General features: G+C 41.7%; 1 protein-coding gene across 1 annotated transcript; it reads left to right on the top strand.

Moving 5' to 3' along the window:
• Positions 1-21,134: 21,134 nt before the first annotated feature.
• On the top strand, positions 21,135-54,055 carry GOLGA5 (golgin A5). The gene is made up of 13 exons (XM_030558885.1): positions 21,135-21,406; positions 22,436-23,050; positions 25,469-25,690; positions 26,814-27,033; positions 27,863-27,986; positions 30,723-30,926; positions 33,874-34,044; positions 35,246-35,374; positions 43,569-43,667; positions 48,067-48,292; positions 49,699-49,804; positions 52,181-52,244; positions 53,540-54,055. The coding sequence occupies exons 2-13, from the start codon at positions 22,486-22,488 to the stop codon at positions 53,618-53,620; spliced, it is 2,211 nt and encodes a 736-aa protein (XP_030414745.1). The 5' UTR covers positions 21,135-21,406; positions 22,436-22,485; the 3' UTR covers positions 53,621-54,055.
• Positions 54,056-55,023: the final 968 nt, after the last annotated feature.

Below are 55,023 nucleotides of genomic sequence, written 5' to 3'. Positions count from 1 at the left end.
ACAAAGAAGTTCTTTCCCAAAATATTAGTCACTTCAATTAAATAAGTGTTAAGAAATTAAAACAAAATATACCAGAAAACTTTCAACTTTTACAAAAACATTATATATATATACTGGCAAACATCTTAATGTAGACAACTTCTAGCAGCAAAAATGTGCTTTTGTCAGCATCGCTTATATCAGCTCCCCAAACAAAATAAGTTATGAGAAAAAGCACATTTTTGAAGTATAGCTGTGTACACTAGGCCTTTTGCCAGTATAAAAATGTCATTGAAATTCACATCACCAATTCACATTGTTATACAAGCAAAAATTTCTAATGTAGACCTGGTTTATGTAGATTAGGGATAAGATTCCCTTGCCTTCTCAATTATAATAGCTATTCACTAGGTTTCTTGCCCCAACAGAGTCTAAATTATACAAGACCTGAATTTCTAGTGGAAAAAACACTTTAAAAAGCTCATTCTTTTTTGCATCAAAAAAGCATAAACCATCATAAGCCCATTTTCCCTTTTGAAGTACAGTAGCCTTTAAATTCACCCTTCCCCTTTTCAAGAAGATATATCTTTTTTCAGACTCCATCTGTGATCATTGTAGTACCCATTAACATGAATACAAGAAAACTAATTTTAATTACATAATTCTGCTATGACCCTGGCAGAAATTTGTTAGAAAACTGAGGAATCTGTATGGTTGAACTGTCTCAACCTATCACCTGATCTTGAGTTTAAAAGGTCATGGTTAACCAATGTTGGAGATAATCCTTTTTTGGATGCTGATATCTTTGGCTAGCAGACACATTTCTCCCAAACTTATGGCTAAACTTTTAAAATTGATTGTGTCTCATAGGTCACCCCTCTGATCTGCCAAAGTCCCCAACGCTATTTTCTAACAGAAAAAGTTATTTTGATCTTAATTTACACTACAAGGGTTATGGTTTGTATCTTGACCTATACCCTCTGGCTCTAGTGTCTGTGGAATGCTTGCTTAACCCAATAATTTCAAGTCCAAGAGTCTTTCATGTTGTTTCTCTGTTGTACTTGGGTTACACCAGGTAAGCATGCTGGGATTTAGGTGTGTTTCTTCCAATGGAGCTAACAGCTACATAGTTAAAAACTCGTGTTATGCAATGCTCAGCAATGTGCAAAATACAGAAGACAAGACCTCTGCCCCAGTGAGCTTAGTCTAATCTTTATACACTTAGGTCAGATGCATAATATCACTGATCAAAGTGGTGCAGATTTTTCTTCATTTAATACACTTCTTTCTCTGATGGAGTTAACATTAAGAGGCTTCTTGGGTGGAATGAGTGAGTGTTTGGATACAGAGAGGGTTTCAAGTGTAATGACCCTACCAATGACAGTGAGAAGACAAAGGTGGGAGAAAAATATAAAAGGTCTGAGCAGGCAGGCAAGCTTGAGACATAGGCAGAGCAAGGAGTAAGAAAAAGAGAGCAGAGAAGGGGTCCAGTTGTGCAGAGCTTAAAGGGAAAAACAAGATGTTTGGATCTGATGCAGCAGATGAGAGGAAGCCAAGTGAGAAATATCAGCAGAGTGTAGGAGAAGTAGATCAATCTTAAGAGAAAAGTCTTCATGGGCTAAAGGAGAGTGAGGGGAGAATCAAGAATGCCAGTGAGGAGATGTGTAGTCCAGGCAAGAAGAGACTAAGGCATGGACAGGACTTTGTGGTAAGAATGGAGTGGTAAAGGATAGGTTTTGAAGATGGAAAGATTTGGCTATAGATTTCCTCTTTCCTTCTCCAAAAGTCAGAGTCCAGTTAGGCTCCGAAGGGGTGCAAGCTTGGTAAAAGATGGTGGAATTGTCAATGATGACACTGAGGTGAGAATTTGAGAGGAAAGAGCGTGTGCAGTTTTGCCATGTCTGAACTGGCATTATGATTAGGGTGACCACATGTCCCATTTTGGCCAGAACAGTCCCTTTACGCCTTGTCCCAGCCATCATGACTTTTTGGCAAAACTGGGCATTTGTCCAGTTTGCTCTTGCCAACCAAATGCCCAGTTTTGCCATGAAAGTGGGGTGCGACCCCTATTGGGGTGCAGAGGAATAGGGGGGCAATCAGCAATGCCAGCCCTGCGCAGGAGTGAGGGCTCAGGACAGTGGCTTGAGCTGCCTGGGCCAGTCCCACATAGGCAGGTGGCAGGACATCTGGGACTGGTCCTGGGCGCAGGGGGGGAAAGGGAAGGGCTCTGGTTGGCCCCACATGGGCAGGCAGCGGGGGAATTGGTCCGCCCTGTGTGAGGGGGAGAGAGGCATGTCTTAGGCTGGTCCCATGCAGGCAGGCCACAGGGGAGCTTGGGCCAGCCTTTGCCGGGTGGCCTTGGGTCAGCCCCATGAGGTGTCTCATTTTCCCTTTGGAAAAATATTGTCACCCTAATCGTGATAATCAGGATGAGATACACAAGACAGCATTGGAGACATTAGACTGAAGTTAATAAAGGGAGAGATTTGAGAGTCAAACAACTATTCTAACATAGTTGTATGATCCTATCCATGGGTTAGACAGCAGCAGAAAACAAAGTTTGATGGTTTTGTGCGAGAATAATAAATATTTGAAACCCTTTCCCAGGATGAATGAAAAACTTAAATGTGACTCTTGCTAGAATTGCTCCAAATAGGTTTAGCTATGTTTAGGCAGCAGTGTAATAATTAAGATCTGACAAGGGATAGGGAAGAATGCTAACAATCTAGCATGACCACCACCTCCTAGTGGAAGGGAAGCAATGAAACAGGTGCATCTGTTGGCAGATTGGTGAGAAAAATTCTGTTTTGAGTGGGGGAGGGAGAGAGAGAGAAAAAATGGGGAGAGTGTGTGTGTCAGTGGGGAAGAATATCATACATGTAAAACATTCTGATTGTGCTGTGACAACTCTGGAAAGCAAACACAGCTGTCACCCAGATATCACGTGACAAACTCCTGGTACATTTGGGTGCATTTTCACCAGACCAATGTTGCCAGAGATTATTTGAGAACTGAGAATTACTAATTGGCTAGAAAACTCGGAAACTTCTGACCGAAACAGAACTGAATTACTCACAACATGCATCTGCTCTTAAAAACCAAAAAGCCCTTATCTGCAGCTTTCATATGAGGTTTCAGTAAACACAGGATGGAAAGTCCTACACTGTCATGTGTGGTAAGTTTATATAATTTACCTGAAATTCTCCTTTTCTGAAAATATCATTCCAATGGAATTCTCACTTCTGCATCCCAGCTTTGTAGTGCAAGGTTGGGCTGATGCTTTGGAGACTGATAATGGCATCTTTTGGGGAGAGGTGGCAAACTAAGTCTTCCACATTTCTGGTGTAGCCTTGAAGATTTTCTAACATACACATAGTTATGGTACCAACTCACTACCCTTACAGCTAAGGACAACTGGATTGGGAACCCATCAATCCTGTTTTTAATCAGCTAGAAGGGCTATCAAACCTGAGTTTAAGTATGCTCTACCTCAGCAACCCTCCTATGGGTTAGGGATTATCTATATGAAGCCTCTCAGTCTGGGGGAGACTGAGATGAGCCACAAATCAAACATAGGCCTTACTGAACCAAATGCTTAGCTTACACCATTAATAGAATGAATTGAAAAAGCAGCATATGAAGTTAGTGAGTTTGCCAATCTGTAAGAAAATTTTCTAGAGACTGTACCTTTTAAACCCTACAGGGCTTTCTATAAAAAATACTTCCTGTTTACTTGTTGGGAAAATTGTCACTAAATATTTTCAAACAGGAAAATGGTACAAAATTATGACCATTGAAACTGTGCTGATGTCATTGCTTAAAAAGCATGTTATCTACTAAAATTAGTCTTCTGATTTGATTCAACAACAGGACTCCTGGGACAGTTCAGAGCCCAGACCATAGCAGTTCTACCTAACTTAATCTAGATGAATGTGCCTATTCAGCAATTAATTTTATACTGTTAAAAATGACTATAGGTTGTTTCTGCTGTCATTTGTTATAGGACAAAAAAATTGAAGGTAGCATGAAGGTGATGGACTGCATAAGCCTATTTGCATATATACATAGCAAAAATACCACCACATTGCCTAAACAGGTGGGGTTAAAGAATCTTATCCACCCCAACGCCTCCTTAAAATTGGAAAGATTTCCTTCGTAGCCACCCACAAGCAGTGGGTTTAAGTGAATGGCTACGCCTTTCATCCTGCCCTGAAGTCAACAAACTCCGTCTTGGCAGGATCACAGTGTTGTTAAGTTGGGTTCTTTGGCTAAATTATTGCCTAAAACCAGTCCTGCAGAAATATTCACATTGTATTAGTCTGTCCTGACTTTTTTTGAGAGCCCTTCGGAGTTCTCATCCCTTTGTTAGGGGCCTGCAACAACTTGTGTTTAACAAAATAAAAAGAGGAAATGAAACTCTGAAAGCAAAGTCAGATGCAATGTGAGAAGGGTAGAAAAATCACATGGTTAATATGGTGAGTCTGACCTTATAAAATCAGCAAGACAAGATTTTGGCAGATGGGTCAAAGTGGCAGAAATGCAAAACTGCTTGTCTTGTGAATCCATGCAGAGGTCAGACAGGATGATCCTGGTCCCCTTGGACATCCAGCACCTTTGAAAAGACTTCAGATCTAGTTCTGGTTACATTTTTACAGAAAAAATATCCAGAGAATGGATGATCTTAGTTACTCAAAGAAAAAGAAACAAAGTCCATTTTTTCTACATAAAAATAAGGGGACTTCACTGATGTTCCCATAGTTCTGAAGGAAATAATGACAGAGCTAAAGTCAGACACAGGGAGATCAGCTCAAGCTAAACAAGCTTGGGGAGCTAAAGGAGTTCATGCTTCATTCCCTTTCTCAGATTGTGTCAGTTTCAGGGTAACTGCACCTATGACACCCTCCAAAGTGTGTTCAAGGAACGCTGTCTCAAGCATCTAGCTATCACCTGTCATTGGGATGGGACCCATGACCTACCCCCCCAACCAGGAGGTTAGACTTCCAGCCTCCTTGCCTTCACTCTGATTCTCCCCAAGCAGCTTTGGTAAACATCCAACCCCTGCTCTTTGTCTTCTCTCCAAAGACAGTGACTGATTTACCAGGAACCAAACAGCCCTTTCAAAGCAGAGTACATTTATTTAAAGACAAAATCATACAGAGAAAACATACAGCAACAGGATCTAATTGCTTTACCAGTAAGCCCCGCCCCCCCAATAGTCTTATGGAGACTCTGGCAGGTTCCATTCTTTCCCGTCCTTCAGGAGGATGCAGTTTCCTCTTGGAGAAAAGGTCAGGTCTGTCCATTAAATCAAAAAGACGACCTCCCCCCCGTCAGATTAAACTGTGCCTTTTATACCAAAACACTTGCTTTGTCTTTCAGCCTCCTGAAAACAGGTAAAACCAGTCACTGCCCTTTTTCCCCCATGAGGTCAAACTTCAAGAGGCTAGCTATCTGCATAAATGCAAAATCCCAAACCTGGTTCTCACCCCGCTCTCTGCTCCCCAATAAGCCAGGAACACCCACATACAAAAGTCTGTGGATATTTGATGGGCCCATATTATCTTGCCCTTCTTAATATAATGGACTTCAAAGTTTTCATGCTTTCCAGAGGATAACCATACAATAAATACAATAGTTTCAGGATAACGCTACATTAATCATAGCTGTTACATCTTGCATTGCTAGGGGCAACAAACATAAAGGGAGGGAAGTGCTTGTAGATGAGGAATCTTTGGCCTGAATTTCCAGAGGCAGTATGTGATTGAAAGCCTGTTTTCAATACCCAACTTGAGACATATGAAGGGGATCTGCTTCTCAGAAGGCAAGTGCTCAGCAGTTCTGAAAAGTCAGACTTTTGATGTCTCAGGTTGAGCACTTCAAAATGGAGGAAACTCAAATCACTAGTCATGTCTAAAAATGTCTGTGTAAAAATGTCACCACCTTACTTAGAAGAACTCCTACTGTATTCAGTCACATGTGCTGATTTCAATGACAGAAATACATTCCAAAGGATTCATGTTTAAAGTTCTGATTATGGCCCACCTCTACTAATTAGCTTACTCAAACATCCCTCCATATGCTAGTGGTAGATGGATATATCTAAGGTACTTGTATGGCCCCCCATTACTGTAATATCTGGGTGTCTCACATTCTTTTAATATATTTATCATCGCAAAAACACTGAAAGAAGAATTGCAGCACAAAGAGACAGTGACATGCCCTAGGTCACACAAAAATCCATGTTAGAGAAGGAAATTCAATCTGTATTGCTGAGGTCCCAGGCTAATGCCCTAATCATTAGACAATCTTTATATGAGACAGAAGGTAATGAATGTCCTGCCTCTTTTGGTGTGGTGTCTGCTGTACCATTCAGCATTGTTAAAACAAATACATGTTGTGAAAGCAAACATACAGGGGAAAGTCCCTATGTCATACTCATCCTATAACAAGCTCTGCTGGATTTTCTAGTTCCAAATTCCCCATGAGTACAGAATCTTCTGATACTGAATGCACCTCAGCTCCTGAGTTCTCACACTTAAATTGTATGTAACTATTTAAACAAATATGCTGTTCACTTTAATTACACCTAGGAGAATTCTGCACCACTGGACATGAGCAGAATTTTTGTCCTCTGCAGATTTTTGCTGCCCTGCAGAAAAATGACTGACAGGGAAGCAAAGGAAAGCTACAGGAGTGATCATGTTACCCTCCCCAGCAATAGGTTTCTGGTGCCCAGCTGGAAGAGAGGTAAATCAGTGTGAGGCATGTAGCTACACACCACAGTGAAAAGCAGGCTGTGTCCACATTGCAGTGTGTAGCTATACATACCCTACACACTGTCACAAGAGGTGTGCTATGTATACATAGCCACAGATCACCAAAAGCACTCAGCTTTATTACTAACATCCTGTGAAAAGCTGGGTCAAAAGTCAATTTGTCCTTGTATCAATCCTATGAAAAGCTTTGAAAGAAGTAACCTAGACTCATAGACTCATAGACTCATAGGTCAGAAGGGACCAATCTGATCATCTAGTCTGACCTCCTGCACAAGGCAGGCCACAGAACCCCACCCATCCAATTTTATAACAACTCCTATCCCAGGACCGAGTTATTGAAATCCTCAAAATTGGTTTGAAGACCTCAAGCTGCAGAGAAACCACCAGCAAGCGACCCGTGCCCCACGCTGCAGGGGAAGGCGAAAAACCTCCAGGGCCCCTGCCAATCCGCCCTGGAGGAAAATTCCTTCCCAACCCCAAATATGGCGATCAGCTAAACCCTGAGCATGTGGGCAAGAGTCACCAGCCAGCACCCAAGAAGGAATTCTCTGCAGTAACTCAGTTCCCATTCCATCCAACATCTCCCCGCAGACCACTGAGCAGACCTATCTGGTGGTAATCCAAGATCAATTGCCCAAATTAACGATCCTATCATAACATCCCTTCCATATACTTATCAAGCTTTGTCTTAAAGCCAGGGAAGTCTTTTGCCCCCACTATCTCCCCTGGAAGGCTGTTCCAGAACTTCACTCCCCTAATGGTTAGAAACCTTCATCTAATTTCAAGTCTAAATTTCCTAATATCCAGTTTATACCCATTCGTCCTCGTGCCTACATTAGTACTAAACTTAAATAATTCCTCTCCCTCCCTAACGTTAACCCCCCTGATATATTTATATAGAGCAAGCATATCCCCCCGCAGCCTTCTTTTGGCCAGGCTTAACAAGCCAAGCTCTTTGAGTCTCCTTTCATAAGGCAGTTTTTCCATTCCTCGGATCATCCTTGTAGCCCGTCTCTGAACCTGTTCCAGTTTGAATTCATCCCTCTTGAACATGGGACACCAGAACTGCACACAGTATTCCAAATGGGGTCTCACCAACGCCTTGTATAACGGTACTAACACCTCCTTATCCTTGCAGGAAATACCCCGCCTGATGCATCCCAAAATCGCATTTGCTTTTTTAACAGCCGTATCACATTGGCGACTCATAGTCATCCTGCTATCAACCAGTACCCCAAGGTCCTTCTCCTCCTCCTCCGTCGCTTCCAACTGATGCGCCCCCAACGTATATCTAAAATTCTTATTATTAATTCCTAAATGCATAACCTTGCACTTTTCACTATTGTATTTCATCCTATTTCTATTACTCCAATTTACAAGGTGGTTCAGATCTTCCTGAATAGTATCCCACGCTGTGTGATTGTGACTGTCCATGACAGTTGCATTCCAATGGAACAGTAGTGCTGTCACCCTCTAGAGTGAGATTCATGTGTGCAGAGATAGAACTTTCTTGGTGAATGGTCATAGATTTGGAACTCATTCTTGGAAGATATCCACATAATTACAGACATCAGCATATTCAGAACAGAATGTAAACCCCATTTCTTTGAGCCTGCTTTCCCACTATATCACCATCAACAGAAAGAGAAATTGATTCCTGTTGACAGGAAAAGGGAAAAAAGATATCTTAAATTCATTATTTTGAAAGATGCTGAGGTACAATGGAGATGAGCACTAAAAGTGGTAAAACAAAATTCAAAGTTTGAAAATTGTGATTGAAAAAGGACAGTTTGTGAAAATGTTCATGAATTCATCCTTTTTTTCGACCATCTTTAATGAGCACTCTAAGAATCTAGATAGATGCCATTCGTTTAGTTCCATGCAGTTTTACATTAAGCTGTGTCCTGTAGGTAGATAGCATTATTATCCTTAGAGCATTACTGTGATCAGTCATAAGCTCTTTCCAACAAATGCACCAGAAAGAAACCAAGCATATCCTTGAATGTGGGTGAAATACCCAAATCCTCAGCTATCTTTTCAACCTCTGAGTCTTCTGATGTCTGACAAAATAAATGCACTCTTCATTTTGAGATTTTTTGCCTTTTTTAACCACATCATCAGTTTTTATCCCCTAACTTCTCTCTATCAGCATTTAGAATGGCAGGCACTGTTACCAGTTTGTGTGACTACTACACCATACTGTAATTCTCTAACAGAGAAGGAGAGAAAATGGAAAGAGGAAATAAGCACTGAAGATACTGCAGGAAAAGTTGTGTCATCTGTTACATGAAGGAGAAGAATGAATTAGGAATGATGATGGGAAAGGAGTGATGATGTAACAATAGCAACACAAGGTTATACTTTTAACTATATTGTTGATTTCCACTAGGTTACAATTAAATAAAGTACATAGGAGACATTACACAACTGTTTCATTGCTTTAAACTGTAGGAGGTGTGGCTTTGGAAGAGTCTTGTGACACAGATGTTTTCCACCCTGGCTAGTCAGTGTCTTATATATTTTTAAAGCTCTACATTTTGCACCTGGCAATCTGAGAGATTGCCACTCTATCCACAGCCACATTTCAGCTAACAATCCCTATATTTAATAATCTCAGGGCTGGAGGAAGGATAGTCTCAGGGTCAGAATCACTGCTGCTGTCATAACATTTTTCCCAGATCTGGACCTTAGCGTCCAAAATATGGGTGTTAGCATGAAAACCTCCAAGCTTAGTTACCAGCTTGCACCTGGTAAAGCTGCCACCAGCCAGGAATCTATACAGTGCCTGGCGCACTGTGGTCTCCCCAAAACCTTCCCTGGGGGACCTCTAGACTCAGATTCCTTGAGTCTCACAACAAAGGGGAATAAACCATTTCCCTTCCCCCCTCCGGGTGTTCCCTCCCTGGGTTCCTGGAGAGATATACAGAAGCAAGCTCCGTGAATCTAAACAAAGGGACTCCACCCTCCCTGTTTCCAGTCCTGGAAACACAAGTACTTCCCCCTTCACCCAGAGGGTATGCAAAGTCAGGTTAGTAAATTTAACACAAAGAGATTTTCCCACCTGACTTCTTCCTCCCACCAATTCCCTGGTGAGCTGCAGACTCAATTCCCTGGAGTCCCCACTAAAGAAAAAACTCCAACAAGTCTTGAAAAGAAGGCTTTATAAAAAAAAGAAAGAAAAGGACATAAAAATGGTCTCTCTGTATTAAGGTGACAAATACAGGGTCAATTGCTTAAAAGAAAAATGAATAAACAGCCTTATTAAAAAAAGAATACAATTCAAAACATTCCAGCAACTACACACATGTAAATACAAAAGAAAACAATATAAACCTTATTGTCTTACTATTTTTGTACTTACAACTTGGAAACAGAAGATTAGAAAGCTGGAGATAGAAAAATCACTCTCAGAGCCGAGAGGGTCAGACACAAGACAAAGAACAAAGAACTTACACCCAAAACTTCCCTCCACCCAGATTTGAAAAAGTCTTGTTTCCTGATTGGTCCTCTGGTCAGGTGTTTCAGGTTACTCCTTTCCAGGTGAAAGAGACATTAAACCTTAGCTATCTGTTTATGACAGCTGCCTTGCACCTTGAGTAGTCCTTTAACTGTAATGTAGCTAAAGTTAAGGTTGCCCGACACTCTCCATGTATTCAGTTGCTTATAACTTCGCCAAGCTTTTAGTTATTTCATTTAAGATTTTCCATGCTAGGTGTCTGCATCAGGTTGAATGTTTTTTTGAAACTTCCAGATAAAATAGTTCAGTCATTTTTGAGAACAAAATAGGGGAAAAACATTTTTTCCCATGTTAAAACAAATTTTTATAACCATTTAATTGGTAACTCTAGTTCCTTTCCGCTTTGGAGCAGTAACTTGAAATTTGGCAGGGTGATTGTCCTAGAGTTAGGACTATGCCTTTTGCCCTCCCTATGAAAAGGCATCCAAATTTGTTCATGCTGCGAGACTCTAAACATTTAGTTTGCACATGCTCAGTAGACTAAGTGTGGCAATTTAATTACCAGAAGATTTCATCTGCCCTGAGCATGCGCCATCACAACACAGATCCTACATGCTGGCTGAACTGAGTATGCACCATCCCTACAGTCTGACTGAACATGTTCCAACCTGGAATTTCAGGGGCTGGGCAGGACTTTCCCTGCAATTGCTCTTCTTTGTGCCTCAATTCTTCATCTGAAATATGGGAATAATACCACCTAGTCTCACAAGGGTGTTGTGAAGATAAGTGTCACTAATGTTTGTGAAACATGCTGAGAAAGTTCATAGAGGAGGTGTGGCAGGCCTGGCACCACAGCACCCCTTTGTGGCAAGGGTAGGATGGGGTGTCAGCACCTCACCACTCTTAAGTTCCTGCACCTGCCTCTCTGTGGGCAACCAGTTGCAGCCTAATGGCCCCCTTCCACACAATCACTCTTGTCTGGCAAGATAGTGCAGCCTAGTGGCCAGGGTCCATACAATCCCCCTCACAAGCAGGGTAGCATGGCCTAGCCGCCAGAGTCCCTAGGATTCCTCACAGTTCAGGGGTGACTTGGTATGGGGACCCAGGCCCACCCTCTCCACCAGGTCCTGACCCAGGGCCCTGGTAGTGGCAAGCTCCCCTTGCCACCTGCTCAGCAGGGATCTGCCCACAACACGCCAAGCACCTATACGGCTCTAGCACCATTTTTCTCTAAAGTTCCCCTGGGTCACTTCCTACCATGAATGCCAGGTTGTCTGCTGCGTGGGGTCCTCCGTCAGGATATCGGGGGCGTCCCAGCTTGGCTGGCCTCCAGATCCGGTGCACCAGTTCTCCCTCCTCAGGAGTTAGCAGTGTGTCTCCTTCTCCTCCTGCAGTCAGCACAGACTGAACAGCTCTTCAGGTTTTTATACCTGTTCTCCAGTTGGCGCATGCCCAGCAGAGCTTCTGGGGCATGGCTTCCTCTGCTAGAAAAGGAGGGTTAACCCCTATGATACCAGTGTGGGGCCACTTTGCCCCATCACAGGAGGTAATGAGGAAATCCCTAAGTTTTTATTCAGTGCAGACTTTGGATGGTGTGTGGGAAATAAGGCCAGGGGCCACATACTGAATGATGAAGATAAAAAGAAATATTGAATAGGCAATCAGTGAGCCCAGTCCATCATGTGCAATGAATGAGGCAGGGATACCATGGAAGAATATGTGATCATGAAATTAAAGACTGTCATAAGGCAGGCACCCAAAAGTGGGGGGAAGGGAGACACGAATTAAGATTGTACAGACAACCTTAGTTCCGGTATTTTCTAAATTTTGAGTGCCAGAATTTGTTACCTTCGTGTTCTCTTAGCACAGTTTTTTGTATGCAATTTGTCATATGCTTATAGAAGTCACATATGTTTTGATACATTGAGCAAGGGAAACTGAAAATTTCTTCTGAGTATTTGCATATCATAACAGATTTTCACAAAACAGGTTCATATTGAAATGCTATCTCCACCATCAAAAAGCTTCTTGTCATGAAAACAGAAACATTGAATTTGTTCAAGATGGAAATCGGTTGTTTCCAAAGAAAAATGTTTTTCACCTGTGAAAACTGACCAATTTTTACAAAAACAAAAATAAAAAAATCAGAACTGAAACCAAAACATTATTTTTTGTGAACCCATGAAAACGTGACTTTTGCTTTGTTAGTAGTGAATCTGTTACACCATTATTGTGATGTGCATTCACTAACTCTGTGACTTATATCCCCTTAGGAAAGGATGCTGTAATATGCAATGTGAATTTGTGCAAGTTCTTGATAGGAATTACTTATGTTCTTAATAAAAGAAGGGAATTAGAAATTCTATATGTAGAGCCAGAGTCTAATCTTTGATGTAAATCCACATCTGAATCTCTCAGATTCTGAGGCAGCAGATAGATACAGAAGTTCAATTAGAGAAAGTGGCAATATATGCCAATTATCAGATTAGAATCTGGACTCTAGTGAGGGAATTGTAGACATCTGTTACAATTTCAATTGTGTTTAATGAAGCCATGATCCCTTTCTGCTATCATTTCATATTCCTCCTATCCAGCCAGAGTGGTGCAGGGGCTGATGCTCTGAAGAAGCTGCTAGGACAGTGCAGAGGAGGAAGATTATAAATGTTTAATTGGAAAAAACACTGCAAAATCTAAAAACAAAACAAAAACAAAAAAACCCCACACTGTGACAGGTCTGGCAATTTCCTGCAAAATCTGGGACAAACCTTACTGAATTAAGTTAAACTTTAGTCAATTAAATTTAAATATTTTAGGAGCTCATTGCATTAAAAATGCTGATGTTTATGTGTCATTATGAGACTGTACAGTAAAAGCTGTTTTATCTGGCACGTCATCAACCAGAAAGCTCTCTAAACCGGCATTTCTGATCTTCATTGAAATTTTGGTTTATAGTCTGGTTGGCGCGGGGCCAGCAGGGGATTGTCGTGCGGGAGGGGGTGTGGCGCCTGGGCTCTGGGACGAAGTTTGGGTGTGAGAGGGGGCTTGAGGCAGCAGGTTGGGGTACAGGAGAGGGTGCAGGGTGCTGGATCCGGGAGGCTCTCAGTTCGAGTGGCTCCCTGCAAGTGGCGACCCGTCCCGGCTGCTCCTGGGTGGGGACACAGCAGTCGGCTCTGCACACTGCCTCCGCCTGCAGGCACCGCCCCCACAGCTCCCACTAGGCGCTGTTCCCAGCCAATGGGAGTTGCGGAGCTAGTGCTTGGGGTGGAGCAGGGGCAGCATGTGGAGCTGCCTGTTGCGCCTCTGCCTAGGAGCAGCTGGGACAGGTTGCCACTTGCAGAGAGCCACCTGAGGAGAGCACCCCCCTATTCTGGCACCCCACATCCCCTCCCGCACCACAACCAACTGCCCCAAGCCTCCTCCCACACCCAAACTCCAGCCCAGAGCCATGCCATCCTGCGCCCCAACCCGCAGCCCCACACCCCCTCCTGCACCCAAACTCACTCCCTCTTAATTTATCAGCATTTTTCACTTACTGGCACCCTCTATTCCCCCAACATGTCGGATAAAACAGCTTTTACTGTATATAACTTGGTGGAGAAATAACAGGTAAATCTTGGGAAGTGTTATGAACTTTAAAGGACTTTTTAAAACTTTGGTTTGAGGTTTTTATCCCCCTGATGCCATGTGCTCTGAGCTGAAGCCTCAGCTGATGGGAAGAGACCACCTTCATGACTCATCGTCACAGGGAGGACAGCAGAATAGCAGTAAGTCTTTAGTCCTCTTGCTGATGTGATGGTTTCTCAAGAAAGACATAAGGCATTTCCAGTTGCAAAATCCAACCACAGCCCATCTGAAATCGCTGAGTCTCCTCTTTCAGGAAGCACGTAACAATTTTTGTAGAAGACCAGCTCTTTGCAATAATTAATGTCCCTCTGCTGGATGGTGATTCATAGTCACAGAGGATCACACTACACCTGCTCAAATATTACAATTTGGATAAGGCCCTTCATTTTCAGTTTTTATTTTATTCCCTGGAATTTATCAGAGTTTATTACCACTGTCATGGTATAATTCCCCACTCTGAACCTTAGCGTCCAAAACATGGGGTACCAGCATGAATTCTTCTAAGCTTAATTACCAGCTTAGAACCTGTAGCGCTGCCACCAACCAGGAATTCCAGTGCCTGGTACACTCTGGTCCCCCTCAAGACCTTGCCCGGGGAACCCCAAGACCCAGACCCTCTGGATCTTACCACAAGGAAAGTACACCCTTTCCCCCACCGTTGCCTCTCCCAGGCTTCCCCTCCCTGGGTTACCCTGGAAGATCACTGTGATTCAAACTCCTTGAATCTTAAACAGAGAGGAAAATTCACCTTCCCCCCCTCCTACTCTCTCCCCCTCCCGGACTCTCCCTGAGAGATACAGTAATCCTAACACAGAGAGAAACTAGCCTCTCTCTCTCCCCCTTCCCTCCTTTCTCCCCACCAATTCCCTGGTGAATCCAGACCCAGTCCCCCGAGGTCTCACCAGAATAAAAAAAACAATCAGGTTCTTAAACAAGAAAAGCTTTTAATTAAAGAAAGAAAAAACAGTAAAAATTATCTTTGTAAATTTAAGATGGAATATGTTACAGGGTCTTTCAGCTATAGACACTGGGAATACCCTCCCAGCCTAAGTATACAAGTACAAATTAAAATCCTTTCAGCAAAATACAAATTTAAACTCCTTCTAGCCAAATACACATTTGAACTCCTCCCAGCCAAATACACATTTGCAAATAAAGAAAAGAACCATAAGCCTAACTCGCTTTATCTACCTAGTACTCACTATTCTGAACATATAAGAGCCTGTATCAGAGGGATTGGAGAGAAACCTGGTTGCACGTCTGATCCCTCTGAGCCCCCAGAGTGCACAACAACCAAAAACTAACAGCGCACGCACAAATTTCCCTCCTTCAAGATTTGAAAGTATCCTGTCCCCTAATTGGTCCTCTGGTCAGGTGACAGCCTGGCTCACTGATCTTGTGAACTCTTTACAGGCAAAAGAGATATGAAGTACTTCTGTTCCATTAACTCTTAACTATCTGTTTATGACAACCACAACAACAAAAACAAGTGAAAATCAGTGCAAAAAACTACTGACTTCTCTGGGTAAATATCAGGGTCTATTTTGGTGGATGGAAAGACAGGGCAGAAAAGTATTCAGTAGATTAGTGCTTTGAATTCTGTTCATCAATGTGGTTTGCTGCAGAACTAAAACAGAACTCAAAACACAATGCCACCATTGAGTTTAAGAAAACAATACATCTCTAATCCCAAAATAAAACTTTTCATTTGAATAAACGGTTTACTATTGTAGACTTAAAACTATTAGCCTATAAATATTTACATTTAATATTTGTGACACACCATTTTCAGCACTAGCTTCAGCACTAGCTTCCTCTTTTTTTCCTGTTTTTGTTTTTTTTTTAAACTTTTGAATACTTCCTTGTGTTCTGAGACATATTATGACACAGACTTTAATTTATCTCCCATTTTAGTGTGTCAAATCTTTAAATTGTTATCTGCTAACAGCTTGAAATGTGTACATAGTGGGTGTGAGATTTATCAGTACATTCTGATGCGCACGCACTTCAGAGCTTCCATGTTTGTCTATTTGTTCATTGTGTGTATCTTCTAGATTAATACATAGCCTTACTTCAACAGGCATCTTTGCATATATACACAGACTAATGTGTTATCATAATACATATATCTCATTCAGTGTACTGTATTTTCCTAATAAAACAAGTTATTTTTATATATTTGAATGGTACAAAAGTAGGGTGAAAATCGGAAAAAAATAATACTTTTTGTAAAACCTGGGAAATTTTCAGTAAAAATCAGTTTAAACTGAAAATGAAGGGGCTTAAATATTGAATACAGATATTACTAGTGAGATATAACTTTTTGCTCTAATCAAAAACTGCTTCTTGGGCCTAGTACAATCACAAAGACAAAACCAGAAATTTGGCAGCTCTGTCCCCTGTCCTGCCTCTAACTTTGTATGAAATGACATGCCCTTTAAAAGTATTATCTTAAAGAATCTCTTGTATTGGTTCATAATATAATACTACAATTTGGTTCCTCAGTAGTCAGATCTTTCCATTCTTTTTATACATCATGAAGAATTTTTCAATCTTTCAGACAGACTGAAAGGTTTGAGCTTCTCCTGCCATCAGAAGACAGAAGTTACATTAAGATGAGGGAGCTTAAACAAAACCATCAACCTACTTAAACAATTTTCATTTTTAAAATACTATTCACTCTCACTTATAAAACCCCATAGACATTTGAAACTGTAATCCATTAATTCATTTACAATCATTTTTCCATCATGCCATGTATGTAGAGGAAAAAGAACTGAAACATTTGAAAAATAACTGTAACTGTGAACAAATTATAAATATCAAGAATGTTTGTCAGATTATGGGTTTGGGAACATTAAGACCTGATCCTAAAAAACTGGATATGTTGCAGAGATGATGCATGGAGGGGGAGTGCCTAGATTTCTCCCTTCTATTTGGCCCTGGTTCCTCCCCACAGGGCTTACTAATCAGTACAGCAGCTCAAGTGACAGGGATAGACCCGGTGGGTGAGGTAATATCTTTTAGTGGACCAACTTCTGTTGGTGATAGAGACAAGCTTACACAGAGCTCTTCTTCAGTTTTAAATAGATATCTTGCAGGGATCTTGCCTTACTTTTTTATATAGGGCACAGCCTAGTGTTGGTCTAATTATATTATTATTGCTACAGGGGATAAAATCAAAGGCTAAGAGGAATATAATGTGGAGCTTCAATATTATGTGCCAAATGGGACTCCACATTAACTACAAACTACTGTGTTCCTCCGTGCTTAAAAAGCCAACAAAATGGTTTTCATCTTTAAATCTTAAAGGATAAAACCTGTTAATTTCCCACTGTTCAATGTGTCATAAACAGATAGCTAAGGGTTAATGTTCTTTTAGTTGTAAAGGGTTAACACAGGGAACCAAACACCTGACCAGAGGACCAATCAAGAAACAAGACTTTTTCATATCTGGGTGGAGGGAAGTTTTGGGTGTGAGTTCTTTGATCTTTGTCTTGGGTCTGTGCCCTCTCGGCTCTGAGAGTGATTTTTCTATCTCCTGGCTTTCTACTCTTCTGTTTCCAAGTTGTAAGTACAAGGATAGTAAGACAATATGTTTATATTGTTTTCTTTTGTATTTACATGTGTGTAGTTGCTGGAATGTGTTAAATTGTATTCTTTTGGAATAAGGCTGTTTATTCACTTTTTTTCTTAAGCAATTGACCCTGTATATTGTCACCTTAATACAGAGATTATTTTTATGTCTTTTTTCTTTTTTTTTTATATAAAGCTTTCTTTTTAAGACCTGTTGGAGTTTTTCTTTAGTGGGGACTCCAGGGAATTGAGTCTGCAGCTCACCAGGGAATTGGTGGGAGGAAGAAGTCGGGGGAAAATCTCTTTGTGTTAGATTTACTAAGCCTGACTTTGCATACCCTCTGGGTGAGGGGGAAGAGTGATTAGATCTCTCGGTACTTGTGTTTCCAAGACTGGAAGCAGGAAATCTCCTAGGGTCGTCCAGGAAGGGGAGCCTGGGAGGAAGTAACAAGGAAACAAGGGGAGGGGGGTTATTTCCCTTTGTTGTAGGACTCAAGGCATCTGAGTCTGGGGGTCCCCCAGGGAAGGTTTTGGGGAGACCACAGTGAGCTAGGCACTGTATAATCCCTAGCTGGTGGCCAGGTCCAAGCTGGTAACTAAGCTTGGAGGTTTTCATGCTAACACCCATATTTTGGACGCTAAGGTCCAGATCTGGGAAGAAATGTTATGACACAATGATCATCCAGTTTGCTCTTTTGTGCTGTTACAATGCACTATGGCCTTCATTGCATACCATAAATAATTATTAACATATATTGCTGGTTGAGATGTGTGTTGATGCTTTCAACAGTGAAAAAGGATCTCCCTTATCTAAAAAAAACCCCATATGCATCAACCAAACTAGTCAGCTGCACGTACTTTAGAACATGTATTGTACAGCTTGTGCAGGTAGCAATGCCTATAGATAAGTGTCAGGGCATCCTTTCCATTATAAGATCCTTGTTGCCCTTGCTTATAATTTTACCAAATTTAAACTGTTTTGTTTTGGAATTTTCCATGACAGGCGTTTGCCTAAGGCTGCTGCTGTTTTTTAGCAAAGTTTCAGCTGTAACAGTGTGTCTGTTTCAGAGAACAAGACTAAGGGAATATGTTTTGCCCATGTTCATTTTTTTCTCTCAACCATTTTGCTAAGATGCTCAGAGCCGGCTTGAAATGTGGAAACAGTGGAATCTGGTGAAAGGCCTTATAATGTTCATTGCAGGTGGTAGGGTTGCCTGGTGTCTGATTTTCGACCGGAATGCCCGGTCGAAAAGGGACTCTGGTGGCTCCTGTTGGCACCGCTGACCAGGTCATTAGAAGTCCAGTTGGCGGTGCAGCAGGGGCCCGGGGCTAAGGCAGGCTCCCTATCTGCCCTGGCTCCGTGCAGCTCCCAGAAATGGCTGTCATGTCCCAGCAGCCCTTAGACACTGGGGGGCGGCCAGGCAGACTCCACATGCTGCCCCGCCCCCACCTCCAGCTCCGCAGCTCCCACTGGCTGGGAACCATGACCAAGTGGATCTGCGGGGGGTGGCACTTGCGGACACGAAGGCAGGGTGCACAGTGCAGAGCCACTTGGCTGCTCACGCACCTAGAGGCTGCAGAGAACTGGTTGCTGCTTCCTCAGAGCCGTAGTAAGTGCTGCCTGGACCTCACACCCTCCCACACCTCAACTCCCTGCCCCAGCCCAGAATCCCCTCCCACACCCCAAGCCCCTCATCCCTGGCCCCATGCCAGAGCCCACACCCCCAGCTGGAGCCCTCTCCCCCTCCCGCACCCCAACACCAACCCCCTTCCCCAGTGTGTGATTGTGTGATTAGAAAGTTAGCAACCCTAGCAGGTGGACTACACAAAAGTACAAGTAATAGATGGCTAAATATGGGGGGAAGTAATTTGTGTCCTTTTCAAAGAAGGGGGCTGGGGAGGAAACATATTTTGGGAACTGCTGCGGTAGCAGAAGAGCACGTACTAACAATGGGAATGAAGGATGGTCCTGTGGTTAGATAGCAACCTAAGATTTAGGAAACACAAATTCAATACTCTGCTCTTCCTGGTGTCCTGTACGACCCTGGGCAAAATACTAAGCCTCTTGGCTCCTGTTCCCCACATGGGCAGAGTTGGAGGGCATTGCCCCCCCAACTGGATATGTTGCAGAGATGATGCATGGAGGGGGATTTCTCCCTCTATTTGGCCCTGGTTTCTCCCCACAGAGGAATATTTGCAGGGGCAAAACGCTGACATGCGACTAGGTCGGATTCTCCATCTGGGCTGTGTAAGGGGAAGGCAGGAGAACACTTCCTGATACTTCACAGCACAGCACAGCCGGGGAAACTGACCTGGACACACAGAGCACCTAGTGTTGCTGCTTCCCCCCAGCTCCCTCGGAATGTTCAAGGGATGAGGGGTGAGCAACAATTCCAGGCGCTCTTTGTGTCCAGGTTAGTTTCCCCACATGGGCTGCCTAAAGGGGGGGCAGAAGAGCAGCTCCTGACCCTCTCCCTCACAGCAGAGCTCTAGCTTGGGCCCATTTCAGTTTTAGCAGCCTATAAAATAAGAGATTTGCCCTAGGAACACAGGCCTAGACTTGGGGCCACGTTCTAAGCACCACTGGTAACATGCAGCAAGTGAACATAAGATCTGAGTTGCTTCCCAAGTGTCTGTGCAGTGTGCAGCATTGACTGTGTCAAGCCCAGGTGAGTGACAGAGTGAACAGGGAAGGTTAAATGTGAGTGGAATGGGCTTAGGCAGATGAGCAAAGGGGACAGGCTTTAGCGATGGATTTGTTCGATGTGTGCATTGCATATTTATGTATCTCTAAAACCTGGGAGACATGCTTCAGTTACATGAAAGAGCTTGGTTCTGTTTACTCAAGAATTTGTTTTTACACTGATGTTGATTTTTAAGTTATTTGCCATGTTTACCAGCTATAAGTTAAAACAAAAAACGAAAGGTGATTAAATAATGAACGTGAACTGTACTTGTGCGTTCAAGTACACTGTAATTTAAGTACCACAACAATTGGTAAATCCAAAAGTTAGACCTATGCCTAGACAGTATTTGGTCCTGCCATGAGGGCAGGGGACTGGACTCCATGACCTCTCGAGGTCCCTTCCAGTCCTAGAGTCTATTACCCTCACACAGAAGTCAAACTACACCTATGGTTCCCCATCTATACAACTGGGGCTACAGGGTCTGCCCTGCCTCTCAGGAGCAGCATGGGGAGAACTAGGTGAAAGATTGGGAAGCGCACAGGTGCTGAGGGGGTGGGACCCCTGGCACTACCCCAGATAAGCTGTTCCCACTGGATGGAGAGGGAGAGGAATGTGAGGTGGGGCGAGCATGAAGCTGCTCCGGGACAGAGCAGGAGCCGAAAGCAGGTTTCGAGCCCCGCCTGGACAGCTGGGGTAGCTCGTTGCTGTGTGAGCTCACAGCGCCCTCTAGCGGCTGCTCGCTGCTCCGCTTCACGCCTCGCGGCTGTGAGGAGGAACAGGAAGGGAGGGGGGCGGAGGAGAGGTTGTCGGCGTTAGACCCGTTGCCCTCAAACGAGAGGGAGGGGCCTGTGAGACAGCGGCGGGCGGGGTCACGTGGAGGGAGATCGGGGACGAGGAGCGGCGAGACGCTGTCGGTGACATAATCTGCAGCACCACTCCAACTCCGCCCCTCGCGCCAGGAACGCTACGGGGCCTCTCTGGCGGGATCTCGTGGCAAGGGGCGTGGCCTTGCTCCCTCCCTGCCCCTCCTGTCCGGGTGGCGGGGGACGTGGCCTCGCTCCGAGCTTCTGGCCCTCAGGGGGTTGGTTCTGAGTGCGCCTGCGCATCCGGCCGCCTGGCCGGTGGTGCGCTGGGTCCCTGCGTCCACCCACCTGGCGGCCACGTCTCCCGGAAGATGGAGCTGAGCTGCCGTGTCCGGCCTGCGGCCTCTATGTAGCGCTGCGGTCTCCGCCGCCGATTTATCCCCGCATCCCACGCCCGGCTGCCGGCCGCGGGTTCCCGTGGAGCAGGGCGGGCGCCGGGACAAGGTGAGGCCGGGGCTGTGCTGGGGCCTAACAGCGCGGGGGGAAGGGCTTGAGGGCGGTGGGGGACGGGAAGGGCTTGGTGGGTGGGGGTTACGGGCGAGTCCTCATTCTGAGCCGGCTGCTCCCTCCCCCCGTATTGTGCTGCCGATGCCTACCCTGGCCCCGGCCCCGTCACTGGTGTCCGCACGGCTGGCGCCTGTGTTTCCTCCAGGGTCGGGGCAGGGCTGTGGGCTCGTATGGGGCACGGTCCCCCCGAGCACAGGCACAGTGCGTCTTCGCTGGCTGCCTAGGGGCGCTCAGGACCAGCCTGGCAAAGGTATATGGGTGCCTAGCCCCCGCTGACGTTCTCACCTTTAAAAGCCTGGCCCTTGCTGCCCATATGGGCCCTTCTCTCCCACATAGTTAAAGGGGTCCACACAGTCCACAAGATTAGGCGTTGCATCTATTTTAAAGCAAACCATTTGTGTTGGGGCCGAAGTTCCTGCAAGTGCCTCTGGGGAGGTCTGTTTGTCAAAGGTCAAATAAACTTTTTTCTACTATACACCTGTGGTTATCTGCATCACTTCCTATTTCCCTATCTATCCCACTTTGTTTTCCTTTAATCTGCTGCAAGCAGACCATCATTTTATAATTATAGGGGTTGCTACAGCGGTTAGCAGGTGTTGATGCCCTGAGTGACTATGCTGGTTTAGTAACTAAAACTCATTCCTCTATAGTAGGCGTAGTCACTTGAATGGACCCTGAAATCTTTTTATTTACTTATTATAATTATTTTTTAAAAATTTATTTTCTCTGGGGTCTGGACCTTAACTATACATTGACTGATAAATTTGGACCCTGACAAAAAATAATTGACTACCTCTACTCTACATTTTCCTGTAAGAACATCTGATTTGGATTCCGTCCAGTAATGTTAATGGGTGAAACAAGGACAATACCATTAACGTAACCATAGTTTACAACAAAGATAAACCAAATGCCTCAGTTCGTCAACATATATTTGATCTGTAACCATTTTGTATCTTTTTGCAGCTCATGCTTTTGGAGTTCAATTCTGTAGATTTTGTCAGTAGACATCCATTATGTCTTGGTTTGCTGATCTTGCCGGAAAAGCAGAGGACCTTCTCAACAGAGTCGATCAAGGAGCTGCATCAGCTTTGAGCAAAAAAGATGGTACAGGGAATGTAATATATGATAATACGGATTTGGAGTCTGCCAGGGAATATCCTGAACTGCACCAGCAAACCGGAGAATTGAAATATCAGACATCATCTAAAGCAAGCTATATCTCCTCAGCAGCTGATAATATTAAACACCAGAAAGCTACAATCCTAGCTGGAACTGCAAATGTTAAAGCAGCATCCAAGATGTCTTTGGAGGCATCTTCTCCAGCAGAAAGTGTTTCCACACCTAGACCTTCTTCCCAGTTTGTGAGAAGGAAAAAGTCTGAACCTGATGATGAGCTTTTGTTTGATTTTCTCAATAGTTCTGAGAAAGGAACTAATGGACGAATGGACCCTAGAAAGGAGAAGAGCAAGACAATTGTTCTTCAGAATCACTCTCGGACTTCAAGCATTAGTTCTGTGTCTACAAGTACACAAAATATAAAGACTACTGAAGACAGTTCCATCAGGAGTCAAAGCCATGGTAGCTAACTAGAACTATAGATGTTTATTGAACATAGGTATATTTAAAACCACGTTACGTGGAGGGAAACAAATTTACTGACAGTAAATGAAATAGATTCTAATATGAGGGAAAGGTGTTCTAAAGTAATAACGTGGTTGAGAGTCAATAACCTCTTTATTCTAACCCCAGCACTTCTATTGATTCACAGGGTGGCCTTGGAATAACCTTACCTATTTCCCTCCATTTCTCCATACGTAAAATGGGTATAATATATGCATTGTCTCATGAGTACTTAGTTGATCTCAGTACAGTTAATTGAATATTTAAAGCACTGTAAGTGCATGTATTAGTATTATTAAATCAAACCTATTCTATTCACTTATTGTATTGAAGTTGGTAAAAAGACTTAGAAACTATAAGGGGTGGGGCTGCTTCTCAAAATTTGGATGTTTATAGTTAAGAGTTCTTAACTCTTTAATGATTAATCACAATTAACTCAAGATGTATTAATTGTAGATTCATGTTACATTATAGGCCAATCATTGGTCTTTTTAGTTAAGTATGTCTCTTAGTGCACCTGACATAAAAGAGAGTCCATAACTTTTGTGGGAGCTAGTTGTAAAATGGAGATAGGCTATTTGTGCATTTTATAATTATTGACAAAAATAAAGGTATTGTCACACAGGGTATGGCTACATTTGGAATTTCAAAGCGCTGCCCCGGCAGCGCTGCGGGAGTGCTACCGCGGCAGCGCTTTGAAATGTGAGTGTAGTCGGAGCGGCAGCGCTGGGAGAGAGCTCTCCCAGCGCTGCATGTAAACCACATCCTTTACGGGTGTAGCATGCAGTGCTGGGAGCCGCGATCCCAGCGCTGCCGCCCTGATTACACTGACGCTTTACAGCGCTGTATCTTGCAGCGCTCGGGCGGTGTTTTTTCACACCCCTGAACGCGAAAGTTGCAGCGCTGTAAAGTGTGAGTGTAGCCATGGCCACAGTGTCTGGTTGTGTGGAGACTATATAAACTAAAAGGAAGGGAATGGCACTGAGAACGTTTTAACTCTAGGGCAGGGGTTTCAAGAAGTTTGAACAAATCTTACTCGGATTTATAGTGCTTTTTTCTTGGTGTGTCAGTATTCAGAATTAATGTCCCACCCCATCTTCCTAGGGCACTGTGTGATGTGGACTGTTGAAGGTGGAGCAGGCTTGTTGGTGGGCACAAGGTGAAGTAAAGAGTATGATGACAGTTTAAAACACTGGATTCACGTAGACATCATTGCTTTGTACTGACTTCAGTCTGTATTCACTGGTTTTCATCTGGTTATCCATGGTGAATACACTGAAACTGAAGTAAAATTAACACCTGTGGAACAAAACTTTCTTTACTCTCCCTGCATATCATACTGTTTCATATTGACACCAATGCAGGGCTTTAAAGATAATGTCCTATAATGTATGCTCATTGGCATCAGGAATGTTATATAAGACTTCAGTAACCCCCTATTAGGAATACAAATCCCGGGTGTGTGTGTTCCGGTGTCTTGGTCAGAGCACTGTCAGCTGTTAGCTTAGACTCGTTCTTTCTATCAGCATCCACTTTATAAAAGAGAATTTCTACTTAGTTCCTATAATTCAGGGAATTCATATGATTTAGGATTTCTAGATGGATGAAAATTACAAGGAACTTTTGAATAGTATTACAAACCTCTTACAGAAGTATGATATGAGGCAAGAATAAAGGAAATATCCCACAGCCTGCTACAGTTCTTCAGATCATTGTAATTTCCGGTGTTGTTATAGTAAACATTTCTTTGAAAAGTGCCTCCCCAAGAAATAGATTAATTAAATACTTTGAGGCCAGGTGGTTAGTAAAGAAGTTGTTGAGGAGATCGGTATAATTGAAGTGACCTTAATAGGCAATCTTATATAAAGTGAATAAACTGCACCCATCTGTGATTGGATTAGATTTTTGAGGCTTGCTGTTGGCAATATAATTCCAAGATGAAAAATTTTACTTTAGAAATATGTACAAGTGTGTGTAGCTTTAGAATGTAAAGTCCTAACAGTGAGCCAGTGTGAACCTGGACATTATATTAAAAAAAAAACAAACACATCACTTGCTGACTGTATCTCTGAAGTTTTCTGCAGCATAGTCATGAAAATGTTAACATTTTCCCACCCGAAATATGATTTTTTGTTATAACCAATTGCTAAACATTATGCCATCTGTGGCTGTTCTCGCTACACTGTACAAATCATCTGCATTATACTATATACTAAAATATGGTACTATACAGGTCTATTTATTGTAAATAGCTATTCAGTGATCCACTTTAATGGTGAAATGTCTGTATTATATATATGGATCATTGTGTGGCTACGCACAGTAAGTAGGCCAACAAACAAATATACTTGATTTAACTCAGATTTCTTTGTACAGAAACTCCTGACGGCTCTGATTCTGGATTGGATACGCAAGTGTGTGTTACAAAAGATTCATCACTAAATACAGCGACTAATCCCAGCCTTTCAGCTAATGATGATTGCAAATCGCATGAACTGTCCAATCTTCGCCTGGAGAATCAATTGCTTCGGAATGAGGTTCAGTCTTTAAATCAAGAAATGGCTTCATTAATTCAGAGATCCAAAGAAACACAGGAAGGTAGTCTAGTTTGGAAGCTTATATTTCAAAATATTAACTGGTTTTGAGAATCTGGTAAAATAGAAACTAGTACTGCCTCTCCATCAGTGACTTGTGTTCAAATTCAAGTACTTCTAGTTAAATCTGTAGATGTGGCTTGTTAAGCATAGTGTTTTCTGACAGTGTAAATGAGTACTAAGCTGAAGAGAATGAAAAGTATCTTTGAGCTATCCACCTTAAGCTCATTAGCTCCTAATGAATTTAAGACAAAGATGTTCTCATATGGTAGGTAACGTGGCCTTCACTGAAACCATCTGGAACAAAAAAAAAATTTACTTGAGATAGTTGGGAGGAGTAATCATTCAACAACAATAATAACAACAAAATAATAAGAGTGGTGATTAAAGGGACACATTAATTAGACCCAATATCTAGATTGTGTAAAAACAAGGTTCAGGAAAGGCCACTGCTTTTAGAAATGTTTACACATTTTTTAATTTTTTTTTTAAGGGAATAACAATCCCCTGCAATATTTGAAACACAAACATTATGGCATGTATTATACAAATGTCTGAGGTCCAGAAGGTGAAACAGTCTCAAGAATAACAAAAAAAAGTCAAATTGACTAGCCTATATGTTCCTTGCCTAAGCTAATTGAAATGCAAAATCTAGTAAAAAGCCAATTAAATTTGTAATATTGTTTAACTAATCAAAGCTGAGATAATACCACAGTTTAGGGAAATCTTTTTTTAAAACAGTACAGCATATGGATTTTAATCTGATAATTTTGAGTAAAGGTTAAAACTAATATGATCGTTGTTTTTTTTGTTTTGTTTTGGTTTTGGTACAAACTCAAAGATATCATCTTAACACAGACTCGTTAACTCTAGTAGTTGTAACTTTTTAAAGTTTTATTTTGTGCTTCCGCAGCTTGAATTAAGAAAATCTGCTTTAGTGTTTGAGTCAGCTCTCACTTTTTTTTTCAGTGTTATATGAACTCAGCTGGTTGCGCTTAATTTCTTCTTGGGTGATTGTGACACAAGTGGCATTCTAACCATGTGGCATCTATTTATTTTTTTTCTTGAGGCAGCAGATTTTATTGTATGTATGCATATATATCCTTTTTTTTTTTTTTTTTTTGCAGAATTAAAGAATGCCAGAGCAAGGGTAGAAAAATGGAATGTTGACCATTCAAAGAGTGACAGGGTGGTTCGCGAACTTCAAGCTCAGGTTGATGATCTTACAGAAGCTGTTTCTGCCAAGGATTCCCAACTGGCCGTGCTGAAAGTGCGGTTGCAAGAAGCTGATCAGCTACTGAGTACTCGGACAGAAGCCCTGGAAGCATTACAGAGTGAAAAATCACGGTACTTAAAAACCCATTGGAAACAATAGTAATAGGTTGGAGAATTCAAGCTATAAAGATTGGTGTTTCCGGTAGTCAAAATAACAGTTGTTATCGCTTTCCTATATATCTAGATTTGAGAATTTTAGTTAGAAAAAATGTAAGTATTATTTAAGACTTGATTCAGATATCCTCATACTTAACATGAATGTGCCATTGACTTCAGTGGGAACAGGTCAGAGTCCTAAATAAGATTAATTGCCACTTGCTTGTGTCAGTGTCTGTCTGTTTGTGACTGAATTGATATAATTGTTCAAATACACTTTATATAAACCATTTGTGTAATTCTAATATTTGAGAGAGAAATTTGAGATCTCACATTGGTAAAGACTATTTGGCCAAAAGGGCAAATAAAATATGTTTGCCTACAAGTGTAAGAACTTTCCTGTTTGTGTCCACATTGGGTGTTCAGTAGTCAGTTGAATACTTGCTCCTTTAGTTCAAAACAAAACAAAACAAACCTAACAGTAAAACTCTTCAAGTTAGAAGTAGAATTTAGACAACAGAGTAGAATTTAGACAACAGAGTATGTGGCGTGCTCTTACTTTTAGAGGAGCTGTAGGTTTTATTCTTACTATTCTACCTGTGTTCTGAACTGTGTTTAAGAAAATATATTTGTAGGATTTTTTTCTGCATTAGAAAAGAAAAACATTGCAAAGTGAAAACCAGGCAAATCATTTAATTATTACTGTCTGACAAAAGATAGTTTGAAAAAATCACCTTTTTGGTTCTACCTTGAAAGCATAGTATATGCACTTACTTTTCAATGACATTCTTTAATATTCTTTTAGAATAATACAAGACCACAGTGAAGGGAGCAGCCTGCAGAATCAAGCCCTTCAAACTGTGCAGGAGAGGCTACATGATGCAGAGTCCGCATTGAAGCGAGAACAAGAAAGTTACAAGCAGATGCAGGTTAGATGTGAAAATGGATGTGGAGTGTCAGATTCTGCTTTTGGGTTTCTGAAATCCTGAGATTCCAAGTGCCCTCAACTCCCATTGACTTTGCCTGGAGTTAAGGGTTCTGAGCACTTGGCAAGATCTGGCCTCTGATGAAGTAGATGTCCATTGTACATTAATTAATTTAGCTTTCTTTAAATTTTATTTTCCAGATTCAGTGATGAAACAGTCCAGAAACTATTGACCACTTTTATTGTAGTTCTGTTTTTACCAGACTTTGTGTTTCAACATAAAACTCCTCTTTAAATAGATTTGCAAACTCATGTTGTTAATAGATTACTGAGCTAGTTTTAATCTTGTTTACTTTCCATAGTTTATACTTTTTGCTTATTACTTAACTGCACTTAATTTGGACAATGGACTCCATTGATCCATTTTTTTTCTGATTCTCCCAAATTAGTATGCTTTTTGAGTGTTCACTGTACAACAAGAAGATGTTAAAACCTGTCGCGGCCAGGAGAGAGGTACCCCAACCTGGCCCAGCTGTGGCTAGGGAAGAGGTGCCCCAGCCCCAGACCTGCCATGGCTGAGGGAGAGGCGCCTAGCCCGCCATAGCCTGGAGCAGCCTGCACCCCAAACCCCTCATCCCCGGCCCCACCCCAGAGTCCACAGCCCCAGCTGGAGCTGCCCCCTCACACCCAACAAACACACACTCCAAATCCCTCGGCCCCACCCCTGTCACATGAATTTTGTTATATGCACCTATGTGGAGGTGATTTATTTCTGAGGACATTCTGTGCCAAAAAATTAAAAATTCTGCACACGATATTTTAAATTTCTTCAAAATTTGGCAAAATTTTTTTTTCAAATGTGGAGGCTCCAGCATGGCATTGGGGAGCACAGGTGCTGACTCCGTGGGTGCTCCAGGGCTGGAGTACCTACGGGGAAAAATTAGTGGATGCTCTGCACTCACAGGCAGCCAAGCTCCCCGCCTCACCTTACCTCCTCCTCTGCTTCCCCCCCCCCCGCCCGAGCACTCCACATCCCTGCTCCTCCACTTACCTCCCAGCAGTTGCCATCGACAAACAGCTGTAGCAAGCTCCAGGAGAGAGGGGGAGGAACGGGAATGTGGTGCACTCACAGGAAGAGGTAGGGCTGGGGTGGGGATTTGGGGAAGGAGTTGAATAGGGGAAGAGAGGAGGTGGAGTTGGGGCAGGGCCGGGGGCAGAGTGGGGATCGAGCACCCACCGGCACCATTAGAAGTCGGTGCCTATGTTGGGGAGCACAAGCCACTGGCTGCACAGAGGTGGGAGATCACTGTGCAGCTCCCCAGGACATGGACTCAGTGATGAGGCAGCACCCAATCCTGACACAGCACAAGGACAGGGCCTGCCCCAGAAACACCCCACGGCCCTGCCTCTCCATTCCAGATGCACCAGGCAGGTGTGGGTAGGCAGGCTCAGCAAGGCAGGATGCAAGTGTGGAGGGGCTTAGTGTGGGGGGATCCAGGTGTGGGTTGAGAGGGTTCTGTGTGGGGGGATCTGGGTGTTGGGGGGATCTGGATGCACAGGGGCGTGTTGGGGGTTTTTTGGGTGCAGTGGTAATGGGACTCTGCAGGGGCATCCAGGTGAAGGTGGTTGGGTCCCAATGGGGGGGAGGGTCTAGGTTTGGCGGGGATAGAACTCAGCAGGGGGTCTTGGTGTGGGGTGCTTATTTGGGGGAGGTCCAGATGCTGGGGGAGTGGGGCTCGGTGGTGGTGGTGGTGGGGGGATCCAGATGCAGCTGTCTGGTGCTTGATGGGGTGGGGATCCATGTGTGGATGATTGTCAGGATGGTCTAGGTACAGGGTGGGTGAGGATCGTCGGGCGGGGGGGGGGCAGGGTTCTGGCTGCCGGGGATGTGAGGCTTGGCAGGAGGGTCTGGGTATGGATGCATGGGGGTTGGGCGGATGCTGGAGTAGCTCCTTGTACCATGATTCTTCCCCCCTCCCGCCGCTCCGCAGCTGAGGAACAATGGGTGCAAGGAAGTGCGGTGGGGAAGGAGGAGAGAGTTTTCAGAGTTTCTTGCAGCCAGGGGAGAAATCTGGGGGTGGGTCTGACACAGCCCTGGATGCTTTACAGGGGAAGAGGAAGTCCATCTTCCCCAGCCCAACCAGGACTAGCAGCTGTGCCCAGTGAAGGGTTGGTGCCATCAGCCAAGTCTTCCCTAGTCCTGCCACCTGCCCCACAGTGATTTACTTCTCTGCCAGCTGTCCTGGGCACCCGAAACATACTGCTGGGGCGGATCTCATGACGCTTGTGGCTTCCCTTTGTTGCCCTGTCAGAAAGTCATTTTTCTGTGGGGAAGCAAAGAAATCTGTGGGGATCATAAATTCCACGCATGCACAGTGGCACCAAAATCCCCCAGGAGTAAAAATTAGAGGGAACATTGGTCTAAACCCGAAGTGGACAGTGTCTTTTCAAGGGGCAGTTTGCTCATTTTGTCAGTCATATGGCTTAAATAATAAGATGAATTTTCTTTACTCAGTAAGGAATATATCTGTTGTTTAATGACTTGGATCTGGCTGCTTTCTAGGATTTAGCACTCCATTAAAGTTAGTGTGAGTTTTGTCTGAATAAAAAGTACTGAAGAAGATTTTAACCTGGAGAGAGTGAATGTCTTGTTTCTTATATAGTTAGCATTGAAACCTCTTTTTTGCTAACTGAAAGTTGGGATTGTGTTAATTGTTTAAACTTTTTTTGCCACTAATAGAATGAGTTTGCTGCTCGCCTTAGTAAAATGGAAGTTGAGCGGCAGAACTTGGCAGAAGCAGTTACTGCAGCAGAACGAAAATATGTGGATGAGAAGAGGAGAGTGGAGGAGCTTCAGCAGCAAGTCAAAGTAACTAAAAACAACTTGGAGTCTGTTAAACAGGAATTGGTGGACTACAAACAAAAAGCTACTCGCATACTCCAGGTAAGCATGCAACTCCCTTCTGAGTATAAATAACTGAGAAGAAATCCAGGTTAATCCAAAAACATTGACACGCTTGATTTTAAAATGAAACGGAGCAATGAATCATTGGAATGGAGCATCATGTTTAATTTTGTTACATTTATGTTTTCTACATCTGATCAGTGATGTATTTGCTTTTGCCTCTCTATATTAAAAGTATGTTATAATGGTGCAATAGATCTTGAAATACAGGATGATAGAATTAGATTTAATAGAATCCCATGCCACTGAAGACTGAGTTAGATAATTGACATGCAAATTAAAATCTTGATCCTGCAATAGAATCATAGAAGATTAGAGTTGGAAGAGATCTCAGGAGGTCATCTAGTCCAACCCACTGCTCAAAGCAGGATCAACTCCAACCAAATCATCCCAGCCAGGGCTTCAACAAGCTGGGCCTTAAAAACCTCTAAGGATGGAGATTCCACCACCTCCTTCAGTAACCCATTCCAGTGCTTCACTACCCTCCTAATGAAATAGTTTTTCCTAATAACCAACCTAGACTTCCCCCACTGCAACTTGAGACCATTGCTCCTTGTTCTGTTGTCTGCCACCACTGAGGACAGCCTAGCTCTGTCCTCTTTGGAACCCCCCTTCAGGTAGTTGAAGGCTGCTATCAAATACCCCCTCACTCTTATCTTCTGCAGACTAAATAAGCCCAGTTGCCTCAGCCTCTCGATAGCTCAGTGGTTTGAGCATTGGCCTGCTAAACCCAAGATTGTGAGTTCAATCCTTGAGGGGGCCATTTAAGGTCTGTAGCAAAAATCTGTCTGGGGATTGGTCCTGCTTTGAGCAGGGGATTCGACTAGATGACCTCCTGAGGTCCCTTCCAACTCTGATATTCTGTTGTATGAAAACATGTGCCCAAGCACCTAATCATTTTCGTTGCCCTTTGCTGGACTCTCTCCAGTTTGTCCACATCCTTTCTGTAGTGGGCGGGGGGGCACAAAACTGCACCCGGAACTCCAGATAAGGCCTCACCAGTGCCAAATAGAGGGGAGTAATCACTTCCCTCGATCAGCTGGCAATGCTCCTACTAATACAGTCCAATATGCCATTAGCATTCTTGGCAATAAGAGCACACTGTTGACTCATATCCAGCTTCTTGTCCACTGTAATCACCAGATCCTTTTCTGTAGAACTGCCACTTAGCCAGTTAGTCTCCATCTTGTAGCAGTGCCTGGGATTCTTCTGTCGTAAGTGCAGGTCTCTGCACTTGTACTTGTTAAGAAATCTGATAAGGTTCTTGGCCCAATCCTCAAATTTGTCTAGGTCACTCTGGACCCTGTCCCTACCCTCCAACATATCTACCTCTCCCCACAGCTTAGTGTCAGCTACGAACTTGCTGAGAGTGCAGTCCATCCGATCATCCAGATCATTAATGAAGATGCTGAACAAAACAGTCCCCAGGACCGACCCATGGGGCACTCCGCTTGATACTGGCTGCCAACTAGACATCGACCTGTTGATTGCTACCCGTTGAGCCTGACAATCTAGCCAGCTTTCTATCCACCTTATAGTCCATTCATCCAATCCATACTTTTTTAGCTTGCTGGCAAGAATTCTGTTGGAGACCGTATCAAAGACTTCACTGAAGTCAAGATATATCACGTCCACTGCTTTCCCCATATCGACAGAGCCAGTTATCTCATCATAGAAGGCAATCAGGTTGGTCAGGCATGACTTGCCCTGGATGAGTCCATGTTGACTGTTCCTGATCACCTTACTCTCCTTCAAGTGCTTCAAAATGGATTCCTTGAGGACCTGCTCCATGATTTTTCTGGGGACTGGGGTGAGGCTGACCGGTTCCAAGTTCCCCGGATTTTCCTTCTTCCCTTTTTTAAAAGATGGGCACTATATTTGTCTTTTTTCAGTCGTCCGAGATCTCCCCCAGTTGCCAGAAGATTTCAATAATGACCAGTGGCTCTGAAATCACATTAGCCAACTCCCTCAGCACCCTCAGATGCATTGCATCTGCCCAATGGACTTGTGCATGTCCAGCTTTCTAAATAGTCGTTACCCTGTTCTTTCATCATTGGGGGCTGCTCACTTCCTCCCCATTCTGTGCTGCCCAGTGCAGTAGTCTAGGAGCTGACCTTGTCTGTAAAGACAGAGGCAAAAAAAGCATTGAGTACTTCAGCTTTTTCCACATTATCTGTCACTAGGTTGCCTCCTCCATTCAGTAAGGATCCCACACTTTCCCTGACCATCTTCTTGTTGCTAACATACCTGTAGAAACCTTTCTTGTTACCCTTCACATCCCTTGCTAGCTGCAACTTCAGTTGTGTTTTGGCCTTCCTGATTGTACTCCTGTATGCTCGACCAATATTTTTATATTCCTTCCTAGTCATCTGTCCAAGTTACCATTTCTTGTAAGCTTTCTTCTTGTGTTTAAGTTCACTGAAGATTTCACTGTTAAACCAAGCTGGTCACCTGCCATATTTACTATTCTTTCTGCACATCAGGATGGTTTTGTTCCTGCGCCCTCAATAAGGCTTCTTTAAAATACAGCCAGCTCTCCTGGACTCCTTGCCCCCTCATATTATAAAGTCTGGGTGGACCACTGCACTGATGCGAAGCAACGCTACAATCTGTGAATTCCATGCAGGTGTAGGGTTCATTCACATGGATCAGATTGCAGGTTCAGTACCTAAGTATGTATATGAGAGAGAGAGAGAGAGAGAGAGAGAGACACACACACTCTCTCTCTCTCTCATATATAGATAATTACAAAAATGTTAGGTGTGGTTTTTAATTTTAGTTTCATGCCTGAAATTTTAGAGCCAAATCTTGCCGAGAGATTCAAGCATGGATCTCATATACTTGGGGGGAGTGGAGCATATGTATTTAAGGGTAGAATTTAGTAGTTAGCATCTTTATTTATACAAAAGCATTTTTAATCTTTCAGTCTAAAGAAAAGTTGATAAACAGCCTAAAAGAAGGCTCTGGCATTGAAGGGCTGGATAGCCTTACTGCAAGCACCATGGAATTAGAAGAATTGAGACATGAGAAAGAAACACAGAAAGAGGAAATACAGAAATTAATGGGGCAGATACAGCAGCTGAGAACAGAGCTACAGGTAGATATCTTTATATACAGTCCTTGTAGTTAAACACGTAAGTATGTGGAATTACAGTGGCCTTCATATTGCTTGTATTAATGGTATTATAATGGTATTCAAGACACCTTGTTACTGTTGGAACAACTATTATGCTGCTTTTAACATTTATTTATTAGTATTAAAAAAATCTCTTGTGGGTGAGACAAATGCTTTGTTATTGATACTCCAGTTTCTCTCCATTCTCCTTGACCACTCCAGTTCCTAGGGTAGAGATAATAAGGTGTCTGAGGGCATGAGGGGACAGAGGACATAAGTATTGCCCCTAATACTGTCTGTCCTCTCCTGCATCCCAGACCCTCATTGAAAGATGGTATTTCTGCCCAAAAAACTGTCCTAGATATTTCTTTGTGGAGTGAAGGGTGTACCTTTTTTGTTGTTCTAAGCTTCCTTAGGATTGTTGATCTGCACAGTAGCTGTAGTCTCTGGGAAGCCACTGTTCCCTTAATTGGTCCCAGAGGCAACACAAGGGGGGCATGCAGGATCACATGCCCCCCCCTGCCGATTACTTGGTCACATGGTACAGCTGGCTGGGCCCCTATCCCTGGGGAGCAGCTGAGCCAGGGGGCTGCGCCCCTCAGGGAGAGGCATAGGCAGGAGTTGAAGACCAGCTGGGAGCTGTTCTGAGTCACCACTGCTTTAACTCTTCCGGGAGAGTCAGAGGAACAGCTGGGAGCTGCATGGAGTGGCTGCTGCTTTCCCAGAGAGCAGGGGGGCTGCTTTCCAGAAGGGGGAGTGCTGCTGGGAAAGGGAGGTTGCGGGACTCGAGTTGTTCTGAAGTTGTGTGTGCGCGCGTGCACACAGAGAGAGAGAGAGAGAGAGCAGGAACGGGTTGTCTGTGATTAGCCCTGCTCCCTGCAGTGATGTACAAATTTAGCTGCTGAGGCTTCAACCTGTAGACAGGATGAGAAAGGAGGTAGTCAGTTGGAGGTATCTACATATTTTTTTTTAAAGGCATCTATTTACATAGTAATAAAAAAAAATTGTAAGTGTGTATTTGGTTGTTTATACTGAGGCTCTTTTTTCTTGAAAGCAATGATGAGCAAAAAAAGTGGGTAAAGCCACTTTAAGTTCCACTCTGCAGGAGTAGTTTTTGCTATTACTACGGGGATAGCTGCGTGGCTTGATGTTACTGGAACAATAACATTTATATTACTTTTAGGATATGGAGGCTCAGCTGGTAAGTGAAGCTGAGTCAGCAAAAGAACAACTTCAAGACCTCCAAGAACAGATAGCAACCCACAAAATGGCCAAACAAGAAGTGGAGGCTGAACTGGAACGGCAAAAGCAGGTAAAGAATTACAGAGAGCTGAGAAATATTATTCTAGGCCCTATACAGCCATGGCTTTAAACAGCATTTTGACTTAGGGTTGCCAGAGTGTATGTGGTTTTTTTTTTGGTTCTCATAGAACTGGAAGGGACCCTGAAAGGTCATTGAGTTCAGCCCCCTGCCTTTACTAGCAGGACCAAGTACTGATTTGCCCCAGATCCCTAAGTGGCCCCCTCAAAGATTGAACTCACAACCCTGGGTTTAGCAGGCCAATGCTCAAACCACTGAGCTATCCCTCCCCCTTACTATGAAGGCTTAAAGGAGAATCTCTTCAAACTTTATAGAAGCAATTTGTCAGTCATTTGTCATGCATCAGCTGTATTTGAAGAAATTGGTTTGTAATTAAACAGCACTGATGATTTGTGTTGTGCCTAGGCCCAATGATTTCAGTGGGTACAGAATTGGGCATTGTGCTTCCTGCAGTCTGATCTGCACAAATATATTCTGCCTTCAGGGAGTTCAGCTCAAGCTAATGGAACCATTGTGATGGGGCCACTCACCTCACGTGAGTGCCTCCTGTCGGCTGTGCATCTGCCTTGCATTCTATCTCATTTACGGCAACCCCTGTTGGGCATTTAACTTTTCAAGCAGGTTTTCTATGACTCAGCTCTCCATCCAAGACACACACAGTCCTTAGGTGTACAACAAAACAAACCCCTTCCACGGTACAAGTCCAACAGGGCCTATCACAGTATCCTCAATTAATATCTTTAGCCCTCTCTCTGGGCTTAGTGCTCAGCTTCTGTCTAGGCTAACTTTCAAATGGTCCTTTTAACAGTCCCTGCTCTGGGATGGAGCAGTGCCCCCAGGTCTCCCTTTCTAGAGGATTTTTTTTGCTACCTGGGAACCCCAACTGACCCCAGCTGTGCAACTCACTCTCTGCTCTGTCCCTTTCTGAAGGTTTATCAAAGTCCACAAATGCTGACCCTCTTCAGAGTCTTCAGGCTGCTCCTTGCACCTGTGTAAACTCCCCTCCTTCAAGGCTTTGGCCACTCTCTGTGGCCAGATTGGGGAGAACCTTGGCCCGCCCACTACTCCATTCCCAACCCAGGAACCCTACAAAAACCATGGAACCCTGCTGTGTCCCTTTTAACTGTGCGGCTACTGTTTCCTAGGCCACTTCCCCACAGCCCTTTGACCTTTACCGTCACCCTTAGTTCAGGGCTGAAGTCTTGCTTGAGTCCCTGCAGTCAGCCAGGAGCAGCTTCCTTGCTCCCCTAGTCCCTGCCAGTAGCTGCTCTGTCCAGCTCTGCAGGTCCTGTAGCCAGGAGCACCATCCTTGCCTCTCTGTCTCCAGCCAGTGGCTGATCTGCTCTGTCCAGCAGTTTAGGGGGAGGGATAGCTCAGTGGTTTGAGCATTTGGCCTGCTAAACCCAGGGTTGTGAGTTCAATCCATGACTGGACCATTTAGGGAACTGGGGAAAAAATCTGTCTGGGACTGTTCTAGCTTTGAGCAGGGGGTTGGACTAGATGAGCTCCTGAGGTCCCTTCCAACCCTGATACTCTGTGATTGTATGACTCTGGTTGCTTCCCCACAGGTACTCTAGGCAGCCTAGAGGACTCACCTTTACTGCTCCTTTTCTGGGGCAGGGTGTGGTAGGCCTGTGAGGCCTCCAGCAGGGATCTCAGGGTCTGGTACACCCCATCACAACTATATGGGGGTCTGATTGGCGTAACTGATTACAGGATTAGGGCCTGTGTGTGTGAGCATGTTGCCCTCTATTGGCTGGCTGCAAATTAGGATATAAAGATATTTCTATAGGTGACTGATCTCAGAGCTCTTTCTTCAGCTCTAGTGATAAGAGATTGGTGGTTTTAGAGCTAGAGAGACAGGACTCAGTTCTAGTTCTGCAAGAACATACTTTATAATGGAAAGGAGGCTGCCTCTTCATAGTTAAGGTTGCAACTACAGTCCCATTACAAGATTGATTTCTATCTCACTTTAACGTTTTCTGAAAAATGGATTAAACTGAGTAAGTTCTCTTGAAAATAAGTCCAGTGTTCCTTTAAAATGTTTACAAAGCATCTAATGTTTCTTTGGGTCCCTCCATATCTCTAATGAAACTACTCTACTCTACATAGCAGACTTGAAATATAGATGGATTTTGACAATGACGTGTGCAAGAGGCAGTTTTTAAGAGCAGGAATAGTAAAATGTGTTTTTGAAAGATCAATACATGATTTTCTTTGAAGCCAGGAACCAAAAAAATTAAATCATGGTGATGACAAATATTTGCATCATCAAACTTTGAACTGATCTGGACCAACGTTCAAAAGTGAAATGAAACTACAGGATCTGATAAAACTATTCCTTTATACCTTATCAAAGGGTATTTTCCCCTTTTTGTTGCAGCCCTCCTCCCCTGGCCTAGAAGGAATTTCAAACGTCTGTTTGCAGCAGGTGTGATAGGAATAGACAGTTTGTGGCTTTCCCAAGTTTACACAGGAAGTTGGAAACCAAATTGGGCTTTATATGCAGTCTTCTCAAATTTCTATATTTAAGGCCAAATGTAAAATGAGGCTAGTAACATTTACCCCTTTTGGAAAGTCCTTTGGGTTCTGCAAATGAGACAGCACAAGCTAAGTGCACAGCATTGTTAGTGACATTTTTCTGATGAGATAACTACAGTGTGGAGAACTTCAATGGGTTGTTAGAGAGGCACTGTGTACATTAGACATTTGGCTGTGAAACAAAGAGACCAGGAGTGTAATCTCTGGTATGACATTACAGTAACTTTTTTTGCCATTGTTCAGAATGATGATACGTTGTGTTGAACATTCATTTTGGCAAATTTAAGTGTAAGCATCAGTGTTTCCCTCTAATTTTTCCCATCCATGTGCAGAATGAATTTTGTTATATGCGTCAATATGGAGGTGATGTGTGACGCATTACCTCCATATTGGTGCTCATAACAAAATTCATGTGGCAGGGTAGGGCCTAGGGGTTTGGAGTGTGGGAGGGGGCTCAAAGCTGGGGCAGAGGGTTGGAGTGTGAGGGCTCTGCCTGGGAGATACAAGCTCTGGGGTAGGGCCAGGGATGAGGGGATTAGGATGTGAGAGGGGGCCTAGGGCTAGGGGAGAAGGTTGGCGTGTGTGGGCTCTGGCTGGGGGTGTGGGCTCTGGGATGGTGATCGGGAAGAGGGGTTTGTGATGCAGGCTGCCCCAGGGCTATGGCAGGGGGAGAGGATTCCCCTCAACTCGCTCTCCCTACAGCAGCATGTGGGCTTGGGGTGCCTTTCCCCTGGCCGCGGCAGGTCTGGTGGGGCTGGGCCAGGGGAAAAGCTGCTCTCCCTAGCCAGAGCAGCTCTGTCAGGGCTGGGCTGGGGGAGGGGCTCATCTTCCCAGCTGGGATGGCCAGGCAGAGGGATCTGCATGGCCCTAAATAGCCCGTTGCATGGCCACGCAGCTTACAGGGAACCTAGGTAAGCATGCATATTGCGTCATTTACAGGTGTCTAATGCAAAGGAAAAGAATTATGAAGAAAATAAATATTGCCCATGTAATTAGACAATACATTATTCTTATAAAATATAAAGCAATATATATTTCATCATCGCACAATAAGCTTAGCCCCAACGAAATATTTTTCATTAGTAAACTCAAAATTGAAATAGAGTACAATCCATTTGTAAAGTAAACAAAACCTGAGCATTTCTGTAATACACACATTCATCAGCCTAAGATGCAAGTCTATATATACATAGTTTTACTAAAAATTAAAGTGTTATAAAATACGTAAATAAATTGATATTTCCCATTTAACAATATTACTTAAAAGTACATGTTTACATATTGGAAGCAAGATAACAAAATAATGTACTTAATTCACATTTAATGCTTTATTTAAGATTGTTACAGTTCTCATAATCTGAGCAGTATAAATTATGATGTCAGCAACTGTTCATTTCCCAGCTTTTAAATGCTTGAATTTTGTAAACGATGTAATAAGGAACAATATAGTTACATAACAGCCTTAATTATTTTTCAATACAAGTATTTTGGTTTTTGTAAGATTTATAAAATATTACATATGTATATGTAGTTTAAATTATATAAAGTTTAAACTTTTAAGATAATTTGGATATACTGGTGGAAGACTGACATCTAGTGGTCTAATGGAAAAATCCATGAACAAATGAACTTTTTTTTCTATTTATTTTTCATACTATTTAAATACTTATATGCAAGTAGGAATGTATGTTCTAAAAGTAGTAAGTCGTCACAGAATGTCAAGGTATATCAAGATGTTGCCCTTTGCAACAGTGAAAGCTTGGGGGCTGTCAGCCCTCTGAGAAGTTAAGATATTCCTGTTGCCTCCCTCTGACTTCACTGGTAGTTTTGCCAGGGTCTTTCCTGGTTAGTACCGTATTGTGTTTTCTTTAAAATGAGTCTGGAGCAACGCCGTTCAGTTTATTCCACTGTCCTGAATACTTGTATTATCTTAAGCCTTCACTGTCTAATCAGCAGGGATCCTATAGAGCCATTTGCTTTGGAAAAACGCAGCATTTGCATTTTTACAGAGAATCTTTAGTTTTTTACATTTTGTGGGGGAAAAAAAACATACAGTAGAACCCCATATATCTAAGTCTCCATTATCCAGCTCTCCATATTAACTGAATCACCAGCAACCTGGGACTGACAGCGATGGGGCTTGGGTGGTCAGCCCCCAGGCAGCTGGTGGTTCAGTTAATATAGAGAGCCAGATAATGAGAATCAGGTAAACAGGGCTCTACTGTATATCAATAAAACATGTTCAACTGATGTCTGTCTGTCACAGAAAATGTGGATTTTTACAGGATTTTTTATCTGAGAATTTTGTGGGATTTTTTGTTCATCGTTGAAAACTAGGATCCCTGCTAATCAGCTACCTCCTTTTTTCCAGATGTTTTTGTAAACATGAACTAAGATTAACTTGTTTAGTACTGTTGAATAAATAATTTTGGTAATAAACTAGCAATGATTCCAGATTATTACTTAAGCATAGTTTCCTGTTCAAGTAGTCCTTTAGACTTATCTTGCTGTCAAGTTGAAGTACATTGATAGGAGATATGATAGAGGCTAGTCTTGACTTCTATTCACATCCTTCTTTTCAGAAGGGGTAAATATTGTGAATGTAGATGGTAAAATTATTAAAATGATAAAATTTTAGTAAAAGTTATGACAGTCTTCCAGTATTTGTATGTTTTGACTTTTTGTTCTGCATGGTCAGAATATGCATTCTGCAACTTTTCTATAAGATGTGCATACTGATGTGTTTTAAACAAGTAACATAGAAATTACAGGACTTGCCTTCAGAAGCTACAACTTATGTGCATTCATTGTATTTCTTGGAATTGTGAAGGAAGATTTATAAAGCAAAAAGCCTGAGAATCCCAGATCCTAGTTTTGGTAAAAGTTTGATTTGCAAACTTATTTTTCTCTAAGATTTTATTTTTCAAAAAAGAATAAAGCAGATGTAGTTAGCAAAAGCATCAAGTATAAGAACATCAAGCACAATTTTGAAGCTGTCTTTTAAATCTCTTATGGTCTGCTTTAGGGAGATCCAACAGATTTGTATGCAGAAATACCCTATATTATCCAGGAGTGCCCCACATATAGCTGTTGTAAATGTATATAACAAAAGTTAAAATAGCTTAAATTTTAGAAAATGGGAATATGGTAGAAGTGACAGCATATTTACTGCATAGGTAAATGGTGTATTCTTTGTAAGAAAATAAATGTAACATCTGTTTGCTCCTTTCATATTTTGTATTTCCAGTGAGATAGTTTAAACATTATTTAAATAAAAAAAAAATTAAAACACTTAAAAATGGGGTATGGCAGAGCTTTTTTGGCCTAATTCATGCAAAGGACTTCAGGAAGTCTTGATTACAATAGCCTGTAGTAGTTTGAAAATGTGCCTACTTATGCAGACTTTTTTGGAATCCATTGTCCAAATATTGTTACTCCCAAACTGCTTAGTGTATGGTACTGATAAATTGCTAATAAAGGGTTCTGAGAGCATTGGCCCATATTATGCCATTAGACAGCTAGCAGAACTCCACAGCGATTTCTGTGGGTGAGGGGGTCTCTGCTTTAAATTATGGCATAATAGGGCATGTTGTTAATGACTAGTACTATTGGGCTCATCATTCAGTTGAACGCAGACCAATGTCTTGTATCTTTATAGAAATTTTTATTGTTGTAAATAAGTTGCCACTGTTAAGAGAGAGAATAATGAGGAAGGCTGGAGAGTGTACCATAGTGATGGGAACAATTTATTTTGTGGGATTATCTGTCCTTTTAGAAGTTACATTTTAATTAGATGCTAGCTTGAACTAATTAAAATTCAAAAGTTCAAGTCTGCTTTAGATGAATGGCTAAATGTGTATTATACTAAAGCAGATGGTAGAGTATATCCTGTTACCTCTGTCCTTACAAGTGTGGGATATATTCTAAGGCAATGCTATATCAAGAAAAACAGAGCTGGAGTGAAAAATATGGTAATTTTCTTTTATATTCATTTAACAAACTGACATTTCCATTTTAGGGACATAATGAGTTATTGTAATACCCAAATTCTAGGTAAATCTGGTACTAAGTCTGATGGGTTCCCCAGTGTACAACTTGGAAGTGGGGTATCTCTGAGCCCTTTGGCTTGCTACTCTGGGCTCCCTCTCACTTTTGATGTTGTGACAAGTTGCAAACCTCTTCAGATACTGCACTTACACAGACATCCACAGGCATGAATTACAACAGAAAGGCTCCAGCCAGTTCTCCCAACTCCCCAACCTAGGACCCCAGGGCTGTATCATCTTGCCCTGGTCAGAAGCCTGACCATTGTAAATTTTTATAACCCAGCACATCCTTCCCTCAATGTGGAGAAGACATGCACCAGCTTTTGTTCCTGAGCAGATTTCCCAAGCACTTCATCCAAAACACACTGTTCTAGGTAAAACATAAGACAGATTCATTAACTAAAGATAGATTTTAAGTGTTTATAAGTAATAAGTGTACAGATCAAAGTTAGTTACCCAAGAAATAAAAGTAAAATTGCAGTCTGAGTTCTATAAACTAGACAGGATATGACCCAACCAGTGTCTCACTCTGATGGTATCATTCCTAAATACACAGGATTCTTTTCTTCCAGTCTGATACCATCTCCCCAGTTCAATCTTCGTTCTCCAGACATGTTTCCAGGTGTTGAGTTCTGGGGGGAGAGAGGCCAACTGATGATGTCACTTCCCCTCCTTTATAGTTTCTTCCAGCTTGTTGGAACATCTATGGTTGTGACATGGGTCAAGCGGTCTCCATAGTTTATATGCTGTCACTGAGAAGTCTCCATTGTATAGGTTCCTGGGACAGTCCTTGTGAGTGTGTATTCCCTTTAATGGGCTATTAGCGCAGCTGGCTCCTCCAGCGTTACACCTGAAAGGCCGGACGTGGGTGTTCCCAACCTCACAACATATTTCTGTAACACGCACGTAGCAAAATTTCATAACTCCACGTACAATAATAGCCCATACAATCCAACAGGATATTAAAGTTCAACAGATCAAGACTTTTAAAATGATACCTCACAAGATGCACTTTATACAAAACATATAATTTATATCACCACGGTAAATATGGGGGTGCCGGGGTACTGCTTTGGAGCACATAGTGTCACACTAAGTTGTAATATCCTACATAACTGTGGCCTTTTATATATGGAGATTGATTATTTCTTTAAAGTATTTGCTGTTTAGGCTTTTGATATTGAAGACTGGTTGAGGATCAGTAAGATAAGGATTTTTTTCTTTTGCTTTGTGTAGTCAGTGATTTGAAGGGAGAGTACAGTTATGTGCTGCTCTAACAATAAATGACTGAAGTAAGACAGATTTTAAAAACATCACAGAAAACATATTAAATTTTTAAATAGGAATTTAAAGGCAGTGTTCACAAATTATGGTACTAACAAGATCTATGGTAATCTTCACCACTCAATGAGTTGCTCTTGGCTGAATCCCTTCCTTGACTATGTTGTCTCTTTAGACGGTAAGTTTTTTTCAGGGCAAAGTACTGCCCTCTGCTTTAGTGTAAAGCCTCAAATAGTGGCTAAAATGTCATCCAAAATGCTTTCCAAAGGCTGTCTACTAATACTTTGTTTTGTAATTGATTGCAATTAATTTTATAGGAACTCCATTACAATGAGGAAGAATTGTATCGGACAAAGAATACTTTGCAAAGCAGAATAAAAGACAGAGAGGAAGAAATTCAAAAACTCAGAAATCAGGTAACTTATTTGCATTTAAGAATATTTAATGCTAAGTCATTAAAAACACTGAACTACCTTCTTTGTTTTAGTTTACACTTCTGGTTGAGTAAAACGCTGTTTTTCAGCTCGTTGTAAAGCTGTTAAAATGAAACTGTTAGATTCCATTTGATAAACTTTGGTGTTTGCGCACATCCTTTTAATAATCATTAATTCAATGATTATTGAGCACAAAATGAGCTCAAACTAGCTATGGGAATAAAGGGAAACAAGAAGACTTTTTATCAATACATTAGAAGCAAGAGGAAGACCCAGGACAGGGTAGGCCCACTGCTCAGTGAAGAGGGAGAAACAGTAACAGGGAACTTGGAAATGGCAGAGATGCTTAATGACTTCTTTGTTTCGGTCTTCACTGAGAAGTCTGAAGGAATGTCTAACATAGTGAATGCTTATGGGAAGGGGGTAGGTTTAGAAGATAAAATAAAAAAAGAGCAAGTTAAGAATCACTTAGAAAAGTTAGATGCCTGCAAGTCACCAGGGCCCGATTAAATGCATCCTAGAATACTCAAGGAGTTAATAGAGGAGGTATCTGAGCCTCTAGCTATTATCTTTGGAAAGTCATGGGAGACGGGAGAGATTCCAGAAGACTGGAAAAGGGCAAGTATAGTGCCCATCTATAAAAAGGGAAATAAAAACAACCCAGGAAACTACAAACCAGTTAGTTTAACTTCTGTGCAAGGGAAGATAATGGAGCAAGTAATTAAAGAAATCATCTGCAAACACTTGGAAGGTGGTAAGGTGATAGGGAATAGCCAGCATGGATTTGTAAAGAACAAATTGTGTCAAACTAATCTGATAGCTTTCTTCGATAGGATAACGAGTCTTGTGGATAAGGGAGAAGTGGTGGATGTGGTATACCTAGACTTTAGTAAGGCATTTGATACGGTCTCGCATGATATCCTTATCGATAAACTAGGCAAATACAATTTAGATGGGGCTACTATAAGGTGGGTGCATAACTGGCTGGATAACCGTACTCAGAGAGTAGTTATTAATGGTTCCCAATCCTGCTGGAAAGGTATTACGAGTGGAGTTCCGCAAGGGTCTGTTTTGGGACTGGCTCTGTTCAATTTCTTCATCAACAACTTAGATGTTGGCATAGAAAGTACACTTATTAAGTTTGCGAACGATACCAAACTGGGAGGGATTGCAACTGCTTTGGAGGACAGGATCAAAATTCAAAATGATCTGGACAAATTGGAGAAATGGTCTGAGGTAAATCGGATGAAGTTCAATAAAGACAAATGCAAAGTGCTCCACTTAGGAAGGAACAATCAGTTTCACACATACAGAATGGGAACAGACTGTCTAGGAGGGAGTATGGCAGAAAGAGATCTAGGGGTCATAGTGGACCACAAGCTAAATATGAGTCAACAGTGTGATACTGTTGCAAAAAAAGCAAACGTGATTCTGGGATGCATTAACAGGTGTGTTGTAAACAAGACACGAGAAGTCATTCTTCTGCTCTACTCTGCGCTGGTTAAGCCTCAACTGGAGTATTGTGTCCAGTTCTGGGCACCGCATTTCAAGAAAGATGTGGAGAAGTTGGAGAAGGTCCAGAGAAGAGCAGCAAGAATGATGAAAGGTCTTGAGAACATGACCTGAGAAGGAAGGCTGAAAGAATTGGGTTTGTTTAGTTTGGAAAAGAGAAGACTGAGAGGGGACATGATAGCAGTTTTTGGGTATCTAAAAGGGTGTCATCAGGAGGAGGGAGAAAACTTGTTCACCTTAGCCTCTAATGATAGAACAAGAGGCAATGGGCTTAAACTGCAGCAAGGGAGATTTAGTTTGGACTTTAGGAAAAAGTTCCTAACTGTCAGGGTGGTTGAACACTGGAATAAATTGCCTAGGGAGGTTGTGGAATCTCCATCTCTGGAGATATTTAAGATTAGATTAGATAAGTGTCTGTCAGGGATGGTCTAGACGGTATTTGGTCCTGCCATGAGGGCAGGGGACTGGACTTGATTTCCTCTCGAGGTCCCTTCCAGTCCTAGAGTCTATGAATCCATATTCCAGTAATGAAACAGAGTATATTAGGTTTTAAGAAAATCTGCTCTACAATTAAAATTAACTTTGGAGTAAATATCAAAAGCAAACACAATTTTAAAACGTCTGTCTTCTAAAACAAAGGGCTGTATTCTCCGATAAGGCCCTATATGTGCACACATTAACTAGAGAACCAGGTGCTGAATCCATACATTCTCTCCTATGTAACAGCAAAGAAAGGTATTGGTGATTGTATGGGTAGCATGAATTTCTGAGTTGGATCCTGTTAATGTAACATTTGTTTCATTTCATGCAAATTATGTATAAGGCTGCAGAATGCAATGTAGACTATTACAGGAAAAAATGACAGTCTAGTGTTAAACACTACTCACTGTACACACTGGATGTCAAAGGACTTGAAAATTGTCTTGATATATTTTTCTTTGAACCCAGTGGGGCTTGCTTTCCTGGTATTACTTCACTATACAAAATTTACTTCAGAATGTACGTATTGTCCATGTGTACCATGCCCTGCCCAGTGTAGCTGATTTGTATTTGCATTGCCTGAATTCCAGTCGTCCATGATCACTCTGGTATCTCACTGTAGACTCTGTACTAACCACTTAAAATGTATAATGACCACAGGTGGCTAAGATTCAACTAACAGCAAGTTAAATGATTGGGTCAATATCAGTATATTCAGGCCTTAGCATACTGAAGCAGGAGTAAGATCTTAAATTTAACACCTATTTTGATTCTATGAAGGTGCTATACTTGGCTTTAGTATTCCAAAGGATGCACAGTTTCTTGATGCTGGTCAATATTTAATAGACAAAATGTTGTCTCTTAAGGAATTAAATGACTTCAGTATACTGCTGCTGATGGTTTTAATTTTCTGTGTCCCTGGTGATAACTGGCATGTTAACCTTGTCTTTGTAAGGTGAACATAAGTCCATTGTTTGTCACTGCAACTCTATCAAACAACTTGGAGAGCCTCTTCAGTGTAAACTGTCAGATCACATTTGTCTGCCAAGACTTTGTTGAAATCAAGCCTGTCTGGTAGAGCTTGTCTGATGTGAGAAATCTGATGCTCACTCCCATTTAGAGGCCACATATTGCATCATCAAGGTTAAGAGAGGGAAAAGACACACTTTCTTTTTCAACACTGAGTTCTAGTTCACACTGAAGGGACTAAGCCATCAGCAAGTACTCTCCCAAGCATACAACTATGAATTTGGCACATAGGCTGGCTTATTTTTTCCTGGACAACCAAACTTAGCTAAGTTTCCATAATCATGCACAATTTACAGGATGAGTCTTGAGTGTTTAAGTTAGTACAGGCCAGGTAGAGGTCAAAGTGTTGTCTGCACCACCATCAACATCGCAGTTGTCTCATGCATGAGATTCAAGACATGCCTTGAATTGTGCACTGAATCCAGTTAGAACCTGGATAGAAACTATAAAACAGAATCACTTAAGAAAGATCCACTTCAAGTGTCTCCTCCTTACTTTCAAAAATACGTGCAGATTGGACCCTATGGCCCATGTTTCCTTAGGCTTGGTCTGCACTACAGGCTTATGTTAGTATCACTGTTGCTTGGGGCGTGGAAAATACTCACTCACCAAATTCCTGGTCTATACTGAATTCCTGGTGTGGACAGGAGGACTTCTCCCTTTGACGTAGCTACCGCCTCTTGGGGAAGTGGATTATGCTATTGGCAGAGTTAAGCTCTCCCATCAGCGTAGGAGCATCTTCACTAAGCGCTACATTGGTGCAGCTATGCCGCTGCAATGCTATATGGATAGACAAGCCCTTAGTTTCGTCCTTCTCCCTCTGTTGTTCATATCCAGTGCCCATGTGCCTCACCTCTCCCTAATTTTCCTTCACTTATGTCCAGTTTCGTGCTGCCTTTAATGCTGCCCCTTAGACATGTAACAGCTTCCCAGTTAACTGGCATCAAATTCCCTCTTTTCCGTCTGTTCTTTGAAACTTGCTAGTATAACGGCCATGAGTCAATCAGTAGTGTATTCCTACACAAGCCAGTAGACTACAGGTTCTTTCCGGCTAGGATTTGTTGTTAGGTGCAGTGTTCACATGGGGGTAGCTCTGTGTTCATACATACTTTCCAGGAGCTTCCTAGTGACAGCAATTATCAAGGTTTAATGCTTCTACAATCACATTTCTCTCCTTTACATTTGTTAACGATGGTGGTAGTAATAGCAGTTGCATCATTAAAATCCTGAGGCATTCCACTCCTTGCATCAGCCCCTCTCTCATAGGACTTAGGATTTGAACTATTTTAAAATCTAGTTTTTTAATTTTTATAATGTTTCATCTTCTGGCTTAGATTTTGCACTGACTTTTCTTTTTCAGCTCACAAACAAGGCATTGAGCAGCAGTAGTCAGTCAGAGCTGGAAAATCGGCTTCATCAGCTGACAGAGACTCTGATTCAGAAGCAGACCATGTTGGAGAGTCTCAGCACAGAGAAAAACTCCCTTGTCTATCAGCTGGAACGCCTTGAACAACAGCTTAAGACTATCCAAGGCAGTAGTACTAATGGACCTACGATTAATATGGCTGGAATTGACAGTGGTGAAGGTAAACATGGAAGGATCATATTTAAAAATGTGTGTGTGCTCAGCTTAACTAAGGACTCTTATATTCCCCATTCATTTCCTTAAACATCTCTGTGTTTAAGAAAAATATGATAAATAAGGAGTTTGAGTCGATCTTTCCAATTATAACTAGTGTAGTCAAAAATAGCCAAATAAAGACTGCTGTTCGATGTGTAGGCAATTTCAAGTGAATTTAATAAAACAAAACTTCATTCTTAATTCTCCTCAGTTTACCATGACATCTGCCAGTGCAACCAGCAGTGCAGTTTCACCTGTGAATTACTTTGTTTTTGTGGGTTTAAATATTACCTGCATGTGTGTCTTGTAATTTTTTTTTTTTTTTAATGGAAGGGCTCTAGTTGTTTGGGTTGGGGTTTTTTTGTTGAGTGTTTTTGGTTTTTTTTTTGGAGGAGGTGGGTTGCGGGGGTATGTTTTTTGGAAGGTGGGGGTTAGAATAACTGTTCCATTATGAGGTGATCAAACTTAAGTGGAAGTCTCTGAGAAACCTTGAATGCACCATCCTCCTTTTTGGTTAAAAATCGGTTTGCCCTCATTCTGTTTTTCCTTGGAAATCTGTGAGAAAGTAGCCTACAAATGTGTCTTCTCCACTGAGATTGGCTTGGTTGCTTTGAGTAGTATCATATCTCAGATGTCTGAGAAACTTCAGCTGCTCTTGGATTCTGCTTTGATACCTTACTTTGATTCAGCTATATGAAAGAAGTAATTGTGCTAACTTTTAAAAACAAAATACACCAATTCCTTGAACTTCTATGTAAAATGCCTGCTCAGTTATTTGCCTGTGAAATGTCTTTCTTTTAAACTCCCTTTGTCAGGAGAACAATAAAATCTGAAATAGCACATACACTTAGATGTATCCTGGTCTGAAAGTCTATGAAAATTTTACCCTCAGTCATCTTTTTTCATGGTATTATAAAACCCTGAAAAATAGGAATTTATATCAGAAATGCTGTCAGATACAGCTGTTGTATGACAAGTGTTACTTTGTGATAAAAGTACAGCAAATAAGAAAATCATTGCAGTATATACTTAAGAAATTATAATGAAGCAAAGAAATTATTTTGGAGTATAAAACATCTGAACTGAATACTAAAATGCTTATTTAGTAGATACAGAAATATAATAAAAATCTTTCTCAGAGGCATTTTTCACAAAATTATAATCTTATCCAACAATTCCTCTTTAAATATACAGTGCCCTTTAAATATACAGTGATTAATCTGGTTGTTTTCCCTTGTGCACTGAAAATCTTGAACATTTTAAAAAGGCAAAATTAATGATTAAACTCTGTGTAGACTCTATATAGACAAATATGTTACCTGGGAAGGCATCTTTAGCCTACTTAGATATGTTTTTTTTTGTTTTAAATAGGTGCTCGCATGCGAAGTGTTCCTGTCCTTTTCAGTGATGTAGATGCTAACGTGGCAGGAATGTATGGAAGAGTTCGCAAAGCTGCCAGTAGTATAGACCAGTTTAGGTAAGAGTACGTAAATCATAAAGGAATGTCTCTCTTCTTGGACTAGTTCCTTATACAGTCTTCCTCCTCAGTATACCTTTTATTTTGAATTGTTTCCAATTGTATAAAAACACACCTATACATTTAGTATGGTACAAATTCATATTAAATATTGACATGGTTAATTCCCATTCACTTTATTCCCATCATGATACCTTGTGATGAGAATATTCTTGTGCTACCACAAATTATGTTGACAGTTGAGTACATGGTACAAGAACCCATCGGGTTTTATTGGACATCGCAGTTATCTTGCATATATAAAAATTAACTTTGACCGTTGTCATGCTGTCTGCAGTTCACAACTGAGTGCAACTGCAGGGCAGACATCCCAGACAGGTGGTATGTTCTATGATTAGGTTTCCCCAACCAAGTATCAAGTGTGAACTCCTGAATCACTATACCACAATCCCCTGGGGCATTCCAATCTGTCTTGCCACCCAGGCAAGCTAGACTTAGTCATTGTTGGTTACCATATACCAAAGATCACAAAATATTCAGGTTGCTCCCAATCTCAAGAGACTAGTCACTTACCTTAGCTATCATACCAAAGACGATGCTAGTAGCCAGTCTTATTGTATACTGACTAAAGATTTATTAACCAAGAAAAGAAATGAGTTAGTCTGTGGTTCCAAAAGGTGACGGATGATGTAATCTGTCCACTGAATGTCTTTTAGAGCTAGCCCAGGTTGACCCTGGGGATCTCTGCTTTTGTTTCTTTGCTCCAGCCCTTGTGAGAGTCCAAACAGCAGAGAGAGAACTATTTCTTCTTGTGACTATCTTTATATGCCCTTCCCCCAGAGTTCAAACCAAAGAGGACGAGTGCTTCTGCACATAATTTCTTCATGGGTGAATGGGGCAAGAAACAAAGGTGTGTTTTTGTCCTACAATTTCCTTTTAGTTTTTATAGTCCTTCCTGATGGGTGGGGGAACCGCTCTTCCTGCCTAGATTCACAAATTCAGAGCAGGCTCTTTTACATTTATAAAGCAAACTTATATTTTACTTTGAAATATGAGGTGCAGACATTACAAGTGAGATTAATGTATGCAGAAACTTACAAGTATTTTATAGAGACTAATCACATTCTTACAAGTCTAACACCCATCTTGAACAATACTAATATGAGCTTCCAGCTGTGAATTTGTCAGTGCTCAGCTGATGCCTACTGCCTTGGCCAGAGCTGGCACCTGGTCTTCCAACATCACAGCCACTGCTAATTCTCCTCTTCTTTTCTCCTTGTGAGTCTTTGGCAGAGAAATCCTCTGCATCAGACCTTTATCACTGTTATGTTTCTAAGTTACTTAGATCGGGAACATTCTGCCTGATCATGAAATGTTCCCAGTGTGTTAGTTTTACTGTAGCATATTAGTGTGTCATGGATCAGCAATAAGGGCATGAAAAGTAATTGCTATAAACTATTAGCTACTTTTTGAGTGTGATTCCTTTATCAAATCCTTTTTAAAATTGTTCATAGCATGGATTTATTCTTTGATACTTTAAAAAAAAAAAGTGTCCTCAAAATACGTGCCTAGAATGAGTCAGAAATGCTTTGGAACCACAAACTCATTCTGATTTCTTGTCTCAGGAGCTATCTTATCTATCTAATCTTAGCCTTTCCAAAAAAAAGGTCTTCTCTGGAGTTTAAGCTTAAGTCAGATTTCAGTTGGGAGTAATAGTTTCAAACCCTTGAAAATCAGGATGCCTCAGTAGGATATGCTTTGCACCTCTAGAGTGATTTTAATATTAGGATTATAAATACCAGTGCTTCCTTGATGAGTGGCCTGTTGTATGTGACACTGATTGAAATATCATTTCTGTATTAGTATTTGTCACTTTCCTACTAATGTATTTTTATTTTATTAAAGCAGATTACAAGGCCATGATGCAAAATACTGATGCGATATACTTCATGTTGCGTTAGTACTAGAATTCTACAGGCCAGTCTGTTTCTCATGTATAACTAAGTGTAAGAATGACACAGACTCTTTCACTGAGATTTTCAAAAGAACTTAAATGAGTTAATCAATGGGAGTTGGGTGTCTAACTCCTTTAGGATTCTTTGAAAGCCCTAGCTTTTGTTTCTGACAAGGCCTAATGTGACATACTTATAGCAACAAGGGGACTGGCTTTTTTGTGGTCAGAAAAGTATGTACAATTTTGTGTTGTGACTAAAGACTATTTTCTCTCAATCTAGTAGCTGTTGTGAATAAGTAGTAAAAGGCAGAAATGTGGAAAACTATATGTATAATACCAGTTGATGTTTACAGTTTTGTGGGGGTGAGGGTAAAGGAACAGGAAAACTTTTCTGTTCTAACATGTGTATTATACTTTCACAGCATTCGACTGGGAATCTTTCTAAGACGATATCCCATAGCGAGGGTATTTGTCATCATTTATATGGTGAGTACATTGTTGTGCAGAATTTTTGATAGTCAGTTTTATATAGTATCTGCCTTCGTCTGAAAGGCATTCAATAGTGTATAAAAGAAAAAGGGTATCTAATTAGTTTTGACCATTTGTTGTATTTTATAGAAGACTATAAAGACTGCTTATGGAACATGGGTTCTTGAGCCCTGTAGCTTGACAATATGTGTACAGTCTTGCCTTGAATTCGCAGTGCCTTTAAAATTTTTACATTTCTGTGTAACGAATACTGGTTGTAATTTTGTAATCTCATATTGAAAGTACATTTCTATGGCTTACTAGCTTCCATTAAAATAACTTGGGAAACTGATGTTTGAATAACATTTTACCTCAGCCCAGTGATTAATAATCATCCTTTTCAAATAGCTGTAAAAGCAGTGAGCATGATTTTTATCTAATCTTGGGCTGTAGAAGGGAAGTTTGTTCTTCACATCTTGCATGATTGTCAGTGGAATTTCTCCCTGTTCCACTAGAGGGTTGATGTCTCTGTCAGTTGATGTGGTCAGTAGTTATGTAAGTAAGCCCAGCTGCAGTGTGCTGTTGCTTTAAAGATTTCAGTATTCTAGCTCCATATTTCATATGCAGTGAAAATGCCTTGCTTGAGAAAGCGTAATGATGCTTTTAAAGTAAATCACTGGGTGAATAGGGTTGCCACTTTTCAGGGATACAAAGCAGCCAAGTATACACACTTGACAAAATTAAAGGTAACCACATTTTTCTGTACCACCACCTCTCCCATTTTTTGAGTGATAGATGGAATTTGGCCATTTTAATTCCCCCTTCTCTCTTCCCTTCTAATGTAATACTGCCATTGTACTGTTTAATAGGTGAACAAAATGCTTCATACTGAAACAGTTGAGAATTTTACTAATTAATATGGTTCTGAAACCACATTCTAAGCTGGATCTCAGTCAGTATTGTGAACTAGCCCTTTAGGGGCCATCTGTAATGTAGTTCTTTTTTATCAGAGATGGTCATTGCCTAGCAGGACACTCAGACAGGCTAACTGTAATTTTTTAGTAAGTTTTTTTTCCTAATTTTCTATAAAATGTGTTTGCGTTGAAATCTGGCACAATGCTTCACTGTGCAGATCAGAATAGTTTTCCTTTGCTAGGTGCAATGGAATAAAATGGAAGGAACCCTTAAATGTTTCATGAAGGGCATTTAGCCAAAACATGTCTACAAAATTAACTGCTTCTGTCTACATTCAGAATTGTAAATGGTGGATGGTAGTCACCATTGTGTGCTAACTCCTGCTTTTCTTTTGCCAGGCATTGCTTCACCTCTGGGTCATGATTGTTCTGCTTACCTACACCCCAGAAATGCACCATGATGGTCCAGCTGTCAAATAGACTGAGACATACTTTATGCTAGTGCTCACTATATTCTGGCCTGAGTGTATTTAAAGTGATGAATACGGAAATATGGGGAAAATCACATTCCTGGCATTATCTATGGAAGAAGGATAAGCATCTTGCCTGTTTTATTGCTACTTTTTAAAACTTAAATTATCGGACAAATATTCTACATAGCTTCTTCAATTTACTTAAAACAGCAGCAGTTTCCAAGACACAGGCAGTTGTTAAGCTAAGCATAGCCTTTATATTTTACATAAATCTTCTGATGGTTCATGTACAATTTAAGAGTCACATGTGCAAGAGATACAAGAATTTCTAAGATTACAGCTGTATATGGTACATGCTCTAGATCATTCTGGAGATGGGCTATAATCAGGGAAACTAATTGTACTTAGCAATTTAAATAAACTTTATTCTTCCTGTTTTTCAGTCTTTTGTATCAGTTTTTAATCTTGTTATTAAAGAAAAAGCCAACCTATATTCTGTTAAAATACTGCAGAACTGACAACTGGTGCAATATCTCTGTAAATACCTTTTTAAAAATAAAATATTATGCATTCTTCTTAGCTTTGTCCATTTAGCACAACAGAAATGTATCTTCCCTGATATGCGGAAGTGTGGAATTTTTAATGATGCACAGGAGAACTTTCACTCAATTCATAATTAATTCAGACAGAAAAGATGTATTCAGCTGCTTGAAAAATGCCATTTGCTTTTGTACTTTGTATAATTAGCTATGTCATTGCTTTTTATTCTATACCTCTCTCTCTACACATAAGATGTCTTAGAGACTACATAAATTTTTAAGATTTGTTATCTGAAATTCTAGGCTGGGGTAGGCAACCTATGGCACACATGCCAAAGGTGGCACGCAAGCTGACTTTCAGTGGCACTGACCGGGTCCTGGCCACCGGTCCGGAGGGCACTCTGCGTTTTTAATTTAATTTTAAATGAAGCTTCTTAAACATTTTAAAAACCTTATTTACTTTACGTACAACAATAGTTTAGTGTTAGATTTATAGAAAGAGATGTTCTAAAAACATTAAAATGTATTACTGGCACACGAAACCTTAAATCAGAGTGAATAAATGAAGACTCTGCACACCTCTTCTGAAAGGTTGCTGATCCCTGTTCTAGGCAGTTGTTAACCAAATTAAAACAATATTTTTTTACAAATCTGTAATCGGACATGATTTCAGAGACTCCTCCATACATAATCACTTAGGAGATTCATCACCCAGCAACCGCATCAGGTAATGATGATAAAAACAATAACCCCCAAATCAAACCCACTGTAATTTTGTTGTTACATTAGATTGTGTTCCTCCATTAATTAATCCTTCATTCTTTACTCAAGACTGAGTAATGAAAAAACGATTAAGGAAATTTGTCAGATA

This window comes from Gopherus evgoodei, chromosome 4 (assembly GCF_007399415.2).
Source record: "Gopherus evgoodei ecotype Sinaloan lineage chromosome 4, rGopEvg1_v1.p, whole genome shotgun sequence".
NCBI classification, from domain to species: Eukaryota; Metazoa; Chordata; order Testudines; family Testudinidae; genus Gopherus; species Gopherus evgoodei.
Note: the sequence above shows the minus strand (reverse complement) of the source record. Positions and strands in the feature narration are given on the sequence as shown.

Excerpts from the sequence above, each read along its gene's own strand:
- GOLGA5 (XM_030558885.1), top strand. The coding sequence starts at position 22,486 with ATGTCTTGGTTTGCTGATCTTGCCGGAAAAGCAGAGGACCTTCTCAAC. Across the intron at positions 34,045-35,245 it reads AGCTGAGAACAGAGCTACAG|GATATGGAGGCTCAGCTGGT; the intron begins GTAGATATCTTT and ends TATTACTTTTAG. Across the intron at positions 48,293-49,698 it reads TGGAATTGACAGTGGTGAAG|GTGCTCGCATGCGAAGTGTT; the intron begins GTAAACATGGAA and ends TGTTTTAAATAG.